The following is a 69,999-nucleotide window of genomic DNA, read 5'->3' as shown; positions in this document are numbered from 1 at the left end:
TCACAGAACCACGACAGCCACGCTTTCCCCAGAACCGTGGCGTAACACGCAAGATCCCGCGTTTGCCCATAACGCAGCAGTCAGAGTCCCATACCGTCTCGAAAAAAGCGAAAGACTGGGATTCAGGGGAAGCCTATAAAAAGGTAGCCAACGAAGGTAAAAGGGTTAGCATTTTTGAGATTAAAAAAGAAATTCAAAAGAAGAGAAAACCACGAAAAAGCCATAAGATCTGTGGCGAGCGTTTCCCAAACCTTCATATCTGACTTGAGCGTCGGAGGGTTTGCGCCGGGAAAACAACCGGCGTACTCTAACTTGTCTGTGTGTGCAGGAACCTCTGGAGAAGAAGCCTCACGAGAAGACCTTCTGGTCGTGAAGAAGTTGATCGGGCAAAAATCCTGGTCGTAGAACGAGGAGAACCGGAATCCCGCATCAACATTTTGGCGCCGTCTGTGGGGACCAGAGCAAAAAGCTTCTGTTGATAGCAAGGAGAGGGGTGAAGCAAGTGAAAAGCGATGGAGACAGGAGGAAGTAGTGCACAAGGGGGTGATAGGAGGCTTAACGATTCCGTGACGCTGAGGGAGATAGTCAGTGAGGCACGGGAAAAAGTCATGTTCGACCGGATGGAACGGATGGAAAAGCAGATGGAAACCTTGACAACCATCCTGCATGAGCTGCGGAGCGAGCGAGGGGTAACCCAAGAGGGAAGGGTGAGAGGCGGTGGAGTGGCACTAGGTCCCGATAGTGCGGGGAGAAGTCAAACCACCGGGAGATTTGGTGGTGAGAGAGGTAACGTACCTCTGCGGGGAGAATTTCATAGAGAACGAGAGCAGTCCCCGGCAAGACAGACTGGTGACGAGGACGACGGGGTGGTGAATGCAGAGGAAACAGAGTTGAGGCAACACGTGCATGATGTAGAGCAAGAGCGGGATCAAGTTGCAGCACGTGACCCTGGTCGTGCAGTGCAGCTGGAGGAGGAAGTGCGCAGACTAGTGCAGATAATTGACGACATGCAAGGAAGGAACAGAGCCCCTGGTTGGAGGATAATGCTGGACGGAGAATCACCGCTCGCAGCAGAGATCATGAGGGCAGTTATTCCGAGAGATTTCCACCTCCCAGACCTCAGATACTCGGGAAGAACTGATCCGCTGGTGCACATAGAGCGCTTCAACGACATAACCGGGGTACAAGGATTATCTCAATCCCAAAGGTGCAGGGTGTTCCCACTCTCCCTTGAGGGACGTGCACGAGAATGGTACAAGAAACTTCCTCGGGGCAGCATTAAAACCTTCGAGCAGATGTGCCAGGAATTCGCGGAGCAGTTTAGTGGGGCAATGACACCGGAAGATGACATGATGGAGCTGAAAAGCATGAAACAGGGGGAGCAAGAAACCCTTCGGGAATTCATCAAGAGGTTTCATCGGGCTGTCCTCGACTTGGGGGCCTTCAACCACCCTCAGGCGTTAAGGGGATTGAAGGAAGGGGTGAAGATAGGAAGGCTGTGGTACAATTTGAGAAGCCCAGCGATTCAAACGTATGCAGCCGCATACGAACAGGCTAAGAGAGACATCGAGATTAAAGAGGAGAAGGCTGCACGGATTAAGACAGACCAGTTAGAAGGGTTGGGGAGGAAAGAGAAGAAAACATTACCGGGGAATGGGCCGATCAGGAGGAGGGACCACCAGGCCTCCGGTGGTGGAGCAGGAGGTCGGGTAACTGCTTACCAGCCTCATCAGAGGCCACCACAGTATCAGCGCAGCAGGGCGCAACCTCCTCGTTCCCCAGCTAGGGAGCCTTGGAGAAGGCATGAGTCGGCATCTGGTGGTCTTCCCCACGATAGCAGAGCGAGTAGACCAGAAGTACTTCCACCGCCCCCAACTCAGAGCGGGGCAAACAAAGAAAGAGCAGTGCACCTGATCGACCAGAACCCGGACTATGGGCGGTACACTTCCTTGAAGATGTCCCTGGATGAGGTGTACGAGGCCATAAAGGATCGAGGGCTGCTGCACCTCCCTACACCAATAACAAAGCTACCCAACAGGAGGGATGGAGGACGTTATTGTAAGTTCCATGGCACTCATGGCCATACCACAGCAGAGTGTAGAGATCTCAAGACCCAGGTCGAAGATTTGGTGAGAAATCGGTACCTGGACGAGTTTATAGATGGGACCTTCCCGATGGTGGCCACAACAGGTGAAGGGGAGCAGAGTGGTAGAAACTTGAGGCGCGAGCAGCCCGCAGTAAGAATGATAGCTGGGGGCCCAACATTGGCCGGAGATTCCAACAGATCGAGAAAAAATTATGCTAGGTACGCCATGACCAGTAAAGAGGTACTCTTCAGCACCCCAGCAGCCAAACGAGCAAGTGTCAGGCAAGTGCCGATCATGTGGACGGATGAGGATGAGGAAGAGATTCTATACCCCCACGAGGATGCTTTAGTCATCAAGGCTACTGTCGCTAGCAAGAAGTTTGATCGGATACTGATTGATACGGGGAGTTCAGTTGATGTGTTATTTAAGTCAACCTTGGAAGAGATGGGAATAGCCGACCGGAAGTTGGAATACACCAATACCTCCTTGAAGGGGTTCGGAGGAGGGAAGCTGGTCCCTCTGGGCGTGGTCGAGCTGCCTATCACAATTGGGAGCTCCCCGACAGAAAGAACAATGATACTGGACTTTGTCGTAGTGGATGAAGAAAGTCCTTACCAGATGATCCTAGTTCGGCCATTTTTAAGGATGAGCAAAGCGGTGTTGTCCAACCATTATCTGGCTCTGAAGTACCGGGTGAATGGGCTAGTAGGAGTGGTACGAGGAGATCAGAGGATCGCAAGAAGCTGCTACTCCTCGGCAGCAAGGGAAGCACTGCAGATAACATCCCTCGATACCCGAGTGGAAAACAAGAAGGGCAGACAAGAACCTGTAGAGGATCTGGAAACAGTAAGCCTGGGACTAGAGAACTCGGGAAAGACGATCAGAATCGGGTCGAGACTTAAGGGAGAGCAAAAGCAGGAGTTGGTGAAATGCTTACAGGCTCATGCTGATGTATTTGCTTGGACACATGAAGACATGCCAGGGATTGACCCTGAGGTAGCATGTCATAAGCTGGCAATAAAGAAAGGTGCCCAGGCAGTAAGGCAGAAGAGGAGGTGCTTGAACCAGAAGAGGTATGAGGCTATAAATGGCGAGGTGGAGAAGCTCTTGAGAGCAGGGTTCATTCGGGAAGTCAGTTACCCTGAGTGGATATCGAATGTGGTGTTGGTAAAGAAGGCAAACGGCAAGTGGAGGATGTGTGTGGATTTCACAGACCTCAATAAGGCGTGCCCAAAAGACAGCTTCCCTTTACCAAAGATCGATCAGCTAGTAGATTCAACGGCTAGACATGGTCTGCTTAGCTTCATGGACGCGTTCTCGGGATACAACCAGATCCCCATGTACGAGCAGGATGAGGAGAGCATGGCTTTCATCACTAACCAAGGTTTGTTCTGTTACAGGGTAATGCCGTTCGGTCTCAAAAATGCTGGGGCCACCTATCAAAGGCTGGTGAACAAAGTCTTTAACCCGTTGATTGGGAAAACCATGGAGGTGTACGTGGATGACATGATCACCAAATCCAAAATCCCGAAGGAACATGTCAGACACCTCGAGGAGACATTCGAGCTTTTGAGGAAGTATAAGATGAAGCTCAACCCGGAGAAGTGTGCTTTTGGGGTCGAGTCAGGGAAATTCCTTGGATTCATGGTGAGCCATAGGGGGATTGAAGCAAATCCCGAGAAAATCCAGGCGATTGTGCAAATGACGTCTCCTCGTAACCTGAAGGAGATACAGAGCCTCACGGGGAGGTTGGCGGCGTTGAGCAGATTCATATCCAAGGATACAGATAAGTGTCAGCCATTCTTTCAAGTGATAAGGAGGGGAAAGAAAACAGAATGGACCCCAGAATGCGAGGAAGCCTTCCGGAACTTGAAGCAATACTTGCAGCAAGCTCCGCTGCTGTCCACACCAAGGGATGGGGACAAGTTATATCTGTATTTGGCGATATCGGATCGGGCCGCCAGTTCTGTTCTGGTGAGAGAGGAAGAAGGAGTTCAGTATCCGATATACTACACCAGCAAGGCCCTGCTCGACGCTGAGACCAGATACCCGCCGTTGGAGAAATGGGCACTTGCCCTTGTGGTTGCTGCTCGGAAGTTGAGGCCATATTTTCAAGCATTCCCGGTCTCGGTAATAACAAACCAGCCATTACGTCAGACTCTGCACAAGCCAGATGCCTCTGGTCGGCTCGTCAAGTGGGCTGTAGAGCTGAGCGAGTTCGACATAGACTATAAACCCCGCGCAGCGATAAAAGCCCAGGCAATGGCCGATTTCATAGCTGAATTCACAGAGCCCGAAGTATGCTTAGATCAACAAGATGCGGTTATAGGCAATGACGAAACTCAAGTATGGCAGGTGTCTGTGGATGGGTCATCAGGGGAGCGGGGTTCAGGAGCAGGGATTGTCTTGGAAGGCCCAGAGGGGGAGGAGATCTCTTATGCTGTAAAGTTGGAATTTGCAGCCACGAATAACCAGGCAGAGTATGAAGCCTTGATAGCAGGTCTGGAATTGGCTAAGGCCGTGAAAGCAGACAGAGTTAAGATCAGAACTGATTCCCAGCTGGTTGCGAATCATGTCAGTGAAAGATTCCAACCAAGAGAGGAGAAGATGGAGCAGTACCTGAAGATAGTCAGGCAGATGATGGGGAAGTTCGAAACAGTAGAGGTGATACAAATCCCCAGGGAGTAGAATAGTCGAGCAGACATTTTGGCTAGGATGGCAGCAGTAGCCGACCCAAAAATGCCAAAGTCGGTCCCTCTGGAGGTGAAGTCCAGCCCAAGTATCAATCAGAATTTGGGGGTGTTGCGGATAGAACAAAAACGCTCGTGGAGGGACCCGATAGTTTCATACCTTAGAGACGGGGTATTACCACCAGATAAGCTGCAAGCTCGCAAGATTAGAGCCCAGGCCTCGAGATACACGATGATTGATGGGGTACTGTATCGGCGAGGATATACACTACCGTTCCTTCGGTGTCTGGATGAGGACGACGCGGATTACGTACTGAGAGAAGTACATGAAGGAATTTGCGGAAATCATTCTGGCGGGAGATCCCTGGCCCACAAGGTTCTAAGGCAGGGATATTTCTGGCCGACAATGCACTAGGATGCGCAAGAGAAGACCAGGAGTTGTGTAAGCTGCCAGAGTTTTGCAAATTTCTCTAACCAACCACCAGAGAAGCTCACCTCCATGACCTCCCCCTGGCCATTTGCTCAATGGGGAATTGATCTGATCGGCCCATTGTCAAAGGCACGAGGAGCAGCAACACATGCAATAGTTGCTATAGATTACTTCACGAAGTGGATAGAGGTAGAAGCCCTTAGCAGGATCACAGAGAAGAAAACAACAGACTTCGTGTGGAGAAACCTGGTCGGTCGATACGGGATCCCTTATACCTTGGTAATGGATAATGGCAGGCAGTTTGATAATCACAGCTTCAAGGAGTTCTGCCAGAACCTCGGGATAGAGCTGAAGTATTGCTCGCCTGCTCACCCTCAATCGAATGGACAAGTAGAAGCAGCCAACAAGACCATCAAGAGGCTTTTGAAAACCAGGCTTGGAGCAAAAAAGGGTGCGTGGGTTGACGAGCTGTCAGGTGTGCCATGGGCATACAGAACAACCCACAAAACCACAACTGGGGAGACACCGTTCGCTTTGGCTTTCGGACATGAAGCGGTCATGCCGGCTGAGATAGGGACGCCCACACACCGGACAGGTCATTTCAATGAGCAGGAGAACGACGAGTAGATATGTTTGAATCTTGATCTGCTAACGGAAAGGAGGGAGCAAGCGGCCGAGCGATCAGTCATTTACCAACAGAGGGTTGCTCGGTATTATAACCAGAAGGTGAACATACGGCAATTCAAGGTCGGAGACTGGGTACTGAGAAGAGTGAATCAGAGCACCAAAGATTCGACTCAAGGAGTGCTGGGACCGAATTGGGAAGGGCCATATAGAGTCAAGCAGATAGCGGGACCCGGAGCTTACAAGCTGGTTCGCACGGACGGCCACGAGGTGAAACGCCCATGGAACGCAGCACACCTCCGAAAATACTTCCAGTGAGACTTGTTGACATTTGAAAGCTATTTTTGCTCATGTTTATTATCGTTTATCTTTCACGCTTTATGTCCAAACAATTTCATGTAAGCCGAATCCTGCCATTAATAGAACGTCGAGGAATTTCTTTCGCTTGAAACCGAGGAAATTATCCAAGGCATGCAAAGGCTCACCAAGTCTCAAAGCTTGTCTTATGGCGAGACAGAAGCCAAGTATGCCAGGATCTGCTCGGCCACGAGAAGGCTAGCAGAATCCCAAGCTTTGAAGAAATTATCCAAGGCATGCAAAGGCTCATCAAGTCTCAAAGCCTGTCTTATGGCGAGACAGAAGCCAAGCATGCCAGGATCTGCTCGGCCACGAGAAGGCTAGCAGAATCCCAAACTTTGAAGAAATTATCCAAGGCATGCAAAGGCTCACCAAGTCTCAAAGCCTGTCTTATGGCGAGACAGAAGCCAAGCATGCCAGGATCTGCTCGGCCACGAGAAGGCTAGCAGAATCCCAAGCTTTGAAGAAATTATCCAAGGCATGCAAAGGCTCACCAAGTCTCAAAGCCTGTCTTATGGCGAGACAGAAGCCAAGCATGCCAGGATCTGCTCGTCCATGAGAAGGCTAGCAGAATCCCAAGCTTTGAAGAAATTATCCAAGGCATGCAAAGGCTCATCAAGTCTCAAAGCCTGTCTTATGGCGAGACAGAAGCCAAGCATGCCAGGATCTGCTCGGCCACGAGAAAGCTAGCAGAATCCCAAACTTTGAAGAAATTATCCAAGGCATGCAAAGACTCACCAAGTCTCAAAGCCTGCCTTATGGCGAGACAGAAGCCAAGCATGCCAGGATGTGCTCGGCCACGAGAAGGCGAGCAGAATCCCAATCCTCGAAGAATCCAAGGCATGCAAAGGCTCGACAAAGTCTCAAAGCCTGTTTTAGGGCGAGGCAGAAGTCAAGCGTGCCAGGATCTGCTCGACCGCGCGAAGGCGAGCCGAATCCCAAGCATTGAAGAATCCCCAAAGGCATGTGGCAAAACCATGAGCCAAGCCAGAACCTGCTCGTCCAGACAAAGACAAGCAGATTCTCAACCGAAAATTAATTCACACTTACAACAAAAGAAAGTAATCAAAAACCATTTTTATTAATTTGTTAATAACTAACAGAGGGGATAATCTTCATGAACATTGTTCATTACAATACAAGAGATATATCAAGAAGATGGTGGATCAGTAAGCCCGGCAGCATCGGTTGGCTGGACCTCCACAGGTGCAGGAGGGGTATCACCAGTTGCGTCCGGGGGGGTGCTCGCCTCGCCAACATCAGCAGGGACTGCACGAGGAGGAAAGTCTTCCTCCTCGACCACGATCGGCTCTACCCCATCGGCATCTTCCTTGGCCGCCTCCTCGTCCATATGTTGAGCAACACCAGCTGCAAGGTCGTCCATCTTCAGATCAGGGTGTTGCTTCCCAAGGACGGCCATGATGCAACGATAGGAATGCCGAAGTCCCTGGTCGTACTGGTGGTCAGCCTCCCTCTCCAAGTTCTCGACCTGAGCTCGGTGGGAGTCGCGGAGAGATTTGAGCTGAGCCTCATACATAGCCTTTTGCCTTTGCAGATCCTCCTTGACCTTGGTAAGCTCCTCCTCGAGGGAAATGGCTTTTGCTTGAGCAAGTGATTCTTGCTCTATCAGCTTCAGATTCTCGAGATTCAGCTCCCCTGCTTTCTTCTTGGCAACGTCAGCTCTGGTCGTCGCCGATTGAATATCCTCCTTCATCTTCCGGTCGTAGCGGCCAACCTTAGCCTTGTAATAGGTGGTCATGCAGCTGAGGTGGAAAGCGCTATGCTGCATGGCCCCCACCAGCTCACCCAAGGTGCGGCCATCAAAGTCCTCTAGGTCCTTCTTGCTCACGAGTTTAGTTAACTCATTGAGGTAAGGGACCAGGTGTTTTGCTCGGCTGTCAGGTAAGCGAGATCGAGGCCCGACAGGAGGAGAAAAGGAAGCAGGATCTGTGGCTGCTCCACTAGCTTCCCCGACTTTTACAGGAGCAGGAGGTAAAATCTTCAAGGGTGGGACCTGCTGCACGATGTTGGCCCGCTTTGCAGTAGGGGCATCCTTACTCTGGTCCCTCTTCGTGGTTGGAGGTCGGGAACGTTTTCGGGTCAGAGCCCCGATCACAGCGTCCTCCATCCTATGGCCAGGAAGTATCAAGCGAGACTCGAGCAAGTTGTATGTAGTTAACAGTTCTCGGCTCGAGCAGGAATTGGCTAGTACAGCCTCGACCCGTTTGAGCTGGTCAGGTTCAAGCGGGAAGTGGACACCCCAAGAAACTACAACACAAACAAACACTTGGTTAGAGACAGGCCAAAAAAGCAAGAACAATTATGGATGCAAGACATCTAGAGCGAGCAGGCAACCTGGGACCGTGAAACGGGGTGGGACGCGACAATCCTTCCCGTCTATTTGTGCAACTTGACCCCAAGGACCCCCAGCAAAAAAGAATTTCCTCTTCCAAGTCCCACCACCACCGGTCGGAAGATCGGTTATGGGTTTCCGGCTCTTGGTGCTAGATTGGAAGTAGTACCAGCCGGCATCTTTGGGGCTGCTCTTTAGCTGGTACAGGTGCTTCACCTCATCAACCGTGGGCTCGCTTTGGCAACATCTGTCCCACAAGATGAACAGACCAGAGAGCACTCTCCACCCATTGGGATTCAGCTGACCAGGAGCTAGATTTAGCCCGTTAAGTATCCGGGCAAAGTAGGGTTGCAAGGGACACCTCAGCCCGTACTTAAAGCTCTCTAGAAACAGGGTAACGTATCCCCTGGGAGGCCGGCTGGGAGCATCCTTCTTTCCTGGGACCTTGAGAGGTATCTCACCAGGAATGCTATACCTAAGCCGGAGGTCATTGAGCTCATCAAACAAGGTCGTGCACGTCATGTAATCAATGGCATAATCGCGCGACAAGGCTCTGCCTCATACTGTACCCCGTTCTTCTGGTCGTGATGTTCCAGATGGAGACACCTCACCAGAGTCACCTTCCCCATTCTCACTTAAGGCGTCCTCAGAGCCAGAAGGTCCCTCCTCGCCATTGCTTCCGCTCGTGGAGGTTGTTTGGGGGGACATCCTCCTAGCACTAGTCCCGACACTAAACCTGATGGGTTCTAAGGGGATCCCGGGGTCAAAAGCAGGATCAGTGAGCGGACCGGGCAGGAAACTTAGTTCGTCGTCATCAATCTCAACGACTTTCTCCTTACCCTTCGACATTCCCTAAGCTCTAACCACAACACCACCAACTACTACCCAAACAGAAGAGAAGAGAAATTATCTACAACTATCCGAGACCAAGGAGATAGAAGAAATACCTGAAGTAATGGTTCAGTCGGTGAAAGTCAGAGATGAAGGCCTTTTATGCCAGAACTTCTTTGCCGGAGAGACAGAGACGGAGACGGAGACGGAGTGAATGATGAATATGCCGTTCGAGAGGATTTGGTTTTCCTAATGAGGACAGACTCTTGGGTTGCCAGCATTTAACGGCGCCGAATCCCGAGGGTCTCATAACCGTCGGTTTGAAATTCAAATGGAGGGGGGGATTTCTGCCACGTCACCTCGTCCGCAATTAAATGCGACATGACTCTTGGTAGCCTTTTCCAATCCCACGCGAGCGAGTACTAACGAGTTTCTACTGCTGGTCCACTACATTACCCAACACCAGAAACTGGGGGACCGGTGTTTGGGAGAAATACGTCGACGAGACCAGGCATGGTGAGCAGATATCTGATGGCAGAGTTCTGCGAACCGGTATGTCCCGTAAAAGCCTGGTGCGCGGGGGAACAGGAGCAGAAATATCCTGCTCATCCACGAGCACGTCATCCGCGAGGCCAATTTCCTGTAAGAGGCATAAGGCCATTCCGGCTAGAGGTCGAGAGGCGAGGAGACCCGGTCGACGGCAGTTGGCAAGACAGGCTCCCCAGCCCGAGAATCTAGGCACGACAGCCACGCTTTCCCCAGAACCGTGGCGTAACACGCAAGATCTCACAGAACCACGACAGCCACGCTTTCCCCAGAACCGTGGCGTAACACGCAAGATCCCGCGTTTGCCCATAACGCAGCAGTCAGAGTCCCATACCGTCTCGAAAAAAGCAGAAGATTGGGATTCAGGGGAAGCCTATAAAAAGGTAGCCAACGAAGGTAAAAAGGTTAGCATTTTTGAGATTAAAAAAGAAATTCAAAAGAAGAGAAAACCACGAAAAAGCCATAAGATCTGTGGCGAGCGTTCCCCGAACCTTCATATCTGACTTGAGCGTCGGAGGGTTTGCGCCGGGAAAACAACCGGCGTACTCTGACTTGTCTGTGTGCGCAGGAACCTCTGGAGAAGAAGCCTCACGAGAAGACCTTCTGGTCGTGAAGAAGTTGATCGGGCAGAAATCCTGGTCGTAGAACGAGGAGAACCGGAATCCCGCATCAACACGAAGCATACTTGAAAAGTTTATTAACAACCAAACAATTAAATTTTTTTTATAAAAGTTTTATTTAAATAAATTTTACTTAAAAATTTGTACCAAACGGAGCCTTAGTACAAACTTATTATAAGTTGTAAAAACTAAAGACAAAGCTAACCAATACCTTTTCATATTAAAAAACATTGAGTTGTTGGTCAAAATAAATAAATAAAGATTGAGTTGTGTGTAACATGCATGGGATTGGAGCGCTGGGCTGCAGATTGCGCACGTAATGAATTAATAGTCTAAGTAGAAAAATTAATTAGTTGATATGCCTAGTAAATTAAAATATTAAAAAAATGATAAAAATATTTTATTCCTTTATTAGAAAAATATATCACCAGAAGTCTAGTACTGACACCCAGATTTTGTGGGGATTCAAATGCCTACATTAACAATTAATTAAATAAATTATTATTTTCAAATTTTTTTCCTACAAATTGATCTTGGACAAGTGTGGTTGGCGGGCAGTAGGGATGGCCAATAGGCCAGACGGCATGAGGCACAGCATGACACGAGCACGTTTTGATAGGGCACGAGGCACGGCATGGCATGGCACGCACATGGGTCGTGTCGGGAATAGAATTTTGGGCACACAGGTCTTAAAAACACGGTACGATTAAAGATAGGGTAAAACACGGCACGCGAAAAGGCATGTAATAAACATGTTTCATTGGTGGGCTAAACACACAGCCTGTGGGCCACCAATAACACGTGGGCCAAAGTATATCAAAATTAATTTTTTTAATAAAAAATAAATATAAAATATCACGATTTTATAAATATCTTGAAATTAAAATTTTTAATATATTTTTTTAGCATAGGCTTTTTAAAATTAATTTAAGTCCTAGTTTCAATAAGTATTCGAATTTTTTTATGTTTATAATTTATTAAATAGATAAATAAATATCATGATTTTATAAATGATAAATAAAAAATTTTACGACATTAATATTTCATTTATGAAATCATAACTTAGTTAATAGTTAATGGAGATATGTTTCATTTGTGAATGAAATATTTTTCATATTTATGCACACAAATATAATTATGAACAAAATATTTTGATGACAAATTAAAAATTACATTTTCATTCAATGGAGTTTATGTGCAACTATAATATTAGTAGTTCAAATAAAATTAGATGTAATTATTATTCTAGAATTGTAATTTTATTTTTCATTAATTATTTCTATGAAATTATTATTATTGTTGTTGTTGTTACTATTAGGCTGGTAGGCATAAAAATACATGTCAGACACGTGAGCCTTTTTAGGCATGCTGAACATGTGGACAAAAAAAAAAGGTTGGTGGGCTTTTTTTGGGCATGGACTTGTGCCGTGGATCGTGCCGAACCCTTACAAAAAAAGTTGGCATGGCCCACCAGCCCGCGTGGGCCAACGTTTGGTGGGTCGTGCCGTACTGGCCATCATTAGCGAGCAGGTTGAAATTTCGGAGACATTCGTTAAATATGCACATTTATTTAATAAAATTGTATTAAATAAATATATTCAGTATAAAATTATAGCTAAATTAACACAATATTATATCTTATTCAATAACAATATAAAATAAGAAATAATTAAATAAGCAAATATACTTTCCTAAACATTAAAAATTCTAAAGCAAAACAAAAACCCTAAGCCAAACAAAATATTTTGACATATAACACCAAATCTCTATCCCACCACAGGCACAAGCCAATCATTATTTCACTTCACCACTTGAGGTAATTAAACTTAATTTCTTACTTTCTTTTCAAGCTCTTCAAGTTTCTTAATTTCTTTTTGTTACATCCAAGCTTTCAAGTCTCAACATTTAAATTCATAATTTTAGTTAATTTTCATGTATTGATCTAAACAAATGATTTTTTTTTTCGGTGTGTTATTTTTTAAAATCTTAATTGTATTATTCTAAATTTATTTAAATCTTGTTCAATTTTGAATTTAATTGGTAGTAAAATTATTTTTACATTAATTTTTTATTTAATAAATTATTTATATATTAGATTTTTTTAATTTAATTACTTTTTAGATTGGACAAAATTAAAAACTTTTAATTTGCAAATCAATCTGTCAAATGGTGGATTGAATATACATTAGGTTAAATCCGTAGCCAATTTGCATATATAGATTGAATTTGTATTGAGTTTCACTAATTCATAAATTGAATTAAATAAAAAATTTATAATCTATAAAATTATAAATCAAATATAAATTGATGTTCAATCCACAAAATCTGATCCGCGGACACCGTCGACGAGCTTCTATTCTCTTATTTTTGGTACGAACTTGGAATTCTTCATAATTTATTAGTTTTAGAAGCATCTCGCCACGCATGCATGACGCATGTGCCACAGTAGCAAGGCCAAACTAGGAAATTTCACGCGCTTCTAAGCAACGCTGGATGGAAATTTGCCATAAGGGACTTACATTTCATAGAAATAAAAAAAAAAACCAAATATATAGAAGTTTCATTTTGTCAACATTTATAACGACTGTTGCAAAAGCATTAGAGGTGATAATTTGCGGCACGCTGATCAACCCTATAGAAGATCAATGGTTGAAGTTAACTTAAGATGGTATATATTATTGACCAAGTTAAATTCGTATCACCCATTTACTAATCGTTTTAAGTGTGAAAATGAGTTTTTTTTTAACATGAGTTTATTCACAAATCAATTGGAGTATTGACTCTTTTTATCTAAATGTTCTAGAAAATGTATTAAAAATATATGAAAAAAACCTAAAAGTTCGAGATATATTAACGAGTACTGAATAATGCTCTAATGAGTAGTGGCGGACTTGCTAATGCCCCCTTAAGTTTTACAATTTTTCATCTAATAATAATGTTTTTATTTTATTTTTAAGTATGTTAGCAATTCAACTCTTTTTTCTTTTCTAAATTAGAGTTATGATAAAATCATAACTTTTTTTTTATAATAAGTTAAAACAGTGCTAACATTACACCTCCCTAATGGTCCTAGTTTATTCAATAAATATATAATTTATTAAAATTAATGTGCTTTTTAATTTATATCAAAAAAGTTTTAAATGAGGTCGAGTTTACACAATTTAAGGGGTGACGATATCACCACCCATCAATATACAGTATATACTATAACATTGTAGTTATTATTAGGACGTTACATAATGATATAGTAATAATTAATAACATTCCACAATTCAATGGTTTATTTCTTCTACAGTCATATTTGTTCCTTTTCTTTTCATTAAATCAAATTATTCAAATATTTTACATTCTCTATCACTAAAATAAAAAAAAAGAATTTCATACATAAATTTTTAATATACAATTTTAATAATTTATACTATAAGCTTATTTATTGCATTGTTGTCATTCTTTCATTAGTATGTATTTTACTAAGAGTTTTGATATCTTATTGCTTGATATATGCGTTGTTTTTACTTCTTTACATGGACCAACATTCACACAAATATTTACCATAAGTTTATAGATTATTGTTAGTTATATTGTAAAAATAATCAGCTGTAAAAATAATTAATTAAACATTTATTAAATTCTATTTTAAAAGTGTTGTAAGTTTGAAGAACAGTTATATGTATTTGGTAAATCTCTTTTCTTTTCTTTTTTTTAAATGTTATAAGAATGCAAATGATTCAAATAGACATAAATCTATAAAATTTTATTTACACATGCATTTATAAATATGTGTGTATGATAATTGATAACTCAAAAAAATATTTTTATTTTATTAATTTTTTATCTTAATATAATTAGTAATAATATTAATCTATTTAAATATAATGGTTTTATTTCCTAACTAAATAAAGATAATTTTGAATTTTTATAATATATATATATATATAAATAATAAATAATATATAATATATGTATGGGATTGTATTAAGGGGCAGTTTGGTAATGATGTAGGTTTTAACATAATTAGGGCTTGTTTGGTATGTCAGATTGGATTAGACTGGATCGGATCGGATTGGATAACATTGGATTATATATAATACTCTATTATGTTTGGTGCAATGTTGGATTGGACTATAAATAATCACATCTCATGTTTGGTATGCCATGAAATTGGTTAGTAACTAATAATATATCTTATATATTAATTTATCAAAATTATCTTAGATTTATTGTAAAATGACATGAAATATAATCTAACTTAAATAAATAATTATTGGTAAATTTATTAAAAGATACAAAATCATAACTTTTTTTTATAATAAGTTAAAACAGTGCTAACATTACAGCTCCCTAACGGTTCTAGTTTATTCAATAAATATATAATTTATTAAAACTAATGTACTTTTTAATTTATATAAAAAAATTTAAATGAGGTTGACTTTACACAATTTAAGGGGTGACAATATCACCACCGATCAATATACTATAACACTGTACTTATTATCAGGACGTTACATAATGAAATAGCAATAATTAATAACATTCCACAGTTCAATGGTTTATTTCCTCCACAACCATATTTGTTATTTTTCTTTTCATTAAATCAAATTATTCAAATATATCACATTCTCTATCACTAAAATAAAAAGAATTTCATACATAAATTTTTAATATACAATTTAATAATTTATATTATAAGGTTATTTATTGCATTGTTGTCATTCTTTCATTAGTATATGTATTTTACTAAGAGTTTTGATATCTTATCGCTTGATATATGCGTTGTTTTTACTTCTTTACATGGACCAACATTCACACAAATATTTACCATAAGTTTATAGATTACTGTTAGTTATAACATAAAAATAATCAGCTGTGAAAAAATTAATTAAACATTTATTAAATTCTATTTTAAAAGTGTTGTAAGTTTGAAGAACAATTACATGTATTTGGTAAATCACTTTTCTTTTCTTTTTTTAAAATGTTATAAGAATGCAAATGATTTAAATAGACATAAATCTATAAAATTTTATTTACGCATGCATTTATAAATATGTGTGTATAATAATTGATAACTCAAAAAAATTATTTTATTAATTTTTTTATTTGAATATAATTAGTAATAATATTAATCTATTTAAATATAATGGTTTTATTTCCTAACTAAATAAAGATAATTTTGAATTTTTATAATATATATATGAGTGTGTGTGTGTGTGGGTTAGTTTGGTAATGATGTAGTTTTTAACATAATTAGGGCTTGTTTGGTATGTCAGATTGGATTAGACTGGATCAGATCGGATTGGATAAGATATGATTGGATTGGATAACATTGGATTATATATAATACTCTATTACGTTTGGTACAATGTTGAATTAGACTATAAATAATCATGTCTCATGTTTGGTATGCCATGAAATTGGTTAGTGACTAATAATATGTCTTATTTATTAATTTATCAAAATTATCTTAGATTTATTTTAAAATGACATAGAATATAATCTAACTTAAATCAATAATTATTGGTAAATTTGTTAAAAAATACAAAATCTTCCCTTAAATTTTTTCTTCTATTTAACATGTTATAGTTTTTAAACTTATAAATTACTAAATAATATCATTATAAACATAACAAGAATATCATCAACAAATATAATAAGAATATCAATCTATAAATGAAAAGAAATTACATAACAATGTCACTAGCTGTATATAAGAAAATATTACATATCATTAACATCAAAAGAGTGTTCTGGCATATATACTATCATTGGATGATGACATACTCAAAAAAAAATAAAAAATCACTGTATTAGATAAAATTTTGGGCTTTTTTTTTGTTATTCTACGGTTAAGTTTTAGCTTATCCCACACCCCCCCCCCCCCTCGTGATAAAATTTTGACATTGTGTTGGATTAAATGGTGGGATCCATTATTTTTATCCCACAATTATTTTTGGTACCAAACATTGCATTAGGATTAATTTATCTTAAAATTGTCCAATCCCATCATTTTATACTTGAACCAAACACACCTTACTGTTAGTTGTACAGTAAAAATAAGGAATCAATTAAACTTTTGATACTTTTGTTTTAAAAAGTACTGTAAATTTTAAAAATAATCATATATATATTTAATAAATCTCACTTTTAAAATGTGATAAGAATGCAAATGGTCTATATAAACATAAATCTACAAATTTAATTTACACATACATTTATAAATATGTTTATATAATTAGATTTTATGTATATATATAATAATTGATAACTAAAATAAATATTTTTATTTTATTAATTGTATTTTTTGTTATCTCAATATAATTGATAATGATAATCTCTTTAAAAGTAAGATTTTACTTCTTAATTGATTGAATAAGGACAATTTTAGATTTTTATAATACATGTTAGGATATATGGTATTGTATTAAATATGAATCCGAATTTTAAAAAACTACTCTTTCCATACTTTTCAAAATCTAAAGGAGAGAGTGATTTTGCTAAAAGAATTTTTAAAGGAATTTACCAAGTTTTGAACTTAATTTTTATTTTTTCAAATCTAACAAAAGCAATATCGGTCCCATTCTAGCCCGTTTGGGAGTGTGGTGAGGTAGATGGGCTGCCAAAGCCCAGTTACTAAGGTGTTTTGTAACATTTGTAGCTAGGCTTTGGCAGCTTAACAAATTTTTTTACTCAACTTCTATTCTATAGTTATAGCTTTTACGCCACAGCAGCTGCAACTAAAAAGGAATAGCACCTCACTCCCAAATAGGGGTGTCAAAAAAATCCACCCGGACCCGACCATTCAGACCTGGGCAAAACCCGAACCCCATATACTGAAAAAGCATATCCAGGTTTTAGAATTTAAAACCCGGACATTTTCGGGCACGGTTCCGTGTTTAGCACCAAAAACCAGGACCCGGACCCGATTTTTTAATAAACTTTAAAAATATCTAAAACCAAAAGATTAAAACTAGTTACCCAAATCGCAAAACACAAATGCCCAAATCCAAAAATCCTTAATTCCCCAGTTACCGAAACCCAAAGGCATAAGCAGCAACGCTGCAACCGGCTACCCAACGTCATCGTCGGCCAGCACCCATCGTCAGTCTGTCACTGTCGCCCCTCGGCATTATCTCTTCTCGTTTGGCATTTGTTGACTCGGTTTTGCTCGGTTGCGGCTGTGACGTAAGTCGTTCGTTCAGTGCAGTGCAGCCCCTCTGGCACCGTCAGCGTCAGCGCCACCATCTCAAACTCTCCATTGCCACTTTCTCATACACCATTACCAGCCCCAGGTATTGACTTTTTTCCTTCAAAATTTTGCCTTCCCAGTTGTATTTTGCCGATTCATAATCTTTACACAATTACAGTTTACATCATTTTACTTCTGTGTTGCTATTCGTGTTTATCTTCGACCAATTTTGTGCATGGTTGCTGTGAACCTGTGATTACCGTTGCTCTTTTTTTTCCAGCTAAATCCTTTTGCCTTTTTTAATTTTATGTTGCAATGTTAGTTATGTAATGATAAATTTCAGAGTCCGTTGAATGACTTTTATAAAGAAGCTAATTAATGAAACTGGAAAATGAGAGAATAGAGGAGATTAACATTTACAAGATGCGATTAAACAATTGAAAAGCTAAAATACGGCTTATGGTGACATTTACACTCTCTTTTATGTTCATTTTTCTGTTTCCACACTAAAATCTAAAATTTAGTATATCTTTGCTATTATAACAGCAGAGCAGTGGAATGTTGGACAACGTGGAAATCAATTCTTCTAGTGCTCCAGATTTATCTCGTAATGTCGAAGATAAAACTGATAATAAGGTTGAGGAAATTTCAGTGTCAACCGTGAATGATAAGAAGAGTAAGGAAGAAACTGGAAAAAAGAAGAAAGTCTCCGAAGCTTGGGAGCACTTTACAAAAATAATGGTAAATAGAGAACAAAAGGCAAAGTGCATGCATTGTAGTGCAATTTTAAAATCAAAATACCAATCTGGGACTTCAACTTTGAATAGACACGTGGCATTTTGTTTTAAGAAGAATTAACCGAAAATAGAAAAAGCACTTCAGGGAAGCCTTAAAGTGATTAAAAGAGAGGATGAAACTTGGCATTAGTTATGGCAGTTTTGATCAAAATGTTTTACGGGGTTTGATAGCAACAATGGTTATAATGCATGAGCTTCCACTTAGATTTGTGGAATATATAGGCTTTCGAGAAATGATGGCACATGTTAACCCTGTGGTTAAGCCAATGAGCAAAAACACTTTGAAGAGCGAAATCTTGAAGTTATATCAAATCGAGAAGGTTAAGACTTTGCATTTATTAGGGAAAATCATGGTAGAGTGCCCATTACTATGGATTTATAGACAACTAGTAATCAGAAAAAGGGATATATGGTCGTGACGACCCAGTTCATTGACAATTCCTGGAAATTGCATAGTCGAATCTTAAGGTAATTTGTCTATAATTTTTTATTTGCTTAATTTTTCTTTTAAGTTTTTTATTACTTATATTAGATTTTTTTCAAGTTTAAATTGTAATATATTTTAAGTTTGTGTATTTAATACCGACTTTTGAATATTTGATAGGTTCATCTATGTTCCAAGCCCCCATACTGCTGATGCCCTTTGTAATGAGTTAATACAATGCCTATTGGATTGGAACGTGGATCGAAAGTTATCCTCCGTGACATTGGATAATTGTACCACTAATGATGCAATGGTGGAGAAATTGTTGTTAAGGTTTGATACCGATACCTTAATTTCTAGTGATAAATTTTTTCATATGAGATGTACTACTCATATATTGAACTTGGTTGTGCGGGATGGGTTGAAAGTTATAGAAAGTGGGGTTGGAAAGATTAGAGAGAGTGTGAGTTATTGGACAAAAACACCAAAAAGATATGAAACTTTTGAGTTAGCTGCTAGACAATTAAAAAGTAATTGTAAAAAAAAATTGAACTTGGATTGTCCTACTCGTTAGAACTCTACTTATGCCATGCTTGAAGTAGCATTGATGTATATAAATGTTTTTTCTGGGTTGCAACAACGTGAGCCTCGGTATAAGAGCTTGCCAAGTGATGAGGAGTGGGATTTGGCAGTCATAATGGTGGAGCATTTGAAATCATTTTACATGTTAACAGAGATGTTTTCGGGTACAAAATATCCAACTGCTAATTTATTTTTTCCGTTGATATGTAAAATGAAATTGTCAATTAATAGGTGCACACTGCTGATAACCTTGCTATTAGGATTATGGCTGATAAATTTGACAAATATTGAAATGAAATTCATTCGATGTTAGTTGTGGTTGTTGTGCTTGACCCAAGATATAAGATGATGTTAATTCATTTTTATTTCCCAAAGATATATGGTGATACAGCAGATGAGCATATTGAGTGTGCATATAAGCTTTGTTATGATTTAGTGAAATAATATGAATCGAAGGCAGCGCATGTGAGTGGTGGGCAGAATGTTGGATTGGAAATTTCTCGTTCTGAATCTTGTTCGAATTCTAATAAGTATTAGGATGTAGATGAGTTTGAAACATTTCGAAGCCAAAATAAACGTGCTAAGGTAACTAAGTCGGAGTTGGATAGGTATTTAGATGGGGAATTGTTGGATTCTATTTCGGACTTTGATATTTTAGCTTTTTGGAAGATGCACACAAGCCAATATCATATTTTGGCTGAGTTAGTTAAGGATATCTTAGTCATTCCTGTATCCACCGTTGCCTTTGAGTCAGCTTTTAGTGCCGGGGGCAGATTTTTGAGTCCGCATCGTAGTAAACTTCTTCCTGACACTTTGGAAGCCTTAATGTGTGCTCAAAATTGAATTTGGGCTTCTACTTCTCGAGATATAAAGTCATTTGAATTATATTTTAGTAGTATTTATTTACTTAAAATGCTTTGAATTTTAATATGTTATTTTTGTTGTAAGGTGGAGTTCCGAAGGATGAGATTTTTACTAGGGAGGAGGTAATTTCGGATGATGATGATGGGCCACAAGCATTGACGAGTAGCATGACATGAACTTTTATTTATTTATTTGGAATTAGACATGAACTTGTTATTTATTTATTTTACATGGGAGTGTTTTGACTCTTTTATGAACTATTTTTTGAGTTGTTGAACATTTTAGGATTTTCATGTGTTGTATTGATAATTGGTGTCATACTTATGAACTTATGATATGTTGGATGTTATTTAGATTTATTGTGCTATTGAATTTAATTTTTTTTATACATAGATTGAATGAGTTTATGTTAGAAATTAGATGAATTTTTATTTATTATTTGTGCAAAATTTGTATTGTTAGTATGTTATAAGTTTGTATTTAACTATTTCTCTAATTTCTCTTTGACTTAAGCTTGAGATTTATCTTGTATTATGATGCACAAGAAATGTGCATGCATGTTGTATTGTTGTTTCACTTGTTTGGTGATATTTAGGTGTCATTACCATCTCTTTGATCAAAAAGTGTCATGTTCCTTTAGAATTTAAACCAGCAAAACCGAATCAGTGTCCTTGAAGTGACGTAATGGCCGTAATTCTTTAAATGAATTGGCTATGGAGTCATTGTCCAAGATTCTTTTACGCCATGTTCTTTCATAAACCAAAATTCATTTTTGGAATACCCCTCTCGTCCGAACATACAAAGGCATAAAAATGAAAGAATTTTTTTTTTGAAATAAGTGTTTGCGGGCTTAGAAGCCCGGAAGAAAAAACCCGAACCCGGGACACGCTGGGCCCAAGCCCAAACCGGACATGCAAAAGCTGGGTTTTGTCCGGGTCCGGGCATCAATTTTTGGCATCCAGTCCAGTCCCGAGTTGTACCAAATCCGGACCAAACCTGGGATTTTGCCAAGCCTACTCCCAAACACACCCTTCATCTACTAACTTTGACGTCTACTTCACCCGAACTTCTTCACTAGAAAGGGATTGATGCAAATTAATATGGAGCATTGGCCACCCTTCCCGCTACTTTCTAACTATTGCAACCTCAATTAATATGGCCTTCCATTAGTTAGATGATAGAGTGAAATATTAATTAGTTTTGCAAGTAATAGAATTGGTCGTTCCATCGTAAGTGCTTTATCAACACAGTATTAAAAAAAAGAAAAAAGAAAACACAGTATAAATTTATTAATATGTTGAACACGTCACGGTTTTACGGTTTTTAGGCATTTTTCATGTGCCTTGTGCTGTCTTTGTTTGAGTGTTACGTCCAGAGGTTATGTGGACCATTCACGAGCCTACCCCAAGAGTTAAAATGAAAAACAGAGACGAAAAATAGAGACTTTTATTAGCCACCGAATTACTCTATACTCACCAAGATACTTTTCGTTATTATTTTATTAATGAAATTATTTGTTTGGAGGTCATATAATGAACAAAGAATATCTGTTGGTTTTGAAATTAAAAAGAAAATGTTGGAACATTTATCCGTTAAGTTTGGTAATATCTGTTGGTTTTAAATAAAATTATAAAATTAATATTTTTTTAAAGAGTGTGAGAGTTTATCTATTTGTTATTTTCTGATATTTATTCACCTTAATCTGATTTTTTTTTCAATTAATACCCTAAAGTTAAATAGTTTATTTTGTGTGAATTTTTGAGTTGGGCTTTTTATGCACTTATGTGCAACGTAGTTTTATTGATAAAAGTAAGAAAAATAACAATAACAATATTGACACGGGGCTAGTTTGAAAATGTTATAGTTTTTAAAATAATTGCTGTTAATTGTGTTGTACAAATAATCAGTTATAAGAGAATCAATTAAAGGTTTAGTAAAATTTATTTTTAAAAATAATATGAGTTTTAAAAATAATCGTATGTGTTTGGTAAATTTTATTGTTAACTTGTTGCAAGAATGTAAATGATTAATTAGATATAATATTGAATAAAAATTATTTATACATTTATAAATATGTATATAAAATATTTTTTATTGTGTATATATAATAGTTGATAACTGAAATAAATATTTATAATATTAATTTAATTTTTTATTTTATTATGTTAGTATAATTGGTAATAATAATAATTTCTTAAAAGTTAATGATTTTATTTCCTAATTAATAATAATGATTTCAAATTTTTATAATATATATATGCGGATATCTATAAAATTATATAAAAAAATAGTTTTGATTATTAAAATTAGATTTTAAAAAATTACTGTATTACTATTTTTTAAAATTTATTGGAGGATAAAATGATTTTATCAAAAATAATTTTTAAAAATTTATTCAATATTAAAATTAACATTTAACCTTTAAAAATTATTTTTAAACTTTTTAAAAATAATCTCAATCGGCCATTATTGAAATTTATAAACGCAACATCACGCACATTTTATTGGTCAAGATTTGCCACCTCGGCGGTTTTCATTTCCAAGAAGTTTTGAGGATATACATAAGCATCTCCCCGAATACAATCAAAATCATGATAAACCCACTTGCTGGCAAGCCATCGCCGTCGTCCATACGTTTCATCAAAATCAAAGTAATCAGACGATCAAACAAACTCCTCGCCCCACCTTTACCTACCCCGCCCAACAAACCCGATGCGTAGGTGGCGGTCACTTTGACACTCATGAAATGATATTTTCGTAATCTGGAGTGTATTTATTTATTTATTTTCTTTGAAAAATGGAGTTTATTAATTATAAGAAAAATTACAATAACTCCAATTATAATGCAACAACGTGGGCCCACCACCATTCGCCCCAGATCAACTTCGGCCACCAACTTTCTTCATTGTTTCTTCAAAATGTAACAACTCAAGATAATTATACACCTCATAAATTTTTCCTTTTTTATACATTTTGGATTAAAATCGTGTGCTAAGTCCAAGCGTTTCTTAAGGCGCGTGACCGCGGTAGGCTGCTTATTAGGAATATTCTTTTTTTTTTTTGACTTTTGGTCTTAGGCAGCCCAAATCTAATTTCTACCGACTTAATTAGAAATTGAATGACTTGGTTAAATACTTAAATAAAACTGCATGATTGAAATACTTATAAAATTTTTTTTTTTGTGGTGTCTGCTTATTATAAATTTTCATTCATAGTAATTTTTAAGTTGTGTTGACCTCAAATGCAAAATTACATCCCATAATTACATTGTAAGTTTTGATATCAAGATTTTCTCCATAACTTTTAGGATGAAAAGTATATTTGAAATGCATGATAAATTTTTTACTTATGTTTAATATGGATGGATGTGTTTAATGGTTTTGATGAAATATTATTATATTTATCATTAATCGATGATAATGTTGTTAGTGGTTGAAACTTGAAACTTAAAAAATTTAATAATAAACCACAGTTTAAACATCGATATTAATTGGTTTCCAAAAGACGTGGTTGAGTGATTTTTAAGCAATCTTATTTAATTAGTTAGTTAAATTCGAATCTTTAGGGAGTAAGGGGTTAGATTGAGTATTGTCTAATTTGAGTATTGTCTAATCCCTTACCTTAAAAAAAATGATAACAATTGTAGTAGCAATTAGATTGTCCATTAAATATTCTAATCTTATTTATGATCTACCGACTATTAAATTAAATAAATATTTAATGGTGATTACGGTTGGAGAGTAATGATTAACAATTAATCCTTTTAACAATCAATTAAAAAGCTATAAAATAACATAAATAATATAATCCATTCTTTTTTGGAATTTATTTTATGTTATTGTCATTGCTACCAGGTAAATGTATATGAAAATAATGATTTATAAAATTTTTAAATATTCGACATCTTATATAAATTATTATATACGTACATACCTATCATAATTGTGACGAATTATAATGTAATCTAATCATAACAACTCCACAATTAACGCAATTCATAACAACTCTGCATTTAAAGCAATAAAAAAAAAATACTCAAGAAATATTTGGTGGTGTAATTGCTAATTGTGGCACTGTTGAAATTATGATAACTTCTCTCATTTTTCCTCCAGTCCTCACCGCGCCGTGGGGCCCACAAAGACCTACCGTATTTCCAATTCACGCGCCACATTAGAAAAGCGCGCGTCAGCTCTATATTTTATCAACTGCACTGAAAATCATAATAAATAAATAAATAAGAGAAAGAAATTAAGATGATAAATCTCAGATCTACAGGTTGGCACGCCAAAGGCAGTGACCAGTAACCACCAAACCAGATTGATTTTTGGTTATAAATAACGGAGAGGGCACTCCTCCAAACTCGCCGCTCTCTTCTCTCTTTCTCCTCTCGACTCTCAATTTCTCTGCTCTTCTTTCTCTGTTTGGTACGGTTCCCATTTTCGTTATGTCTTCTCTGCAGTAGCGTTTTTACGCCGTTAATCATGAATAAGCATTGAACATGGTTTTGATTTCCGAGCTTTTGGATCTAAAAAACAAAAAAAAAAAATTATTTTGTAAAAAACTCACTAATACTGAACTAAAATCTGGTCATTTTCTAAAAAATAATTAACTTTAAAAGAATTTTGAACTTGATTTCATTTTCTAATGGACTGGTGAGTGACTGTTAGTGTTAGATCTAGTGTTTGGCTGCCGTGATTTTGCTAGATCTGAACGTGAATCAATCAGATCTGTTATTAATCTTTTCCGAAAAACAATTTGAACTCTAATTGTTACTGTTTTGGAATCTATTTTTAGATTCTTCTTTTTCAGAATCTATTTCTAAAAGTTTTTGTTTTAATCCTTCAAAAATGACTGAAAGTAAATATTTGTTCATGTGATTACAGAAAGAAAAAAAATCATCTCAAACTCTTGGATTATTATCAGCTTGTTTCAACTGGTATTTTTATTTTTTATTTATAAAAAAATAATAATTTAAGATTTTATGCTCTGATAAGTGTACTTGATTTCATTTGATTTGAGCGGTAATAGCAATGACCCATCCATTTGAATGAATATTTTCTTGATTTAATGAAAGTGACTGATTTTCGATTCATTGATGACGTGATTATGACAGTAAAATGGCATCTCACATCGTTGGATACCCACGCATGGGCCCCAAGAGGGAGCTCAAGTTCGCGTTGGAATCCTTCTGGGATGGCAAGAGCAGCGCCGAGGATTTGCAAAAGGTGTCCGCTGATCTCAGATCCTCCATCTGGAAACAGATGTCCGAGGCCGGGATCAAATACATTCCCAGCAACACTTTCTCCTACTACGACCAAGTGCTCGACACCACCGCAATGCTCGGTGCCGTGCCACCTAGGTATAACTGGAACGGCGGCGAGATTGGATTCGATGTTTACTTCTCCATGGCCAGAGGAAACGCCTCTGTTCCCGCTATGGAAATGACCAAGTGGTTCGACACCAACTAGTAAGTATTCACTACTTGGAAGAGCGGCATTTCAAGTTATTTATGGTGTAATGGTTTTGTACTGAATGCTGACGTGTGTCTGGCTTCGTGTTGATGCAGTCATTTCATTGTTCCTGAATTGGGACCCGATGTTAAGTTCTCCTACGCTTCCCACAAGGCCGTGACTGAGTACAAGGAGGCTAAGGGGGTGAGTGTTTATTCTCAGTTCTATCTATATTTACAAATTTTATTTCGTTTGATATCTGAATCTACAATATATTGAAATTGGGTTACGTTCACCTTGAAAGTTCACCTTGAAATTCTTATATGATATGCTCATCTTTAGCTTAGGATGCGATAGGATTTACCATACATTCACTGACATTTATTTATAGAGCTTTGAACTTAGACTTGGCTCAGTAAATGTATTCATATGTTTGATTTATTTGATCTGTATGGAAAGCAATACTGTTTGCAAAATAGTCTTAAGATAAATTACTTGAAAGGGGTATTTTCAACACATTGTGGACTCTGAAGATTTTTCATAGAGATTTCATCAAAGGAATTCTGAACTTGCTTGTAACTTTCTATCAATCAGATCAAGTTTGTGAGATGCTAATATTGATCACTTGTCTAATGCTGCAGCTTGGAGTTGAAACTGTCCCAGTGCTTATTGGCCCTGTGTCATACTTGTTGCTGTCTAAGCCTGCCAAGGGTGTTGCGAAGACCTTTTCTCTTCTTTCTCTTCTTCCCAAAATCCTTCCAATCTACAAGTAAGAAATTATCACCTATTTCTGATTTATAAATGTGTATGTGCTAAATAACTGTGTGTGTGTGTATATCGAGTGACATCATTAATCTGTGTTGTACCAATTAACACTTCTGCAGGGAAGTTATTTCTGAGCTTAAGGCTGCTGGTGCTTCCTGGATTCAGTTTGATGAGCCATTGCTTGTTATGGATCTTGACTCACACAAATTGCAAGCATTCAGTGAGGCTTATGCCGAGCTAGAGTCAACTCTGTCTGGCTTGAATGTTCTTGTTGAGACCTACTTTGCTGATGTTCCAGCTGAGGCATTCCAGACCCTCACTTCTTTGAAGGGTGTCACCGCTTATGGATTTGATTTGGTTCGTGGAACCAAGACCCTTGAATTGATCAAGAGTGGATTCCCTGCTGGCAAGTACCTCTTTGCTGGAGTGGTTGATGGAAGGAACATTTGGGCCAATGATCTTGCTGCTTCTCTTAGTGTTCTCCGGGGGCTTGAGGGTGTTGTTGGCAAAGGTATACATCATTTTTCTTTGTAATAAATATTTCTTATTCTATTATGGGATTTGTTGTATAGTTAATTATTTTTCTTTGCAGACAAGCTTGTGGTCTCCACCTCCTGCTCACTTCTTCACACTGCTGTTGATCTTGTTAATGAGAACAAACTCGACGACGAAATCAAGTCATGGCTGGCATTTGCTGCCCAGAAAGTTGTTGAAGTGAATGCATTGGCCAAGGCTTTGGCTGGCCAAAAGGATGAGGTATACTTTTAGTCTAAAATGTTAGCTACAGATGAATTGAAAGAATCTTAGGCTTTGACTAGTCACAAGAGTCAGAAAATCTTAGCCTTTCAAGGACCTAGTTTTATGGTAAAATATAATTATGGGAGCAGAAAATCTTGGCCTGAAGTTGAGCTTGGCTTGTAATATATGTTGTTGAAAATGAAAATTTAGAAGGGGAAATTATTTATTTGAATGTTTCTAAATATATTTTTCCGAATTAAACATCATTTGGCAACTTGGGCATTTGGTGTTTGGTTAAAGTTTTGGGGACTTTTTCTCTCACAATCAGCCCACTAATTGCATATGTATCTTCATTTTTAAATGATATGAATGAGACTAACTTTGTTTCTCCTTTTCATTTGTTTCCAGGGATTCTTCTCTGCCAATGCTGCAGCTCAGGCTTCAAGAAAGTCCTCCCCGAGAGTGACCAATGAGAGAGTTCAAAAGGCTGTAAGTGGCATGATTGATTTGTTTTCCATTTTTATGATGTGGCTGCCCCTTAGAATTTCCTTTTTTTGCTAACGGTGATTCCTTCCTCTTGGTAAATTAGGCTGCTGCTTTGAAAGGATCAGACCACAGACGTGCTACAAATGTTAGTGCTAGATTAGATGCTCAACAGAAGAAGCTCAATCTTCCAATCCTCCCAACCACCACAATTGGATCCTTCCCACAAACCATTGAACTTAGGAGAGTCCGCCGTGAATACAAGGCTAAGAAGTGAGTCAATCTGAGGTTTTTCTTCACTCAATGCCATGTGTGAAATTACTGCGACTGCTGTATTAACTGTGCCGTGACTATTTGTCCTTTTTAGGATTTCTGAGGAAGAATATGTTGCTTCCATCAAGGAGGAAATCAACAAGGTTGTCAAACTCCAAGAAGAGCTTGATATTGATGTCCTTGTCCATGGAGAGCCTGAGGTGAGTTTCACAATGCCCAATGGAAGCAAACCAATGTCTCCTGGTTTTGAATTACATAAAATTTTTTACATTTTTGTTTCTTCATTTCTAATTGCATACAAAGTATGCTGTATCTCATATTGAATTCGGACATTTGTTTTTGTAGAGGAACGACATGGTTGAGTACTTTGGAGAGCAATTATCAGGTTTCGCCTTCACTGCCAATGGTTGGGTGCAATCCTATGGATCTCGCTGTGTGAAGCCACCCATCATCTATGGTGACGTGAGCCGTCCCAAGGCTATGACCGTCTTCTGGTCCTCCTTGGCTCAGAGCATGACTGCTCGCCCAATGAAGGGAATGCTTACTGGCCCTGTCACCATTCTCAACTGGTCCTTTGTCAGAAATGACCAGCCCAGGTATATAAATGAGAACTGGTTCACTATTGGTTAACCTTTTGAAATGGAAACATTGTTTAATATAAATTGCTGCCAATTTTGCAGACATGAAACCTGCTACCAGATTGCTTTGGCCATCAAGGACGAAGTCGAGGATCTTGAGAAGGCAGGCATTAACGTTATTCAAATTGATGAGGCTGCCTTGAGGGAAGGATTGCCTCTTAGGAAATCTGAGCATGCTTTCTACTTGGACTGGGCAGTCCACTCCTTCAGAATCACCAACTGTGGTGTCCAGGACACTACCCAGGTCAGTTGCCCTTTCAATCTCCAATCTCATCTCTCTAATTTAGCTGTTATGTTGTATCTCATCTTATTGTTTATTGATTGACAGATCCACACCCACATGTGCTACTCCAACTTCAACGACATTATCCACTCAATTATCGACATGGATGCTGATGTGATCACCATTGAGAACTCTCGTTCTGATGAGAAGCTCCTGTCTGTCTTCCGTGAGGGAGTCAAGTATGGTGCTGGAATTGGCCCTGGTGTCTATGACATCCACTCTCCAAGAATACCATCAACTGAAGAAATTGCTGACAGAATCAACAAGATGCTTGCTGTGCTAGAAACCAACATTTTGTGGGTTAACCCTGACTGTGGTCTTAAGACTCGCAAGTACACTGAGGTGAAGCCAGCCCTCTCAAACATGGTTGCTGCTGCCAAGCTACTCCGCACCCAGCTTGCCAGTGCCAAGTGAGTGGTTCCAGAGATTGGAGGGATACTTCCTGAGCCATTGATTTTTTTTTCACTTTAAACAAAGAAAGAAAATTCCTGTCTTATTACCTACCTATTCGAATAACTGTGGGTCGTGATGTGATGAAAATTTTCCGTAGGCATATTATGCACTTTTGAGCAATCGGCTTCTATTTTTCTTTGCTTGTATTTTCTGTTTTTAAAGGCCCTGGCTTGCTATCAGTGGCCGTAAATCGATGGAATACCTTTACTGGTTTGTGCATTAATGTTGTTGCCTTTGCCTCTATTTCTTTCTTCTTTTTTGCCCCCATTTATTCTTTTTCTTAGCAGAGCTATGAGCTTGCAATGAAATAAATGCCATAATAAATAAGAAGAAATTAGGAAATGAAATTGTCCGGGTTACTTCAAGCGGGACAATGTTGATTTTGCAGCATCTAAAATTTCAAAGGAAACACTCCGAAAGCTCATTCACATCATTTGCGACGCAGAAACACAAGCCTATTTTGCCAGCCGGAAAGCTCTTTTTGGGTATTGCTTCATGGGAAACAACCTTAGCCTAGACTTTGAAAGCTCCTCTAATGTTTGTTTTAATAGAAAGTGAACTTCGTCCCTCCAACCAAAATATATAAAAGTATCTGAAAAATTCAATAATCATAATAATTGATTAAATATTATGGTGCATTTACTTTCCGGATTGGAGAATCAAAATTATTAACGGTGTTTACTTTGTAAAAATGGAGCAAGAATCGGAATCGAAATCATGGGATCCACCACTATTTAGGAATGAGGAATGAGAGATTGATTTTCATGGATGTGAATCAATCTCAATCTCCCGTTCCCTAGAGTTCTCATTTTGCCCCTATTGACATTCAAATTTTTCTAAAATGCCCCTCCTTTAAATAACAAATATAAATATAAAAAATAAAAACGTCAAATATATAATTAATTAATATATTGTTATAATTAATTAATTAGTATATTGATACATTATTAACAAGAATTATTAATAATTGTAATTTTTGAATAAATAATCACAATAATTAATATATTATTATTATAATTAATTAATAAATATACTATTATAATAATCATTAATATAATTATTATAATTCATTCGTATATTATTATTATTTATTAATTAATATACGGTTATAATAATTATTACTATTAATTAATATATTAAGACATTATTAACAACACTATATTAATAATTATAGTTTTTGAATAAATAATCACAATAATCAATATATTATTCTAATTAAATAAGTAATATTAATATTATTAATTAATAAAATTATTAATATATCAATATATCAATGACAATAATTAATAATAATAATAATTTTTGAATAAACAATCACTATGATTAAAATATAAATAATAATTATGGCAATAATTCATTAAGTACATTTTAATAATTTGTTACAATTTAATTCATTTCGATTTCGATTTCAAGATAAAGTAAACACATTTATGGCAATCTAATTCATTCCAATTTCAATTCTTATAATTCAAGTAAACAATTTATTATGATTTCTATTTCCTATTCCAATTTCTACTCATACTGATTTTAGCTCATTCTGATTTTAGTTTAGTAAACACAACATTAATATCAATTTATTTATGCACACGTAGATTTAGAACTTGTTGGACGAACACATGAATACTGTCACATGCTTGTCTTACCTAAAACTCCCTACTCCTTGTTAATACATATACATAAATGGACTCTTGTTTGATGAACATATGAATGACGTTTTATGCCCGTCTTATCAATAATTCTCAATTTCTTGTTAACACATTTACATTGTTTAAATTGAATTCTTATTTGATAACACAAAACTATTAACTTCTTGTTACCGCATTCATATTTTATATTGATTGAAATGGACTTAGCTTCGGTATAATTATGACATTGTGACAGCGTTACCACCTTTCATAGGAAGTCCATGTCCACGAGCCAACAATAAAGATTTTTTATTCCCCCCTTCGATTACCCTCTCCGTCAACTTTCACGTCATGTCTCCTTATAGAACAAGATCTCTTGGAGAAGAAAGTTTTTAGCCACCTTCCTTGAGAAGAAGATAAAGGAAGGGTATTATTTATTTGGTTTTTAGAATATCGATAATTTTTTATTAGTTTATTTTAAAATTTAATACAGTAAATTATTTAAGTTTTCTTTTTATAAATGGTAGAAAGAATTTTTTTTTTTTATTCTTTCAAAAGATTATTTTAAAACATCTCTGCGATAGGGAATTTCAAGGTAAAAAAAAAAAAACTTATTTTTAAAACATCGTGGCGTCGTTTTACTATTATTTGTTTATAAAAAGGCCTTATTCCATTTCAGCATTTCAGCATTCCCAAGCGTCATCCCGCTTCCTTTATTCTGAACCTGTTCGTGGAACTGAAGCGTACTCTCTTGGCGTAATATTTGATAATTAAACTTCAAATTTTGCAACTAAATTCCATTTCTCTCTTCTCTTGAGTTTCCCATTCCCAAAAAAAAAATTAAAATTAAAACTAAAATCAGTGAAAATATTGTAAGCAAAAAAGATGTACAAAACGAAGCTGCAGGAGCTATGCCACCAGAGAGTATGGAACTTGCCAGTATACACAACAGCCAAACAAGGCCTTGACCACAACCCTCGCTTTCAAGCAACCGTTACCGTTAACGACCAATCTTTCACCACCCCGGATCTTTACAAGTCGTCCAAAGAGGCCCAAAACGACGCCGCTAGAATCGCTTTCCAACATTTCTCGTCTCCTCCTCCACCATCCTCTACTCCTGCCGCTTCCTCTTCTAACGGTAATTTTAATATTGCCAATTCAGATTATTATTATTATTATTTTCTGTTAGGTGCGTTCTTAATTTGCATTTATTTTGCATGCTTTTAGTTTAAGAATTGCAATTTGCAAGTGTTGGTTAAAATAAAAGAAGAACTGTTTGCCTTAAATAACATTCCTCCGATTTTAATTTCATTCTGATAACCATGTGGGATTATGGTGGATTATCAAATAATCACTCTTTTGAGAATCTACTCCAAAACTTTTTTGATTTGCCATTTTTTTTTTCAAATCAAACATTAGTTGATTGAGTTGTTCTTTTAAGACTCAATAAACCAGCGATCATCACATAAGGGCTTATCAAACATATTCTCGTAGTATATTCTCAATTTGGAATCAACTGCAATCCCAGACATGCAAATAAATGAAATCATGGCTGCTTCATTGCATTTTTTAAACAGGGGTTTGTTTTGTACTTTTATTCTATGACTGCTATTGAATGGAATTGCTACCCGCCAAGTATCAGTCAGTGGATGGGCTTTTATCAAACAACAGTTTAGGCTTTAGCTTCCGCGCTTTCAAAATTAACTTGAAAGTACAACAGTTGGAAACATACCTATGTTGGTTTCGTTAACTGTGTGGTGTTCTTGAATGAAATGGTAAATGGTAGGTATTATCTAATTTTATATTTATACTTGACTGGATTTTCTCTGCTTTTATGTTCTGGATAAATTACTTCTAGTTTTTGCAAGCACTAGTCTTAAATGAGGGTGGGGGACGTATGATAGGTTTGAAACGGGTTTTGAAGTTACCATGTTCCTACAGAAAACTTTACTTTACCATGTTCGTGCGGAAAACTTTACTTCTTCTTTACACTGGGTTATAAATAATTTTTGTAGGTTCTTTGAGTGAAAGTGCAGTGCAAGTAAATGCTCGAGAAACAGATCGAACTACTCAGGTCAATGCAACGATCTCAACTGTCAATGATGTTCACAAATCAAGAGGTCAGATAATTATTTTAGTAATAATTTCTTTTCCTTTCTGTAATTTCTTGATTTAGATAGTTTGGTTTATTGGTTTTATTGATTGATCATGCATATATTGTTGAATTTTGTATACTTACTTTTCTGCTATGGTGATGTCAAAAGATTGAGGATTAAAGAGGCTATTAAAGACAAAGCCTATAGTCATGATTTCTTGAATGTAGCTCTATTTCAATTTACCGCATCAGAGAACTTCTAAGTGATTTATGTTATTATTATATTTTATAATTATGGTTCATGTTTCTCATACTTCTGTTGGCCTTTGTGAAGTTCTAATTAACAACTTCAATTGAAGTTGGATTGTCACATATTTTCATTTGTATTCTTTTCTTCCATACTAAATTTGATGATCTTGATTGTTGTTCTTGTCCACATATCTGTATTTTTATGTACAAAATCATTTTCAATTAGAAAATTGCTGGACATACGTAAATTTGGATATGCTGTGATGTGCCTAAAATTTATTAATGCTAGGTACGGTAATGTTGAAAGGGAATATTGGATAATATATGGACGGATATTTAAATAAAACATTTGAGTGGACCATTACATGTCATTTTTGAGATGCACTAATAACATATAATGAAATAGATCTCTAAGTTAACTCTGAATTTGATATCAAGTGAGAGAACTCAATCTTTCAATCCAATTTCTTCTATTTGAAGATCTTACATTGAGCCTCAGGTATTCCGTCTATTTGACAATCTTACATTGAGCCTCAGGTGAGTGAAAAGAAGTAAAAGAGTGAAATCAAAAAGTATATATAAGGAAACTTGAAATTTCAGTGTTCGCACTGCTTCATATTCAGTGCCCGTACAAGGAAACACCTAGCCAATTGGGTCAAGCAATGTGTCAATCAAATAACTAATAGGGTGCAGTTGGGGTATAGATACAACTTCTTTCTTTTCAGCCCTTTTCCAGGTATTTTTTCTCGTATAAATACCTTAGTATATGTTTATATTATTTCCTTTCCCAAGGTTAGGGTTTTGTTCCCATTTGGTTTCCTCTCTGCTGCCTCCTTCTCTAAGCAGCTAATCTTATCTTTCTCCTTTCTCTCTCTCACTTTTCGAGTCTTCATCTTTTTCATCTTCATCATTGTGTATGCCCCAGAGAGGACCTAATATTTTTTAAACTCTACCAATTAAGCTGATTGTGCTCTCATCTCCTGTAACCTTGATTTATTTCAGGTAAGAGGTATCTGACTTGAAGGTATGAATTTAGCTTAATTGGAACTTATTTTGTACGTTCAATTTCTTAGATTTGATTGCTTTAGTACATTGCTTGGGCATTTAGCTTGATGATCGCATTGATGGTTTCTTGTTTGAAAGTATGAATTTAGCTTAGATGGTACTTATTTTATCCATTCAATTACATTGATGCTTTTTGGCGTTCTGCTGCTACTTAGTTAAAATATTGTACTGGCGGGACACAGATCATGGGTGTGCGTTCCAGTCCTACTGTGGTAAGATCTATTAAAGATGGCAGTCCTGATGTGAGAGTGGGGTATGGATGAAGGGTACTCTTTTAAGGAGCGGGGGAGGGTAAGGTCGGGGTATTTCTATCCTCAAGGCGATTCAGCCACACTGCTATGTTTACTGATGTTTCATTGAATTGACATCCTATTTCCTTGCATTCTGAACATGTGACTACTGGTTTTTATCTAGGCAATAAATAAGGAAATGAAAGAATTTCTATTGTTTATGATGAGAAGTCATGCGACTCATAATTTCTTTCTGAATTATAGATATGCAACACCTATACAAAAACCAGCTGCAGAGCTATACTCAAAAGAAAAATCTCCCTCTTCCTATGTATTCATGTGAGAGGGAAGGTCCTCCTCATGCTAGTCGTTTCAAGTGTAAGGTCACAATTGATGGACAAACTTATGAGAGTCATCAGTTTTTTCCTACTTTAAAAGAAGCCGAGCATGAAGCGGCGAAAGTTGCATTAATGTCATTGTCACTTGATAAATTTCAACAGGCCAGTCTTCTAATTAACTGTTAATGAATAACTTATGAATTTCTTATTAGTAGTGATCTATCTTCTTTCATATTCGCATATTTTGTTAATAAACATATTTTTCCAGGATGATTCTGTTCTTTACAAGAACGTTTTGCAAGAATTGGCTCAGAAAGAAGCGTATGCTTTGCCAGTTTATAACACTAAGCAATCTGGTGAATCTCATGCACCAACTTTTGTGTCAACTGTTGAGGTAGGAGGAGAAGTTTTTTCTGGACAAGGAGCAAAGTCCAAGAAGCAAGCAGAGATGAGTGCAGCAAAAGTTGCTTACATGAGGCTAAAAGAACGTATGTGCTATATATGATTCCTTTTTCATCTTTCCCTCAATTAAATCTAAAGTGCTTTATCTCAACTCTAGAAATTATTCTTTTCTAATTTATCCTTCTATTTGAAGTATGTACATGCATTATAAATTAACCTTCATGGAAGACAAAGAAATATGCCACCTGCATAAAATCATTCACGTATGCTTCACTCCTTGAGTAAAAGAAAGTAGTGTCCTATTATCACCATATTCACTCTTTGATGAATTTTGTTTTTCGCTCTACATTGACCCCATACTGAGCTACCTTACTTTTGACTTAGTAGGTTTTAGCTGCTGCACATTTTTTAAGTATAGTAATTATTGCAGGAATAATTTGGATTTTCAATGTATTTTTGATAAATAGTTACTTTACAGAGAGCACATAGGATTACGTTCCCTGATGGTCAATTGTTAAAGTCATCAATTCTCATATTTGTGAGTGATTATGGACCCAATTTTTAAATGTGCACAATTGAACTAGTAATGGTATATTTTCTGAAATAACATCTGGCTTATTTATTTATGATAATTATGTAATAGTAAGCCTTTCAATTTCAATGAATTTATTTAGGACTTACGGTTTCTACGTGCTTTAGACTTAAAAAACCTACTCACATAGGTACAGCATATATATATATATTTTTGGCTTCTCATTTTTGTACTCGTGTTGAAGTTCCCTAAACTTTTCATGATGAATGTTTTTTGCTACAATTTGTTTTCAGTAATTTTAATGCAGTCACGTACCTTTTCCTGAGTATGTGAAGAAATTAGTCTTATAAAGGCAAAATATTGAAGCATCGTATTTTAATTTGTTTCTTCATGTAATTCTAGGAGCACAGCTTGTTTCGTCATATAATTGAAGAAGCACATCTTAACTGAATATGAATCTAGCTTGGAGCTCATTACAAAGTGGCCTGTATATTGTAAGTTAAAGTTGCTAAGGGCTGTTGGCTGGTCAATGTATATTATGTCTACTAAGTGAGGAAAAATCTTGTACTTTAAACAGAATTTTCATGATTTATGTGAGGAAAAAGATGACTACTTTAATTAAGGTTAATGAAGAATTAATTTTTTAAATAGAGAACGACAGTCCAAAGTACTGAAGCATCTGATGTACCATTTGAATATTTGGTTTAATCGGAGCCCATATCCTAAATCCTGGATGAAGTACTTTCCATCTACTGTTTGAGTGCAAATATTCTAGGTCTTCCTTACAGAACAGTTTATAAGCGATGCTTTAGTTATTAACAAATTCCAAGAACGGAAAAGAGAAGTTTGAACTTTAGAAATCATGAAAATATGTATGTATATATGTGTATTATTATTTTTAATTAATTAATTAATTTTTTTTTTTTTGAGTTCAGCCAATCCAAGTCAGGGTCCCGCATTGGTTTCTCCTGACATCCAAGCACAAGCTGACTACTCATCATCCAGCTTGCAATCAAATGTCACTGCAGATCTGCACCACAATATCCAAACTGCAGGCCGCTTGGTTTTCAATCCCAATTCAATGCCCAAGGTGCAAGCTGAAGAAATCAGAGGTGAACTTTTCTTTAATCTCTAAAGTATACTAATTGTGATAGATGAGCTGAACAAAGGATCATTTCGGTCAAATTTTAGGTCTTAACTAGTATAATTAAAGTTACAATGTGTGTATAAAACACTTGATCATTAATTATTTTTATTCATATATAGTTCAAATACAAATAACATTTGAAAGCTGATAACCTTCTCTCTAGTTGCTTCCCTTTAATCTTCTCAAGTATGTCGTGTCATCAGTGAAAATGAATCTACATTTTCAATCGCAATTTGATATTGGAAATAATTTATGTTCATTTGTAAAACAAGCTCCTATTTTATCCATAGTCTACAGGGTGCATCGATGTAGTGTAATATGGTACTAGTATTATCTATAATAACTTTGGCTCAATTTACATGTGATGAACTCTTTTTTTTGTATGGAGTGAGATATTGCATAATTTACATGGCATGTGTTTACAATATCTTCATATTTCATTGTCAGTTACACAACAGAATGAGGTAAATATGTTTTAACAAATTAGAATGAGGCTGAATTTTGTAGTATTATTCAAGCGTCATGATTTTCGCTTGAGAACTGTCTGCTGTAGTTCTAGACAAATGATATATCATCATATGATTTGTGGTCTCTTTTCCTTGGTAGACATATTGTTTTTTACTTACAACAATATCCTTTTCTTTCAGAATTGACTACAGTGAATACTGAAGTTGCTGGCTATGATCTCTCTCAATTTCCACAACCAGAGTTTTCATCCTCATCTGACCTCTCTGCCTCCTCTGGGGTTGAAAATGGCATGCCTTCATCTTCTTTGCCTTTGGAATGCTCTGTTAACCCCCTTGTGGATCCTATTGCTCAGTCAGTTAGAGCAGATGGGCGCACCTGCAAGATAATTAGAGTTCGCCCTAATAGGCCAAACATGAAATTTCCTGAAGGAAGCTCAGTGCTGCATAGGGACAATCAATGGGTTGCATGGACGGATGGATCTCAATCAAACTAGTGATATGATTCTCATACTGTTAGCTTTCTGATTTCATTGCTGTGGTATTCTTGAAGAGCTCATTACCGAACCTCAGTGTGACATTTGTGAATACATTTCTGCAAAATTGCTTAACATTAATAAGTTATGGATTTAATTTCTTGATCTTTGAAACTAGCTTAGGTTGTTTGAGAGTTGAATGGCTGATTTCATAGAGGCTGAGACAAACAGGTTACAGGTTTGAGGTACAGTCATATACGTAAGCTGATGTTTAACATCACAACATGTTATGGATTTCTTGAATACGAAACTTTTTGAAGGGACAGAATTCGTGAAAATTAAACAGAAAGACAAAACTAGTACAAGTCTCAAACTCAAAAGATATAGTTGTACTCGAGTAATATTTTAATTAATAAAAGAAGGCAACAAATTAATTAATCAATTTATTTATTTAATTTTTTAAAGATCTTCATAGCCTAGCTGTAGTTCGATACCAGATAATTAGACGACTAATCGTCCACTTCAACATTTTAAAATGATAACAAACGACAAGTCGTTTATAGTTGCACCCCTTAGACGATTGTCGTAGAACTTTAACAAAACTGGATGACAATTGTATTAAAACTTGTCGCACCTTATGCACAGTTCGACGCCGCCATAACAAGTTACATTGAGGGGGAAGGCCCAAACTGAAACCGTGAAGCGGCCAAACCCGATCCCAATTGGCAATTTCGCAAAACCACAAAACAAATTAAGCAAACCCTAATAGCCAGCACAGCCTCACGAGTCCACGACAGCACAGCCTCATCTCTCCTCTCAAATCAGCAACGACAGTCGCCGACAGCCTCAGCCGACCACAGCAGCCCACGACAGCAGCGCACGCCTCACGATAGCCTTAGCCTCAGCGAATCAGCCTCAGCCAGCACAACAGCAGCCTCGCAATCGCAGCTCCCATCGGCCACCGTAACGCCTCCCGGTTGTTGCAGCTCGCTGTCAGCTCTTCACGGTATGATATTTAGGCCTTTTGTTTGTCAAGTCAATGTATTGAAATTTTATTTGAATTATGAACTTGTAATGTAGTCTCTTGCGATTGTTTGACATGAAAGTTACTTAAAAAAAAAAATGATTGGCAGTTTATCAGTTGATGGCAGAGCAAAGTATGGGGCGCCGAGATAAGAGAAAAGAAGCACGATTAGCAAAGAATCAAAGAAAACATCAAGCTTGGATTGAGCACAAGGTAGAAGAAATTGTTGTTGTCTCTTCAATATTATCTTTTATGTCGTTTGTTAAATGTAGTTGACGTTTCGAAATATATAATTTAATCTAATTTCACAGAAATCCCAGAAATTGAAGAAAACCTTTGGGGATGTTAAGTCAAAACGTGCGAATAAATTAAAAGGTTCATCTCCTCAAATGGATTCGGGGTTGAATCAAAGCTCAGAGGAATTAATTTTATCGGAGAAAGATGAAGTGAAGTTGAATTCTTTTGAAAAAGATGAGCTTACTTCTTATAAGGCAGTCCAAAGAAGGAAGGCTAAGAGAGCTCAAAAAACAAAGTTTGAAGAATTTCTTGAAATTGATAGGCCAAATGCCATCATAAGTGCAGAGGAAGATTTGGAATTGGAGAGAAAACTTGCAAAGAAACTCAAAGTGAAAAAGGGTAAATTAAGGAGAGAGGATGATGGTCTCGATTTGTTGATTAATGGGATTCCATCTGTTCTTGATTCATTAGAGGAAGAAGAAGAAGTACCCGATGCTAAAGAACTTTGTCTAAAGAAAAAACGCAAGAAGCAAAAGGTATTGGATCAAGATCTTGAAGGTGATTTAGAAGTTGGAGGGTCTGAGTCAGAGGAAACCAATGGTTTAGATGTTGCTATGGAAGAAACTCCCACCGAGGCCCCTTCTCGTAAGAAGTGGAGAAAGAGAAAATCAGTAGAGCATGGACGAGAAGAGAATGTCGTTGAGGAGATAGGTCCTGGGGTAGCCAATCCAGAGGAAACCCATGATGTTGTGGTGCCATTGGAAACTCCTGCCAGAGCACCTGGTTCAGGAAGCAGTGTAAAGTATGTTGCTCCTCACTTGAGACCTTGTGCAACAAAGGAATCAGAAGAGCATACTCAAATCCGTAGAAGGATTCGAGGTATGGAAATTGAGTTTCTATGTGGAAATTAGGAATCTTGTTTCTACATATTTAAACTTGACATTCTCTGTGTGGTTGGAATGTTCCAGGTCTTTTGAATCGGCTGTCTGAATCTAATGTAGAATCAATTACCGGAGAAGTCTCCTCAATTTATCTTGTATGTCAGTATTCTATTATTCATTTTTTATTCTGTAAATTTTTCTTTTGATGTCGTCTTGAAATCTTGACAGGAGGATTGTTTTACCATTCTTGTGTCATACTTACTTTGTCCATGCCATTACTGCTTAAAAGAATTTAAGTTTTTTAAATTGTTATAATTATCTCCTCCAACTTTGACCTTTTAGAATTCTTATCAGAAAAAGGTAAAAAGAAAAAGCTTTTGACCTTTTAGAACTGTGTAGAACATGATTATTTGATGGCCGGTTATGGTTGAACTGGAGTAAAATAATTCATTTGTTGTATTATGGGTACATCAAGACTGTAGATTAAATGTTGTTTGTTCTTGTCATCATGCTTTGACTGAGCAATTGGTATGCTATTGTTGATCTAGAATTATTACTTAACTCTTAAATCTTAAATATTGCAGTCTGTTGGCCGTAGTGTCAGTTGTCAGATAATCAGTGAGGAGGTGTTGGCTTCTTGTTCAAGTGGCCCTCGTGGCAATGAACAGTTAAGAGTTTGTTTATTTATTATTACTATTTTATATCTCCTCTCCCTTGCTTTTATTTAATGTCTCACTTCTGTCTAATTGGAAGCTATAAATGGTGGATTCAAATGCAAATTTTCTACCTGCAGACTATTTTCCATTTTGTTTTAGTTTTCTCTTATTGCTGTTTTCTTAAACTGAAGACGTTCATCAGATGAATTTCATCCTCTAGGTTTTTATTTGTGCTGCTAATAATTTCCAAAGAGCAGGATTATAATAAATAGGATTATGTTTGGCAAAGGAACAAATCTGCAGAATCAACTCTAGTTATTTTGACTATCAATACGAAACTCTTTCTATTGGTGCTACTCGCACTAAACAGTAGGGTAATCTGTTTTATTTTATTCCATGAGCCAGTGCTGTATCAAATTACGCACATTTGGGTTGTTCGTTTGTTTTGATGCATTGCTGGATGTAAATCTAGGCAGTTGTATATATAATGACATTCTCCATGTTTCTGTAGGTATGCCGCTGTTTTTGCTGCTTTTGTTGCAGGCATGGCTTGTATGGTTGGGATTGACTTCAGTGCAAAGCTTATGGCTTCGCTTGCTAAATCTTTTGAGGTTGCCTTGCAAATTAGAAAAGAATTTTTTTATAACCATTGAAAATGTTTTCTTCTGATTTGTATTGCTTGTCAAGATAAAATAACCAATTTGGTGCCTAATGCAGTTGTCTGCTTTTCGGGAATCTCAGTGGTTTTGTTAGCTTGTAGAGCAAAAATTTTAAAAGTAACTGAATTCAGTTTTTTCACTTTGTTCCAGAATGAGTATTCCAAACGAGACAATCTTTCCTTGCGAAATCTTACTCTCTTGCTATCCTATTTATGCATATTCGGAGTTTGCTCAAGGTGAGTACTTTCTACCAAAGAAGACATTTGATAGTGCTTGGCTATGTATAAACTTTACCTTAAACTGGTCTACCTTCAAAACTGGATATTCTTTTGGAGATTCCTGAATTGATGCAGCTCTGTAATCTTAGGTCTCGCAACTTCCTGGCAGTTTTAGATGCTGAACATGTAACTTGAACTCCACACCCCACGACTAGGTCCAAACTGAAACCCTTTCCTTTTCCTTCAAAGAAACCCTGAATTAAAGCTTAATGTGATTGGGAACTTCTCTCTTTCTGCAATAACTTTTCTGTTTATGTTATAACTTTTCTAAGTACCTAGATTGAGCTTTCTTTGAAAAAGTTTCTACGTTACACTGGACATGTATAGGTTTTTGCTTCAGAATTTTGATTGAAATCTCTTCACTTGGCATGTCCCTTAATATGGCCCTCAAGTTTTGGGCACTCATATTCTAACAGCAATGTTTGTGGTTATATTTTTCAGTGAGTTGATATATGACTTCCTTGTCACACTGAGCAAGCGCTTAAAGGAAATTGACGTTTCTACGATCTTGACAATTCTGCAATGTAAGCTTTGTTTTGAGAGTTGATAGTTTTTTCTGTTATATACGCAGTTTTCGGTTCTGTTAATTCTTTTATGTATCATATTTAACTTTTACCTCAAAATCCAGAGAGATTCACTATTTTATTGAGGATTGGATTGAAGTTTTTGAACTTCCACAGACTACATATTTTCAAATGTGTTACATTTTCCTGATGTGGTTACTGCTATGTTTTTATTCTGCATGATATAGCTTTTGCTTTCTGTTAGTTATAGAGCATATGTCATTGCATTGGCTTGTGCGCGTACAAATTTATCACAATCAGTGAATAAAAAATATCATGTTTAATATGAACTGCCATTGATTGAAAAGGCTGTGGGATGAAAATAAGGGCCGATGATCCTGCTGCCATGAAAGATTTTATTCTTGGCGTTCAGAATAGGGTGAACGAGTTGAAGGCTTCTTCTGGAGATAGCCAGGAGAGCATAAATGGCAAAAGGGTGAGATATTTACAAAGTTTATATCGTAAAACTTTTGTTTACTACTTTTTGCTTGTGATTTGTATCTTGCAAGGCAATTTTTGCAGATGGAGTTCATGCTTGAAACCATATTGGACATAAAAAATAACAAGAAAAGGCCAAAAGAGGACACCGTACAACACGTGCGGATAAAGAAATGGCTACAAAAGGTATTTGCTATTTAGGAATTCTTTTTCCCTTTCCACTGTTCTTTTGTTTAGTATTAAATCTCCCCTCCCCCGCCTTGGGGAGGAGAAGGGGGCCTTGCATTGAACCTCTTACTTTTGCCTTGGGATGAAGAAGCAGCTATGGCTAGGTGACCACCTTAGTGGGGATTGAACATCTCATTAGTTTTTATCCCAGTGCATGTGCTGTGGGGTTTCTATCATCAGTGAGAGAGAAAATTGTGTCAAAAATATTAAATGTTCGTTGAACTTCTCTGGATGAGGTTGTCTGTTTTCTATAATTCTGTATTCTATTGTCTGGATATTTACAGTTACGAGTTGGAGACATTTTAATAAGAGGACTTAAGTGGGATAAGCTTCTTGACCCTAACAAGAAGGGTCAGTGGTGGCTGTCTGGTGACATGGCTGTCAAAACAGAAAATGTGGAATTGGTTGCTAGCACAATTGATAGAGAGGTTCTTGAAGCACAGAAAATGCTGCAGCTTGCTGCTGCACAAAGAATGAATACTGATGCTAGAAGAGCAATATTTTGTATAATTGTAAGTGGAGACGACTACATTGATGCTTTTGAGAAGCTTCTAAGGCTGGATTTGCCTGCAAAACAGGTAGGCAAATCTTATATTTATTTATTTTTTATTTTTCCTCTTCATTCTTATCAACTCATTTACTTAACCCATAATGTTTATATCTCCTGTTTCTACAGGACCGAGAGATTATAAGGGTCCTTGTGGAGTGTTGTTTACAAGAGAGAGTGTTTAACAAATATTACACTATACTAGCTTCCAAGTTGTGTGAGCATGACAAGAACCATAAGTTTACTTTACAGGTAAAACTCTCTCAAATGACTTCAAGTTACTGCATCACTATCTTTGGATATTTTTCTTATCTTTTGTTTGGTGTGTTTCCAGTTTTGCCTCTGGGACCACTTTAAGGAGCTCGAGACTATGCAGCTTATAAGATCAATGCACCTAGCAAAATTTGTGGCTGAGATGGTGACCACGTTTACTCTCTCCCTTGCAGTCTTGAAAACTATAGACTTCAGCGACCCCAATCTGCTCACTCCTAAGAGGATTATGCATTTCAGGATGCTATTTGAGGCCGTCTTTGAGTATCCTGACAATGTCATATGGAATATGTTCACACGTATAGCTGTCTCCCCTGAGCTCGAAACACTTGTAAGTGGCATCGAGTTTTTCTTAAAGCAGTATGTTGTGAAAACCAACAAAAAGATTGCTAATAAATTCAAGATTGCAAAGAAAGCCCTCAGTAACACTGAAGGAGTTCTTATGTGAGTACCAAGTATTCATTGCATTGAGTTGCTTGCTATTTAATGCCCCCCAAGGCAAAGTTTTGTGGTTTAAGTTTGTCCTTCTGCTAGTCTCAGCAGTATTGTCCTCGACATACCATCAGATCAGAAAGAGCTTGTGAAAATGTTCGAGTTGATTGATTGATTACGGAAACTTAAATCTCTTACTGCAATTTAATGAAAGAACCAATCCAAATTGTAAATTTTACAGACTTTGGTTAGAAATGAATTCAAAAAGTCCTGCACTTCATTTCATGTGACTTCCGCATCATTTTCAGCTAACAGCGCAGAACGCGGCGGAACGCGGCTGCCTGTATGGATGGTAATATTAGAGGGGTTGATTTAAAGTTTTAAACAATAACTTTTAATAGAATTATTTAATCTTTGAAAGGGCAAAGGGCAAAGCTCATTACACTAGAGTCATGGAAAAGAAGCTTGGTTGGATCCATGTTAATTAATGAATTGATTTTTAAAAAAAAAAATTAACAGAAATATAATATTTGATTCCCATTTACCATTTGTCTTTAACGACCTCCGTCCTTAATTCTTACTCTAAATATTTAATAAATACTTATAGGTAACAGTAATCCAAAAACATTTTTAACCCATTTGTTGTAAGCTAGTTCGATCCCCGCACTCACAATCCAAACCTCTATAAATTTCCTACAAGTTAAGGTTCCCCGTATTTCCTAAGTAAGGTACTAAAAATAAAAGAAAATATGTGATTGATGCTTAATGTAAACTATATATATCTCCAATCTTTGTTGACCAGGTTCTATATCTGTATCAATGTAAATTTAAAATCATTTCCACTTGGTGTGATTCTCCTCTTTATTCGGCTATGCCGTTAAGTCTCATAGCCAGCATTAAAACTTGATCAAGTTAATTACATATGTATTGACAATATCTAATGGCTCTACATCGCTTTTTTTTTTTTATTAATAAAGGGTTCTAAAAAGAGCTAAGGCAACACTAAACGGGAGTGTGCAACTTCAGAAATATCATTGTTAAATATGCTAAGCATATTTAAAGGAAGAGACTGAAAACAATGTAAACCTAAAGGAAAAGATAAGCTATAAGTAGCAAGAAAATCTGCTGCTGCATTTGCTTCCCGATAAATATGGTTCATTTGAATCAACCAATCACGTCGGATAAACTCTTGGATGGCTCTACATCGCTCTTTCATAATCCTTGCATTCATTTCTACCATCCATCATTCCTGCGATGACACTGGCAAAAGAGTCCATAGTTGGGGATCAGCAAATTTGACTCCGAAATTTGTACTCAATACCCACTTATAAGATTAATAAATTACAAGGGATCAGCAAATTTGACAAGGCACGCAGTGGGCCAACGAGTCCTCGGTTCAAATCAGTGATTGCCTATATCATACATGTACCAAACATTCGTTACGTCAAACCATGATAATCAACGTCAGTTTTGTTGGTTTGTCAAGTTTAGATTTCTATTATTCATTTTATAATCAATTAATTTGTTAATTTACATTTACTTATGAAATGACATTAGTTATTTGTTGTTTTTATATTTATATTTTTTGTTTTTATTTTTTGAATGCCTATAAAGGTCGAGATTAATAACATAGCCAATTAGTGAATTACAACCAAAGAAGCAAATAAGTACTCGGACATGGACTGGGACCTCTCCTATAAATGGTGAGGATCATGGTTCTCTCGCCATCTAATTTTAAACTGAGCAAATACTCAAGTGATGATTGGTGTGGTTAACAAATAAAAAGAAAAGTAAAAAAATTAAATCCTACTCATACACTATTACTAAAAGACATAAGTGACATGACATCAAAAATTTATATTTACCATTAAAATATTAAATATGTGTGTTCATCAAACATGACAGAACATTCATGTTGACATTAAAATAAATATTTAAGAACAATATTACCATTAAATTAAATAGGTGATCACAGTTAACTGTTAATATTTATACCAATTCATGATTTAATCAACTATATTTAGTTAACCAACGAATTTTGAGCCGATAGTTTCTGTTACTTCACACTGTCCATGATTTAATCAACTGCATTTTCATGACCTAACCAACAACCTAGCTAACTTTGTAAATTCAATTCTCGTGCCCTTTGGTGGGTACAGAAAATTTCACCTATAAATCAAGGTAGTGAATGTACATGATTTCTCCATTCAGCTTCTTACTCATTCCCTTAAAAAATGGCTTCAAATTTTTCCTCTTCCTAATATCAACCTTCCTCATTTGAGTAATGTACTACTGGTTTTCTTCATATATAGGGGCCCCGATCCGGCCCCCCGTCTAGTTTATGCATCTTTTGATTACATGGGCGACGAGCTATATATTTTGGCAGCAAAATTTGCCTTGTAAACCAATGCCATATGCAATTTATCTATCTGATATCTACACACATTCTTAACCCTTCAGAGTCAAGGAGCTACAAGAAGTTGTTGTGCCAGCATTCGCTTGCATGCAACGGTCTACGAAAAAGTGACGGCGGTGATAGGAGTCTCTACAAATTTCCCGGCGAGATCAGAATTTTCTTCTGATCTGATTATGTTCTAAACAAATAGTTTAAGTGCTAATTGATATTTAATAAGAAAAATAAAGAAGTTAAATCTTACTCTTACACTACCACTAAAAGATACATAGTAAAATATTTTAAAAAACTTAGTAGAGTTCAGATGAGGAGAAAACCGTATTCCGTCCTAACGAACCATGCATTTATCAAGAAGCATGTGGGACACTTGCATCGGATAAATTTAGCCTGAAAGACACCAATGGATCGTACTAGCTTCCAATGCAATAGGAGAACGAAGAGTTCAGGCTTCCAATGCAATAGGAGAACGAGGAGTTCAGTTGTGACACCAGATAAGATACTCTACATGAAGCTGAACTAATCGGAGACAAAAAATCCCAGAAAACACATATGAAAACGGCATCTTCAACACGAATTGTGCCTTCATCTGATGTTTGGAAGGTCAGTTGTTCTGTGGAGAGGATTCCAGATAATGTGTCGAGAAAGTAATTTTGTGTGTATAACACATCGGTTTTTATAGTCACTGCACCCTGGGGAGCAGCTAGCGGAATTAGTACCGCCAATGTTCAGAGTAATCGTAAGAAGAGGAATTAATTAACTCGAGGGATTAAAAGTTGGGCCTAATTGTGGGGAAAAATCATGTTTCATCCTATGATTTTGTATTTAAACTTTATATTTGGATCGTCTTTCATTTTATGATTTTGAATTAAAAAAAAAAATTGTTGGAAAAGCATGAGTTTACTGTTACATGTAACATCGAAATTATTAGATAATTAAGACCCTATTCTTTGAATGCTGTCGGCCATCAGAAGCCAACATCAATGTGTATATGAAAAAGATTTTATTTAACTCCAGAGTCGAGACCCATTCAACCATCGCACATATTATATTTATACGTATACATCAGTCGATTATTTCATTTACTAATTACATATTCTAGTTAACTATAAATTATGTCAGAAATTAAAGGGCATGCCTCAAAAACACCAAAGTTTGATTTTGTAATCATCTCCGAGCATTCAATAAAATTGTTATCTAGCAAAATTATTTCATCTGCATGCATGTGTTACTACTTGTTAGTCCTTTATATTCTCGTGGAACGGCCGTGCCGTCCTCGGCCGGCGGCGACTCGTTCTCAAGAATTAAACAAACATATTGTGCCAGTGCCACCCTAGACATTATAAATAACACACTTTGGTAGCCATGAATATTCATCAAGCCCTGCAAATTACAAAATCACAGAGCTATAATAATTCGTTAGATTAAGTTATGGCTTTCGGTCGCGTATTTGTTTTGCTTTTGGCCATTGCCGTATTTGCTTCAACGGTCACTTCTGCTACTAAGTTCATTGTTGGTGATGACTCGGGATGGACAGTAGGGTTTGATTACCAAGCTTGGGCTAAGGGCAAGGTCTTTCACGTTGGAGACAAACTCGGTAAACAACTAATTAAATTAGTTTATTAATTCACATTTTATGAATTTTCTACATGACTCTTTACATTTTAAATTTCTCTACGTTACATCTTACATTAATTTCTAAACACCTCAGTTTTATTCAAGTGCAACACATTAGTTTGCTGGAGTATTATATATAAAATAGTTGTTTCAAGTGTTATGAAATACGAATTTTGAGCAATACACCATTGGATATGCTTTCATATGAAAGTTTTAAGGCGCTCAAGTCCGCACATTTTGAAAATGCCCATATGAGCGAGAACGGAGATATGTATATGGCTAGTTATTGTGGTCTAAAATAGGACTCCACAAGCATTTATATATTTCCAAAGCATACAATGACTGTTAATATGCAGTCTGATTAATATGAATTTGTATGTGTATAATGCATGCAGTTTTCCAGTATCCCGTGGGAGCCCACAATGTGTTCAAAGTGAACGGAACCGCCTTCCAAAACTGCCAAAAGCCACCATTAAGCGAGGCGTTAACCACCGGAAACGATGTGATTGTTTTGGCAACACCAGGAAGAAAATGGTACATTTGCGGTGTTCGCAACCACTGCAATTACGGCCAAAAGCTTGCCATTACTGTGCTGCCTCAGGCTGTAGAAGCTCCAGCCCCTTCTCCACTCTATGCCATGACTTATTCAACAAAGAAAGCAAAGAGACCATTTTTCAGCACTAACTGACCGTGATGATTAATTAATGATCAGATTGCTTTATGGAGTTGCATGTACTAGCTTAGTTGCTTAATTTGAAACAGCATTTTGTTTGGATTAGGAGTCATTTCCACTCAAATAATAAGTTGGTTTTAGCCTTTTTACGGTTTGATTAACTTGTCGGTCTGTCTAGGAAGTGTCGTGTGGTTGAAGCATATGTTTGTAATGTAGTAAAATGAAATAGTGAAATAAAAAATACATCTCGGTAAGAAAATTGGCCAGAGATGTATTGTTTTTAAGATTTATGTTAATTTATTATAATCAAATCCCTTATCTCAAAGATAAAAAGTTCAAAGCGGGGAGAATCTTATTCTCTAACTTCAAACATGCGGATGCCAACACGAAGCAACAAACTCAGTGAATTACTAACAAATTTCCCTACTAATTTAAGATGTAGAAGCTAGAAGGCTGAGTCTCCGAATTTGCTCAATTGAGGAATTTGTCCAACTCTTCCCAAGTTATAAAGCCAAACTCATAACATGCATTTCAAACTTCCTTCGTAAATTATACCAAATAAAACCTACCATTCAAATTTGTAGAGTTCGCAAGTATGGCAAGCCATCTGCCAGTCAAAACTTACCTTTCCTACCAATCCTGTTTTCCTAATAAGATTCATTCTGCTTTCTCCTTCCTTTTAACAACACTAAAACAATAGCTATTGAAATATTTATCCAGCTTTCGAAACTGGAGAGCATACACACTGACACAAAACCGATCACGAAATTTCATCAAATAATTTTCTGCTCGAGCCGTGCTCTCGCATCACAACTCATACTTAAAAAGAGAATCACAGGTAGTTTTCTGTAAATGATAAACATGAAATCCTTCTTCAAATTTGTTTTTCATGTCGCGAGTTCATTGCTTATTGCCCTTATTGGTTTTATTCATAGACAGCATGTGGCGCTATTGAACGAGGAACAAAGAAATAGGATTCAAGAAGATTTTTCAGCCTCCGTGTAAAACTACCGACCAAGGGCTTGCAATTCTTGCAACAGGTGTGTTTTCTCAGGTTTTGAATATATAAACTCAAAACCTCTATCTGTGAATTTGTTTGACGGCAAGGATCTACTACAATCTCAAAAAACATTTTTCTCTGCAAATCGAACAATAAAACCTATTGAAACGAGAGCAGAAAAGAAAAACAATGGGACACGTAAAAGACAGTATTAACCCTTTCTCTTAAGAAAGCATCGACTTCAGTTGCAAGAAATACAATGACAAAATCACAAACAAAACATTTCACAATCCTTACAACATCATTTTCGTTTCCACAGACAAGCGAGCTCCCTTGATTTGTGAATCTGTGAACTCTAAACACAATAGGCATCTTTTTTGACTCCCCTCTTGTATCTTATCTTCTGTGAGTTAAAGAACATTTGCTCTTTTTCTCTAGATATGCCTTTGTCTGTGTCTATCAAGTATCTCCAGACCCGTCACCGTATAGGATGATATTGAGTGATACCACGTTTGGGAGGTAACTTCCTCAAAATGAAAAGGACCAACGTAGAAGGTAGTATCTCCACCAACTGCAAAGAGAGGAAGTGTTGGTGACATGGTATGAACATTAAGAATGAAAACACTTGCATGCAAAATATTTAAGCAGAAAATGCATCTACACAAGTAAACAAAAATTTCAATACATAGTAGCATTATAAATCAGCATGTCAGATCATAAGCAACATCACCTTCATTAACACAAAAGACAAATATTTCTCATCACAAAGCAAAAACAGAGCATTGTACAAACGGAATACATCCTTTGAAGAGAGAGAAGGGGAAACAAAAAAATAAACTAAGCAACCCCCGCAGACTAAATATTTAATACGTAAAACATGCCCAAAAAATGTCACGTGATACCTGACCATGCAATTACACTGCATACAGAAGCCAAAACATACCAGGTAATATATGAAGTTCAGAACTGGATGATCCAAAACATCAAGGTCTGCAGCTTTGTCAAACGCATTGAAGCACATCTACAACAAACGAAACAAGAAAAAGAGCTAAACGTAAGATGAACCCGGAAACAGATATCAAAAAGCAATACCTGTGCCAATGTTTCCATATGAATCGACAACTAGGGATGGTTTTACTTGTTAATGATCCTAACTATCCATCATTGTTATGTTGTTCAAAGACATGAAGCTCCCAAGTTAAGCATAATAGTATAATGAGAGATGAAATACAGAACTCACCATAATACATCTGACAAGAAAGCATGTGAAACATATGGTGGTCACATAACCAACCTGCCAAACCATGAACAGAAGTAAAACTTTGTAAAAAACTTGTGAAATAAAATGATGGACGTTTATCAATAAGATTAAATACCAAAAGAAATGATTACCTCTTGCAACTTCTTACGCCGACCTTTGGATTCTACAGGGAAACGCTGCAACATTAAGAACAGCCTGCATGAAGACAGCGCAAGTACAAAACATGAGGTGATTGCTCATCCCTTCACCAAAAGAAAGGAAAAAGAATGAATAGGCCAGAGCTATACTGTATGCCACATTCATTAAACAGAACATCATCTCATCACCACCACCAAATAACAATACCGTAGTATAGAGTTGAGATTAAAAGAACTACACAATAATGAACGATAAACAAAATAATACTACTGCCAATTTTTTTATTTTTTGTTAGGAAGCACCATTGATTCATTAAACACAAAAGTTCATTAGCCAGGAATAAAAAACTTTAGGAGCTCAACTCTAGATAAGGAACCCTATGATTTATGAACCACATTGCAGATTGCTAAAAATTCAACTTGTTGTCTGGATTCTAAGGGCTGCATTTGTCCAGCAAGTAAAGCAAACAAGAAGGTTAAGTAGTGACATATGTCAGAAACAAAGTAGTGTCCAGGGGACGATGAAGCATGACATAGAGTAAATTAATCCCATTCAAAGTTGGGATTCATCATTGCTTCAATAGGATCATTCTCTACAATGTAGGATTGAAGATTAATAATGGACCCAATAAAGATATTTTAGTAGAAATTTCATTAAAACACAATGCTAGATATTTCATCAACACTAAAATTTCTTCTGTGCATCACATATGGATCAGAATATCTGACTAGAAGGGTTGAGTTGTTGACTATAATATAGATACTTAGTAAGATATTAATTTGACAAAGCTCCATAATCAATTACACAGAAACTCAACGAAGCCAATATTATTCTTCCCTTCTTGGTCTATAGTTCTGTAATTTATGTAATAATAAATTAATTTATAAAATAGTTCATGAATTGCTTAAAATGTGTTACTCACGGATTAATATTCAATAACCATTTCATTTTTTTTTTTAAACATTTTTGGGAACACAAAGAAGATCATTTTACTCTTATGTGATTGCTACATGCAATCTGTTCTTATTGTCTTGGACAAATAAAGTCGTACAATTTATGACTTATTACCTATATTAATCAAATTAGGATCACATGTGCGCCATCAATGAAATAATATAAACACATATGTGCATGTGTTACTCTGTACGTGCGTGCGTGCGCGTGTGTTTGAGAGAGAGAGTAATTGACATGACTTTATGGACAAGAAACTAGAATATACTGTTGGTATTTCTGCAGAAAAAGTAATTGTGTCAATGTAATTAACTGAGTGAAGTCCTGAAAATATGGAATAAGATTAAGGGCATTTGATACTTTATAAAAATTGTTCACAACATTATGATAATTATAATATGCTAATACCTATATAGATGCCACAACCATATTGTCACTCATGTCATTCAACCATTTAAACAAACGTAGCTAACACCAAAATTAAACATAATTACCTTCCACCATAAAGTAGAAACCCAAGGGCAGCAAACAAAGATACAGCTGCAGGCATATATACATTGAGAGGAAGTTTATCAATGCAACAATCAAATAATACACAATATCTACAGTTTAGTAAATGTAGGGCGATGAAATTACCTGCAAAGAACATTTTAGATAGGATTATAATAACTGGGATAGGCTTCCAGCATAAGACCAACCACAGAGCAATCTGAAACCAATTGAGTGAAAGAAAGAAGGATATTAAACAAAAAATCAAAACAATCATACTAAGAAAAAATTTAGTTCAAAAACAGCATAAACAAACCTATTAACATCATAGAAAATGATCTAGGGAACCTAAATTTTAGAAACATTCTTAAACCTCAAATCTATCTCTTCATAAACATTATGTTAATAGACCTTAGTCATCATATCCTATAGCCTAGCAGGATGTATGACCCATCTGTCAATTTTTCTACCATCAACCCGAAGGAAAACCCAAACTCTGCGTCATGTAAACCCAGTTGGAGTAGGATTAACCGCTAGGTTTACAATCATATTAATGTCATGTACGGTGTTCCCAGCAAAGAAAGTTGTAACATAAAATTTTACAAACTTGTTATCTACTATTCTTAAAAAAGAAAAATACCATCTATCATATTCTACAATTTTTGCATGATGCCCTTAAAATAAATAGGTAAATAAGAGAAAAGTGAGAGTTGAAAAAGACAATAGGATCCCGTAGATAGCATGCACAGAGCATGTCATCACATAGATGTTCGTTCCTTTTAAATTATCTCCAAGTTGCCAACTTCTTCATATGTAACAGCTGACCTGCCCAAAATAGGTCCTATCTTCATTTTGTAGGTACTTCCAGTCAATTCAATGATTTAAAACCCTATGTCATCTACAACTTTAGCACTTGAATCAAAATATTTAACTAAAAATCCTAAATTTGATATCTACTTGTCACTGAAAATTCCTAATTCTTCAACCGATGGTATGACAATTGATAAGCTGTATTTCTATAAAAAGAACAGAAAGAAATAAATCACACGCTCAAGATTTATAAATAAGCTTAATACAAAAGATTCACCAAAAGTGTATTATTACACTGTTTACAAATTCACTAAATGACAATTTTAAAATTATTTCTCTTTCGAGGATAGTAATTCATTCGTCAAAACTTCCAATCCACTATTCTATAACGCATCCTCAATGATTTGGCAATTATCAAATTAGAGAAACAGGAAAGAAAAGCCTTTTTTTTTTCATAAAACAGGACTAGCAGCCATGTAGAAGGAATGAATCCAACTAATGTCTTTCCATTTTTTTCTTGGACTTGGACTGAGACAAAGAACGAGAAATTTCACCTGAACAATATAAACCACTGCATTAACAGTAAAGAAACTCGGCCTCAGCCCATCAGTAGATACTGCTCGAGCCTGTTTAAAAAACATATCAAAATTAAAATAAAGCAACTGATTCAGAGTGCAGCAAAATATCTATAAAAAAGCCCCATAAAAAAAAAAAAAGAATCTGAACCTGATAGTAAATTTCAGCCCAGAACAAAACGAGAAGAGCATACGTCGTGAAGAAGGCAAGACTTGGCATATCAAGCACTATATGTCGGACAATCTAAAACAGCAGGTAATCAATCAACAGAACAAGAGTTAGAGACTAATAAGGTAAAATAAAGTAACGATACACATTAACTAAAAACACAAACATACATCTGGTTGTAACTTCTGCACATCCCGCCGAAACACAAAAACTACACATCGAACTGCCAATAAAACAAAAATTAAAAAAAAATCATAACGAATTAAATTTAAAAAAAAAAAAGAAAGTGAATAAATAAAATACGAACCAGCATTGACGATGAAATTAAGAAAATGGAAGACTTTCTGCGTGGTCCAGCCGTACTCTGGAACTCTTAATTGTATTCGAATCAATTGAACCTAATTAAAAGGTAACCCTAAGTTAATAATTAATAAAAGTTTCAGCTAATTTTGAATCTTAAAAAAACCTAATAATTATATAAAACGCCGGGGGTTGGATAAGTACCAGAGCAACGGCAGCGACGAGGCCGTAGAGGGCGGCGAGTACGTGAAAGATGCGATCCTGCCAGAGCGGTGATTCGTTAACGTCGTGCCACCAATTGGAAGCAACCACGGGCGTTGCCACGTCCATCAATCAAACACACTTTTGTCTCTCTTTTTTTTTTTTCCTTTTTTTTTAAATCTATGAAATTTATTAATTTCGCGAATTTTAGGTTTTAATTGGAAGATTTATGAAGAATTAAAATTATTTTATTTAACAGCCAGCCAAGGAACAGATATAGAACATGGAAGCGTTCAAGCGGTTCTGTTCTTTATGTAATTTTTGATTTTTTATGGACATATGCATAAGGTGCGAGAGGAGGCGCACGCCACCTCATGATCACGCGTGTTTAACGTTCCCGACACCGCACGTGTCCTAAAGCTAAAATAGATTAGCCACTCGCAGAGGGATTTAAGGTTATGTATTTTTTAATAATTACGTTGTTAAAAATTCAATTCAGCTGTCTTTTTTTTTTAATATTGATTAAATATTATATTATTGTATTATATAAATATTTAGAATTGCTATTAAGAACATATATTACATTAATATTTATAAGTGCTATTAGAGCAGACATTACATTGAATATTTACAATTATTATTAAAGCAAACATTACATTGATATTTACAATCAAATATATAGTTGGGACTTACATTATTACATTAATTTTATAAAGTACATATGCAAACATATGATCTTCACAGACGAGAGATGTCTCAACTCCACTTAAATTTCGTAAGGGAAAAAAATTTATAAATTAACTCTACATAATTTTTTATTTAATTGAGAGAGGTTGATCTTATGCAGACTCAAACCACTACTCACATAATAATTTTTAACTTTGAGAGCAATGATTCAGTATTAGGATAAAGCCTGAGTGACAATTCTGGTTAGTCTTGAGTGCATGTTTTGGGGTTGTGGAGATTCTTGGTTATTAAGGAAATAAAGAGGGGAAATGATTCTTTTTCCTTTGTTTAGTTTCTTCTATGGAAATAAATGAATCAAGTCAATCAACAATATATTTTTTAAATAAAATTTTCAATTTTTTATTAATATTATTTTCAAATGTACTTCAATTCAGAGTTAAGAAAGTATACTTGCATTCAATTTTTTTCATAAATATTAGTATATTACATAGTACGTTACAAACTTGTGGATAGATACGAAAGAGGAAACTTAAAAATCTACTCTGATGTTCGTGGAAATGTATATTGATGCAGTACAATCGAAATTCTACTCTTTTATAGAATAAAAAAAAAGTTACTCTCATGAATCACACAGGAAGCTGAACCCTCCTCAAGCTTAGTAATGAAATAAGAATGGATCATTATTAACGCAAAAGGTTGGAAGTTGTAAGTTGAAGATTTTACAATTCAATCCAATCCAATTAACAAATGGATACTGTTAAATGTGAACCTGAATCAGAACCTTCAGAAGGAGACGACTTTGTCATTTCAGTAATTGGATAGGAAACGACAAAGCAAACACACAGATAACGCTACTGAACGACAACCAGCACCCATCATACAAGAGACTCAAGTTACGCACGTGACTTGCATGATCAAACTTAAGTTAAACGGTAGTTGCCGATGCCGTTTCAATTTGAAGAGTTGTTATTGACAGTTGGGGTTGGCGGGAGTTTGCTGGGTTTGTTGGAACAAACCCAGAACAAGAGCTGGTGAACAGCTCACGTATCTGGATTCCTACCGAGGTGTATATAAAGCTCTTAAGGGCTATACTTAGCGTGTATCGTTCCTTGTAGCATTAACTCTAAGACTTGTAATCTGTTTAAGCATAAAGAAAAGCTATGGCTTCTGTTTCTCAAGAGGATGTAGGCTATCAAGCCGAACCTCTATAATCCCTTCTTGCATTTCGTATTGCTTTATTCTTTCTTAATTCCTGTCTCAGTTAAATACCCTTGTTTCTTAATCTAATTTCCCAATTGATACTTCATTCTTGCCTTATCAAGATCAGTGTGTGGTGATTTCTTGGGTATAATAATTAAGGTTCTTCACCCTTAATTGCAACAAATTGGTATCAGAGCTCACATCTCTGAATCTTGTGAGCAAGAATGGCAACACAGAGGCTTGACGTGGAGAAGTTCACGGGAGAAAATGACTTCCATCTTTAGAGGCTGAAGATGAGAGCATTGCTGGTTCACTAGGGAATCGAAGAAGTGCTGGAGGATTCAAGAACCTCGAAAAAGATCAGCAAAATCAAAGATGAAGACATGCAAGAAGCCATGGACAAAGCTCACAGCACTATAATCCTAAGTCTAGGAGATGGGGTACTTAAAGAAGTGGGAGACCAAACAACAGCTGCAGGCCTTTAGAAGAAGCTAGAGGATTTGTACACAAAGAAATCTTTGACAAAAAGATTGAGTACAAAGAAAAGGCTCTACACACTTCAGATGGAAGAAGGCAGCTCTTTGACTACTCACATTGATGCCTTCAATAGGATCATTTTAGATCTAGAAGACATTAATGTGAAGATTGAAGATGAGGATAAAGCCATTATTCTGTTATCTTCATTACCATCCTCTTATGAACATTTTGTTGACACTCTCTTGTATGGTAGACAATCTCTGGCTATGCAGGATGTTAAGGAAGCTTTGAGTTCCAAAGAAAGCTCTAAGAAATCAGAAACAAAAGATGGTGAAGGGTTGACAGTAAGAGGGAGATCAGAGAAGAGAGATAACTGGAAAGGCAAAAAGAAAGGAAGATCAAAATCTAAGAACAGGACCTTGAAGTGCTTCCACTGCCACAAGGAAGGTCACTTCAAAAAGGACTGCCCTGAGAGAAAGATTAAGCCTAAGGATGCTAACAACAGAAATGGAAATGCTGCTGTTGCTTCTGAAGATTCAGATGAGGGATATGACTCTGCTGGTGTTCTGGTAGCCTCAAACATGGAAACTGAAGGTAAATGGGTTCTTAACTCTGGCTGCACCTATCACATGTGTCCCCATAAACACCTATTCAGTAGCTATCAACCCTTTGAAGGAGGTAAAGTCTTTATGGGTAACAATGCTGCCTGTAAAGTCATTGGTATAGGCTCTGTTAAATTGAAAATGTCTGATGGTATAATTAGAGAACTTGATAATGTAAGGCATATTCCAGAGCTTAAAAGAAACCTAACTTCTCTAAGCATGTTAGATAAGGTAGGGTGTTGTATCAGACTTGAATCAAGCTCCTTAAAGGTTATTAAAGGGTCTCTGATACTGATGAAAGGTGTAATGCAGCATGGTTTATACATACTGCAAGGAACAACAATAACTGGGGATGCTGTGGTAGTGATAAAACAAGATCAAGACAAAACATTACTGTGGCATTTCAGGTTGGGTCATGTAAGTGAAAGTGGGCTGAAAGAACTAGAAAAACAGGGAGCTCTATGGAGTGATAAAATAAGTACTGTTGGTTTCTGTGAGGAGTGTGTCTTAGGAAAGTCCTCAAGAACCAGGTTTAAAACTGCAGTGCATAATACTAAGGGTACTTTGGATTATATTCACTCGGATCTGTGGGGACCAGCATAGATTGAATCTCTAGGTGGAGCTTGTTATTTTTTATCTATGATAGATGACTTCTCTAGGATGGTATAGGTGTATCCAATAAGGAGCAAAGATCAGGCTTTTGAAAGATTCAAAGCCTGGAAAACCTTGATTGAAACTCAGACTAATAGGAAAGTCAGAAGGGTTAGAACTGATAAGGGACTTGAGTTTTGCAATAAACAGTTTGATGATTTGTGTGAAAAGGGTGGAATCCAGAGACACAAAACTGTTAGGCACACACTACAACAAAATGGTTTGGCAGAAAGAATGAATAGAACACTAATGGAAAAAGTTAGATGCATGTTATTTCATTCAAAGCTGCCAAAGACATTATGGGCTGAAGCTTTGTGTACAGCTTGTTACCTGATAAATAGATGCCCCTCAACTGCAATAGAACTTAAAACACCTTATGAAGTTTGGTCAGGGAAGTTAGCTGACTACACCCAGTTGAGAATTTTTGGTTGCACTGCTTATGCACATATCAAGCAGGGCAAGCTTGAACCAAGGGCTTTGAAATGTGCCTTCCTAGGGTATCCTAGTGGAACTAAGGGTTACAAGCTGTGGTGTGTAGACTTTAAACCACCTAAGTGCATAATAAGCAGGGATGTAATTTTTAATGAGTCTGAGATGTTGAAAAATCAAACTTCTGCTCAAAGCACAATCCAGAAAATCCCAGGTGCAGAGACACCTCACTTTGAGGTGGAGCTATCAAAAACTGAGGATGGTAAGAACACAAGTCACACTGGAGAAACTCAAGGCTCAGATGAGACTAGTGCTCAATCTCAAGAGCACATCCCAATACAAGATTATCAGCTCACCAGAGACAGACAGAAGAGACAAGTTAGAGCACCAGAGAGATTGGGATATGCTGACTTAATAGCACATGCCTTGACAGCAGCACAGGAGGTTGATCAAGAGGAGCCAAAAACTTATGAAGAAGTTGTGGCATGTAAAGAATCAGCTCAATGGATCAAGGCCATTGAAGATGAGATAGACTCTCTATATAAAAATGGCACCTGGAAACTGATTCAAAAACCAGAAGGAAGGAAAGTTGTGGGCTGTAAATGGGTCTACAAAGTAAAAGATGGAATCCCTGATGTTGAACCCAAGAGATTCAAAGCAAGGTTGGTGGCAAAGGGCTTTACCCAAAGGGAAGGGGTTGATTACACTGAAGTCTTCTCACCTGTAGTCAGACACACATCAATAAGGATTATCCTGTCACTAGTAGCTGTTTATGATATGCATCTTGAACAACTAGATGTTAAAACAACCTTCCTACATGGTGATCTACAAGAGGAGATTGTAATGTCACAACCTGAGGGCTTTGTGAATGCTCAACACCCTGATTGGGTGTGCTTACTTCAAAAATCTCTTTATGGGCTCAAGCAGTCCCCCAGACAGTGGTATTTGAAATTTGACAGCTACATGCAAGAACTGAACTTTCAGAAATTCAATTATGACTGCTGTGTATATCTCAGAAAGACCTATGGGGAGGAAGTGATCTATCTTGTCCTGTATGTTGATGACATGCTCTTGGCCAGTAAAAGCATGAAGTTGATTGATCTGCTGAAGCAACAACTCAGAGATAAGTTTGACATGAAAGATCTTGGCCCAGTAAAAAAGATCTTAGGTGTTGAAATGATAAGGAACAGAACAGCCAGGACATTGTTTATATCACAAGAAAAATATGTCAACAAAGTTTTGGAGAAGTTTGGGATGCTGAACTGTAAACCAGTATCCACTCCAATGGCAGCTCATTTCAGGTTATCAAGTCAGCAGTGTCCAAGTACTGAATCAGAACAAACTGAAATGTTGAAAACACCATATGCTAACTCAGTAGGCTGCCTAATGTATGCAATGGTCTTAACAAGACCTGATTTGTCATATGCAGTAAGCCTGGTCAGCAGGTTTATGTCAAATCCAGGGAAGGAACACTGGAGGGCTGTGAAATGGATACTGAGGTATCTAAGAGGGACTACAAGCTATGGTCTGCTGTATGGAGGGGAGAGGGCCAACTACAATCTGGTTGAGGGGTCTGTTGACTCTGACTATGCAGGGGATCTAGATAACAGAGGATCTTCTTTTCACACTTAATAACTGCACAATCAGTTGGAAAGCATCACTTCAAAGTGTAGTGGCCCTATCTACAATAGAGGCAGAGTACACAGCTGCTGCAGAGGCCTTCAAAAAAGCAATATTGTTAAGGGGCATGATAAATGAATTGGGATATAAGAAATCATCCATAGCAATTCTATGTGACAGTCAAAGTGCTATCAGTTTGAGCAAAAACCAAGTCCATCATGAAAAGACCAAGCACATCGACATCAAGCTCTATTTCATAAGGCTGGAAGTCTCTAAAGGCACTGTGAAGCTTGTGAAGGTTCATACCAGTAACAATGTTGCTGATATGTTGACAAAGCCAGTTCCAATGGCTAAGTTTGAGCACTGCTTAAACTTAGCTGGCATCTGTAGAATATGAAGATACAGAAACTAGAGAAGAAGAAGCCATAGGAGTGCTGTGATTCAGATTCAAGGTGGAGATTGTTAAATGTAAACCTGATCAGAACCTTCAGAAGGAGACGGCTTTGTCATTTCAGTAATTGGATAGGAAACGACAAAGCAAACACACAGATAACACTACTGAACGACAACCAGCACCCATCATACAAGAGACTCAAGTTACGCACGTGACTTGCACTATCAAACTTAAGTTAAACGGTAGTTGCCGATGCCGTTTTAATTTGAAGAGCTGTTATTGACAGTTGGGGTTGGCGGGAGTTTGCTGGGTTTGTTTGAACAAACCCAGAACAAGAGCTGGTGAACAGCTCACGTATCTGGATTCCTACCGAGGTGTATATAAAGCCCTTAAGGGCTATACTTAGCGTGTATCGTTCCTTGTAGCATTAACTCTAAGACTTGTAATCTGTTTAAACATAAAGAAAAGCTATGGCTTCTGTTTCTCAAGAGGATGTAGGCTATCAAGCCGAACCTCTATAATCCCTTCTTGCATTTCGTATTGCTTTATTCTTTCTTAATTCTTGTCTCAGTTAAATACCCTTGTTTCTTAATCTGATTTCCCAGTTGATACTTCATTCTTGCCTTATCAAGATCAGTGTGTGGTGATTTCTTGGGTATAATAATTAAGGTTCTTCACCCTTAATTGCAACAGATACAATCCAAATTAATTAATTTTTTTAACAAAGTTATGTGTCACTTTTATATTTAACTTATTAAAAAATATATTTTGTTTGACTATAAATATACAATAATAATACAGGGAACAAACTGCAAGATGCAACGAGTGTTTGATTTTAATATTCAAATTTCAATTGTTCTTTTTTTTCAACTACATGATAGTAAAAAGCGTGAATGATAAAATATTAAAGGAATTGATATGTGTGTGTGTGTGTGTGTGTGTGTGATAAAATATTAAAGGAATTGGTGTGTGTGTGTGTTAGTAATTAGAACTCTAGATAGCAATTGACGATTTTTATTTGTAGATTTTTATTATGACTGGTTTGATTGAATTTGATTTTTTATTAGTTTGGATTATATTGGATTTCAATTAGTCATTGGATCAGATTGGATCTAAAATACAAAATTAAATATATGATGGAGTTTAATTAGGGGATATTATGATTATTCCAATATATTTGTAAGTGTAGTGCAACTATTGACAAACAAACATTCCATTTAACAGTTGCATGATAAAAAATAAACAAGATAATAAATTCTGGCTTTATAAATATATCATTGTACTATAATATTGTAGACTTGAAATTCACAAACTTCATTTTTTCATATTTGTTGTATACAAAATTCTTCAAGAATACTCTAGATTTAAGAGAAAACTAAGTCTTGTGACATATTCTTTCTGAAAATTACTATTAAAAAATATGCTAATCAATTAATCGGGGATAGTTATAGGCGTGAAATGACAAAAAAAAAGTACAAAATCCTTTTCAGGCCAAATATTATAAAAAGAAAAAAAATATATGATTAAGCATAGGGGTTGGGCATAATCAAACCTGTTTAAAAAAAACTAGTTTAATTCGATTTTCAGGTTCTGATTCGATTTTTTTTTAATCGAAACCGAATAAAAAAACATTAATATTTTTTATTTAAAATAGTGCCAAAAGCAAGATTTAAAAGGATAAAAATGAAAATAAAAATATAAAAAGTTAAAATTTGTAAGAAATTAAAAAATATTATAATATTTGAAGGATTTGATCAAATTTTTTTTGTTCTGGTTTAATTCTTTTTCATGTTTTATTCCTATCAGTTCTTTAGAATTCAATATCGAATCGACTCAACTCGTTAACCGCCCCTAATTAGCATTTAGTAGTCAATGTTATTTTGAAAAAAATAGTCATTGTAAAATTTTACTTCGGAGACAATAAGTCATCTATTTTTCAGTAATATAACTTCTAATACTTTAATAGTATGTTTATTAATTGGTAATAGGAATGGATTGGAATTAAAATTAAAATAACATATTTACTTTAGTTGCACGAATCAAGATTGGAATAGATTATATTCCTATTGATGTGTTTACTTTGTCTAAAAATCAAAATGAATTGTTACAAGTTGTCAAAATTTCCTTAGTTAATTAATGTCCTTAATATTATTATTGTTATCTATGTTAATGGTGGTTGTGGTGGCAGTGATAGCAAAAGCAGCATCAACAGTATTAGTAATAATAATAATATTTTAATCGGCACAAAGGTTATAGGTGACCCGTCATTTATTGTTATGTAATAAAACAACATATCGTTTTATAGAAAAACGACGACATGTTGGCCTTGTCATTAATATAACCGACATGCCAAAAATGTAAGTGTCCGCGCATCGTTTATATGACTCGTCATTTAGTTTTGTAAACCATAAACGACATGTCAAAGTCTTCATTAATACAAATACGACGTGACATCTTACTGTTTCTTAGCAAACAACGCATCATCTGTTTAGATGAATTCCAAATTATTTTAATTATATCCGTAGATTGTTGCTTTTTAATAGTTATATGGAATAATAATCATTACAATTATAATTGTAAAAAGATAAAATCACAAAAATATGAATAATCATAATATTTGAGTTCTAATTACCGTAAGTCATTCATTTATTAGATGATAAATTTTGTAATTTACAAAATCACTTATTTACCATCTTTGATGGTACTTATAATAATGATTTCAATTACAACTACAACTGTTAATTACATTTGAAGCTATAATTTTGATTATAGTAAAATAACTAGATGATAAACTTCTGCATATAAATATACCATTCTATCATCATGATATTGTAAACTTAAAATCCACAAACTTCACTTGTTTTTCTTTTTTAATATCTGTTGTAGATAAAATTCTTCAAGAATGCTCTAGATTTAAAAGAAAATTATGTCTGTGACTTTTTTTTAAATATTATTAAAAAATATGCTAATCAATTAACTGAGGATAATTTTAGGTGCGAAATTAAAAAAAAAAAGAGCATGAAACCATTTTGAGTATCAAATATCACGAAAAAAAAAAATGATATGATTGGCATTTTGGTTGGATAGAACTGAATCCATTCTGAAAAAAATCGATTTAGTTCGATTTTTAGATTTCAATTTAGTTTTTTTTTTCCTTAATTAATTAGTAGCACCAGCAGCAATAATAACAACAACAATAATAAATGAAAAATATCTTTTCACCACACATGATATAGATGACCCATCATTTATCGTATTGTTTCCAAACGACATATCGGCTTTGTCATTAATATAACCAACATGAGTAAAGTGCATGCGCGGGCGAACCCTCTGAATGACTCGCATTATTTCAATGTTATAATCAATCGTGGGAGGACTTTAATTGATAACTAAAGTTGTGCGTGCACGCAAAAGTTCAAATGAACCTTGCACCGAATCTGCTCTGCCGGCCCAATAACCCTTATCTTTCCCGTAAAGTCCTGCAAAAAATAAAGCAATATTGATAACAGAAACGTAAGTTCTAGCAGTTCTATCTGCTAATAATAATTACGAGAGAAAAAATGCTCAAAAAGACATCATGTCCTCTTCAGGGTAGCATAAGCCGAACATGAGTTTCCAAACATTTGATCCACAAAATATTGATTACAGAGGGGAAAAGGAAAGGCCACTGTTAGCTAATATGTATAGCTCCCTCGTATCTCACTTGTGCTTTCCGAAAACACTCAAACCAGTGAATGTGCACAAAACCACATCTGGCTTATTATGGTTGATGCTACCATATTATGTTATTAATTGGATTTGGAAACATCATTAACATATTTCAGTACATCAATCAATACTCAATTTTTTTCCTTAATCGAGTAATGTCAGGAATCTCAATAGTCCAATCTCAATTAATATGACTTTATCTATTGGATAGTAAAATATTAATTTGATCAATGATAAGAGATTTGGGACTCGACTATTTAGATCTCATTCATTATTCATAATAAAATAGGGGTTGTATCTTTTTTTATAAATTTAAACTCCTAGTGACTCTCAATTATAGTATTAATAGAGTACTTTCTGGTTCTTTCTCATTAAATGTACATGTGTACATTTATGTACTACATAAAACATGCATGGCACATTGGTACTTTCCCAGAGCCCCCTACGTATATTATTAATTTGCCAATTTCTTAACTCAGAAGCATTCTCTCGTAATTGATCTCAATTTCATTTTTTTTTTCGCTGGAGGGAACAAATTTGTGATGGTGATGCAAATGGAGTCCTGTTACGGGTACTTTTAGTTTTCCAATTTTATACCTAAAATTTTGTAACTTAATTTGTTGCCTTAAAAACTTTATCAACTTAATCTAGCTCCTTGGGGCTTGGGTGAATATATATCAGATTAAAATGAACTGAATTGAGGATTTAACAGATTAATCAATATAGATTACATTGAATCGAGACATCGAAAACGCACATCCTTGTGACAACTTGTAATAATAAATTATTGGTTGAATTCACTTTTCAGTAAGTGTGTTTTGGCTAATTATCACTTCACTTTACTCTTGTATTTTTAAAATTTTAACCCTCTACTTCTTCTAAGATTTAAATAGGATGATTAGTCAAATAAAATTTCTTCAAAATGACTTAATTAAACTTTTAGAAGCCAACATCATTACTTCTATGGCTATTAAATCTAATTTTTCACTGATAAAATAATACTTTTATTATTTAACTTAAAATTCAAGAAAAATTATAGATAATGAGTGAATAAACATATTTTGTTATAATCTCCGATTGTGATTTTGTAAAACATTTTTTGGGAAAAATTATCTATGAAGATCAGATCATGTGCTTAACTTGAAATTAAAAAGAAAAAAAAAAACAAACTGGCAAAGGATTAGTGATGATGATGAAGATGAAGAAGAAGAAGATTGATGACGATAATGATAATGATACTATTTATAATGGCTTTGAGGGAAAAGTGTGCAGTGATTGATTGAGGTTGAGCGTCGGCTATATAACTTGATAGAAGAAATATTTGTGGGAATGGCTTTTTCGCTATTTTTATTTTTTCCTTCGTTAATTCTTAAGTAGGCCTGATAGTTATGCCCCTAAACACACCCCCGTTTAATGCTAAACTTCACTACAATCTCCTTAAAATATATGTGTATATATATAGTTTGCAAATAGCAAACTGAATCAATTAGATCCACCTTATTTTAATTTTCTCAATTATCCTTCGCCGTCTTTAACTATTAAGGTTGATTCACATAATATTAGTGACTAGTTTATCGTTGTAATGTAAAAGGATAAAATTATCGACAAAAGCATGATTTATGGTACTATAATATTTTGGACAAAGATTCAATGCTGAATTGCTAAATAAGAAAGATAAAAAATAATAATAATAAATGTTACCATTAATTAGTTTCTCATAAAAAAAACTAAGTTTAGTATTGAATCTTAATCCTAATATTTTAGTTTACCTTTATAATATATAAATTGAAATAATTTGACTTATAATTTGGTCTTTATACATTATAAGGGTAAAATTATTAAATTAGTTCTATAATAAAGTAGTCAAATAATTAGGCTATATGCAAAGAAATTTTTTATGTTAGGTTATATGCAAAGATTTTACACACTCAAGCATACCTGTGTGTATATACCAAAAACCGATCAATAGATTCAAAATAGCTGTATTTGGCCGGCGAATGGTAATGACTAGTGAATAAACCAAGAAAATGAGAGGGCTATTCTCACAAATATTCTTTCTCCCTTATTTAATTAACAACAATGATAAATGCACAAAAAGTAAAAAAAATAAAAAATAGCACATCATTATTAGAAGACAAAAAATTTTTTTACTAAAAGATAAGAATTTTTTTTTCTGTTTTTTGTACTAAATTTTGTGCTATTTACAGTAACTATATTATTATTGTTTAATTAAAGCCGGCGGTAAACTACCAACAAAGTGTTGGCTCCACTGGCAATGGAGTCCCCTTAAGTGGCTTGACTGGGTTTGCTCCCCAGTTCGAGTCGCAGGGAAGTCGCCTTTGTTGGGAGAACCTGTGCCTCCCGGTTCGAGCGGGGACTTCTAGTCTGGGTTGTGGTACGGGCTTAAAGGTGTCTCCCACAGTTGGGGCCCTCCCCAGGATACCTCGTGGATAAGACCAAAAAAAAAAAAAAAGCCGGCGGTAAACTTCTGTCTCGAATTAATCACTGCATTTCCCCTCAAACCAAAACAGCACTAAAACAACAATTATACGCACAACACCACCAATTTCCTTATCCTTATTCGCATGTCTTTACTCAAAACAAAAGACATCATTTTGACTTCCTCAGTTCTTTTGTATAACCCGAGGTTCCAATTCTCAAAGCAAACACATTGTGAAATGTAATAATATGCCACGATGCCAGCCAGCCCTTTGCCAGTTTGTTTCTTGTTTTCAAGTTAATTATTAAAGCAGATGATCTGATTTTCACTGACAATTATTCACTATAAATAGACCCCAAATAACCCATTACAAGATCACAATTGAAGCTTATAACAAAACCTTTTACTCATATTTCACTGGTTAATACTCTTTAATTTAAGCTTCAATATTATTCTAATGGCTTCTTATCGGTTTGTCACCCTTGCGATCGTCGCAATTGTTTTTCCGGCAGTTGCCATGGCAACGGAACACATCGTCGGTGATGAAACCGGGTGGACGACCGGCTTTGATTATGCAGCTTGGGCTAAGGACAAAGTTTTTCGTGTTGGTGACACATTAGGTACATAAAATATTAAATAATTAACTTCTTAGCGGGCAAGGTAATAATTGAAAAGCAATTATTTTGATAATACTAATTTTTTTTTTTTAATTTGGTTTATAATGTTTTTCAGTGTTCAGATACGCGCCTCCTAATCACAATGTGATTAAAGTGAACGCTAGCGAATTCAAGGACTGCGTTGCCTCAAAACTGAGCGAGCCACTCATCAGTGGAAACGACACGATCCCCCTCGCCACCCCGGGAAAGAAATGGTACATTTGCGGCAAAGTTGGCGCCAAGAGGCACTGTGCTGACCTTGGCCAGAAGCTGGCCATTAACGTCATTTCCGATGCTCCGGCACCATCTCCGAGTACTCCCGAAGATAACGCTGCTTCCGGGATCATCTCAACTGGCTTCCCAGTTATCGTCGCTGCACTCGTCTTTATGGCTATGATCATGGTGTGAGAGCAACATTTATATGTCGGCCAACAATAAATTCTTTGTGTGACATTAAGTTGGTGCAAAATTTCACAAGCAGCACATAGCCTATTAATAAGCTGCTTTTTTCTACTCTTCTTTATACATATACTTGTATGGATTAATTGAAAAAAGTAATAATAATTTTTTTGGATTTAAGAAAATGAAGCCGATCGTTTCATTTCAAGGCATTGTTTTTTTCTCATCAAGCAAAGGAATAATTTAAGAAAACAACATAAATACTGTTGGAGTCTGTAAATTAATTAGTCTTCAACATGAAAAGCTCGGCGATATTTGTAGGCAGCATATGCCCCAACAGCAGCCACCACCATGACAGCAGCCAAAGCCCCAAGTTTCAGAGCTGTTTTGCTGTCCATTTGTTGTAGCCTTGGAACAGAACATTTTAGCCCAGATATGCACTTTGTTGACGGCAGCTTGCTCATCATGCTCCACGTAGCGGCACGGCTTGTTCCAGCCGTGGTTGCGCTCGCGGCAGCAGGCTTATGATCAATATCATTTTGCTTTGCATTTCCATTATTATTATTACTCTTTTCTTGATTAACAATTTGTTCTCGAGCTTGCGCAGGAAGCGAAACAGGGATTCTTTTCGGCATCGTTATGTAAAGAATCCCTCCTGAAAGCTTTGCATGAATTTCCTCCTTTTTGCAGTCTTTTGAAACATTTATTTGTTTGCGAAAACGAACTCGTTTATTTTCTTGATCTAGAGGACGTTCTCCGCTAATAGTTAGCTCCCCAAGATTGTTGATTTGGACCTTCAGTTGTGATTTATGGAAACCTGCGACAATAACAACAATTTAATGAGATCACGGATCGATGATTTTATTAGCAAAATGCGTGTATTGTTAATGAATATGATATAGCACCACCTTGGAGATGGACTTCAAGAACATCTTGTTGTTCCTCTTTTTGCCATTTGCAGAAGGGTTCGATCTCATCAACTGAGAACTTGGTTTCCATCAATTATGTATATAAATCTGGCTATGCTTAATTTTTGTATGAGAGTTATAGAGTAATTTTCTAGTGAATGACGCTGATGCATCTCTATTTCCCTTGGTTGCTTTTTATATGATGGCTAGCTCTTGAGATTTCTTTGGACTTTGAAAGGGAATAAATTCCTTATTGAAAGCAAAGGATTTGATTTGAGTTGGTTTGTGCCTTTGGATAATCTCATTCTCTCGACAATCTATCTCCTTATGCATCAGTGAGAAAATATTCCTTCTTCCTCCTCCCTGGTAGCCATGTCATTAATTATACCTTTACCCAACTTATTAATTAATGCTCATATAATTTCTATTCTATTTGATGAACTACTTAAGTGAACGTAGATTTTAGTTCATGTGTATAATTCAACTTGTAAAGGTTCTATGAAGAATTAATTACTTTTAAAAAATTCACAGTTGTTTACTGTTAACATACATAATTTTATAATATTGATTTTAATAATAACAAACGGAATAAATAAGTTGGAGTCTTTAAATCTAATTATTTTTTAAGCCATATGAAGTTGTTTTAGACATAAATAAGATTTTGAAAATAAATTGATAACTGTTAATCCTAAGTCAGCAAACCGCTTTCTTAAGGAAATTTTATAGTTTTGATTTTGGAAGATAACGGTGAACTGTTTATTAAAAAACGGTTAACCGATAAATTCTAGAGAGTAAATTCTTTGAAACTGATAAACCGTTTATTGATAATGGCTAACCGATAAATTTCAAAGATGAATTAGTTTGCAACTGGTGAATCATTTAGAACAAACGGCTAGTCGATAAATATCTTGCAAGTCTTTGGAATAA

General features: G+C 36.1%; 8 protein-coding genes across 10 annotated transcripts; 5 read left to right on the top strand and 3 right to left on the bottom strand.

Annotated features, from left to right (window-relative positions):
• Nucleotides 1–7,338: 7,338 nt before the first annotated feature.
• Nucleotides 7,339–9,271, bottom strand: LOC127900832 (uncharacterized). The gene is made up of 3 exons (XM_052436085.1): nt 8,544–9,271; nt 7,678–8,456; nt 7,339–7,572 (listed from the first exon to the last, which is right to left on the bottom strand). Exons 1-3 carry the CDS (start codon nt 9,061–9,063, stop codon nt 7,339–7,341), a joined length of 1,533 nt encoding a protein of 510 aa, XP_052292045.1. The 5' UTR covers nt 9,064–9,271.
• A 15,372-nt stretch (nt 9,272–24,643) lies between these two features.
• Nucleotides 24,644–29,714, top strand: LOC102631249 (5-methyltetrahydropteroyltriglutamate--homocysteine methyltransferase 1). The gene is made up of 12 exons (XM_006479085.3): nt 24,644–24,812; nt 25,502–25,855; nt 25,955–26,042; nt 26,480–26,607; nt 26,723–27,114; nt 27,196–27,359; nt 27,750–27,830; nt 27,931–28,097; nt 28,192–28,297; nt 28,443–28,693; nt 28,778–28,979; nt 29,064–29,714. Exons 2-12 carry the CDS (start codon nt 25,506–25,508, stop codon nt 29,430–29,432), a joined length of 2,298 nt encoding a protein of 765 aa, XP_006479148.2. The 5' UTR covers nt 24,644–24,812; nt 25,502–25,505; the 3' UTR covers nt 29,433–29,714.
• A 2,059-nt stretch (nt 29,715–31,773) lies between these two features.
• LOC102630955 (double-stranded RNA-binding protein 4-like) lies at nt 31,774–38,268 on the top strand. Its single transcript, XM_052436724.1, has 6 exons — nt 31,774–32,234; nt 33,112–33,216; nt 35,000–35,235; nt 35,342–35,561; nt 36,943–37,119; nt 37,802–38,268. Exons 1-6 carry the CDS (start codon nt 31,982–31,984, stop codon nt 38,113–38,115), a joined length of 1,305 nt encoding a protein of 434 aa, XP_052292684.1. The 5' UTR covers nt 31,774–31,981; the 3' UTR covers nt 38,116–38,268.
• Nucleotides 38,269–38,728: 460 nt separating this feature from the next.
• On the top strand, nt 38,729–44,346 carry LOC102630248 (uncharacterized). 2 transcript variants are annotated; one of them, XM_025098631.2, is made up of 13 exons: nt 38,729–39,100; nt 39,236–39,331; nt 39,430–40,234; nt 40,324–40,391; nt 40,821–40,903; nt 41,404–41,503; nt 41,702–41,787; nt 42,271–42,353; nt 42,701–42,828; nt 42,915–43,016; nt 43,343–43,636; nt 43,735–43,857; nt 43,940–44,346. In XM_025098631.2, exons 2-13 carry the CDS (start codon nt 39,239–39,241, stop codon nt 44,321–44,323), a joined length of 2,349 nt encoding a protein of 782 aa, XP_024954399.2. In that variant the 5' UTR covers nt 38,729–39,100; nt 39,236–39,238; the 3' UTR covers nt 44,324–44,346. The 2 variants fall into 2 exon arrangements, with proteins under 2 accessions (XP_024954399.2, XP_006479144.2); XM_006479081.4 differs by having other exon boundaries at nt 39,228–39,331.
• Nucleotides 44,347–48,148: 3,802 nt separating this feature from the next.
• LOC102607949 (blue copper protein 1a-like) lies at nt 48,149–49,022 on the top strand. Its single transcript, XM_006479268.3, has 2 exons — nt 48,149–48,314; nt 48,730–49,022. Exons 1-2 carry the CDS (start codon nt 48,149–48,151, stop codon nt 49,020–49,022), a joined length of 459 nt encoding a protein of 152 aa, XP_006479331.2.
• Nucleotides 49,023–50,211: 1,189 nt separating this feature from the next.
• Nucleotides 50,212–55,198, bottom strand: LOC102629578 (tobamovirus multiplication protein 3). Of its 2 annotated transcripts, XM_006479079.4 has the most exons (11): nt 54,905–55,198; nt 54,708–54,798; nt 54,571–54,623; nt 54,383–54,475; nt 54,211–54,282; nt 52,994–53,066; nt 52,852–52,897; nt 51,400–51,463; nt 51,248–51,301; nt 50,951–51,028; nt 50,212–50,578 (listed from the first exon to the last, which is right to left on the bottom strand). In XM_006479079.4, the coding sequence occupies exons 1-11, from the start codon at nt 55,028–55,030 to the stop codon at nt 50,486–50,488; spliced, it is 843 nt and encodes a 280-aa protein (XP_006479142.2). In that variant the 5' UTR covers nt 55,031–55,198; the 3' UTR covers nt 50,212–50,485. The 2 variants fall into 2 exon arrangements, with proteins under 2 accessions (XP_006479142.2, XP_024954444.2); XM_025098676.2 differs by lacking the exon at nt 54,211–54,282 and having other exon boundaries at nt 54,905–55,185.
• A 12,272-nt stretch (nt 55,199–67,470) lies between these two features.
• Nucleotides 67,471–68,311, top strand: LOC107177188 (blue copper protein 1a-like). Its single transcript, XM_015530617.3, has 2 exons — nt 67,471–67,729; nt 67,842–68,311. Exons 1-2 carry the CDS (start codon nt 67,567–67,569, stop codon nt 68,171–68,173), a joined length of 495 nt encoding a protein of 164 aa, XP_015386103.2. The 5' UTR covers nt 67,471–67,566; the 3' UTR covers nt 68,174–68,311.
• Nucleotides 68,312–68,339: 28 nt separating this feature from the next.
• On the bottom strand, nt 68,340–69,235 carry LOC102629293 (uncharacterized). The gene is made up of 2 exons (XM_006479078.4): nt 69,073–69,235; nt 68,340–68,981 (listed from the first exon to the last, which is right to left on the bottom strand). Exons 1-2 carry the CDS (start codon nt 69,161–69,163, stop codon nt 68,449–68,451), a joined length of 624 nt encoding a protein of 207 aa, XP_006479141.2. The 5' UTR covers nt 69,164–69,235; the 3' UTR covers nt 68,340–68,448.
• Between the last annotated feature and the right edge of the window lie 764 nt (nt 69,236–69,999).

The sequence above is a fragment of the Citrus sinensis genome, chromosome 3, assembly GCF_022201045.2.
Source record: "Citrus sinensis cultivar Valencia sweet orange chromosome 3, DVS_A1.0, whole genome shotgun sequence".
Taxonomy (NCBI): domain Eukaryota; kingdom Viridiplantae; phylum Streptophyta; class Magnoliopsida; order Sapindales; family Rutaceae; genus Citrus; species Citrus sinensis.
This window is presented reverse-complemented; position numbering and strand designations above follow the sequence as displayed.

Excerpts from the sequence above, each read along its gene's own strand:
- LOC102629578 (XM_006479079.4), bottom strand. The coding sequence starts at position 55,030 with ATGGACGTGGCAACGCCCGTGGTTGCTTCCAATTGGTGGCACGACGTT. Across the intron at positions 54,476-54,570 it reads TGCAGAAGTTACAACCAGAT|ATTGTCCGACATATAGTGCT; the intron begins GTATGTTTGTGT and ends CTGCTGTTTTAG. Across the intron at positions 50,579-50,950 it reads TGAACTTCATATATTACCTG|TTGGTGGAGATACTACCTTC; the intron begins GTATGTTTTGGC and ends CTCTCTTTGCAG.
- LOC102629293 (XM_006479078.4), bottom strand. The coding sequence starts at position 69,163 with ATGGAAACCAAGTTCTCAGTTGATGAGATCGAACCCTTCTGCAAATGG. Across the intron at positions 68,982-69,072 it reads TCTTGAAGTCCATCTCCAAG|GTTTCCATAAATCACAACTG; the intron begins GTGGTGCTATAT and ends TTATTGTCGCAG.
- LOC127900832 (XM_052436085.1), bottom strand. The coding sequence starts at position 9,063 with ATGACGTGCACGACCTTGTTTGATGAGCTCAATGACCTCCGGCTTAGG. Across the intron at positions 8,457-8,543 it reads ACCCCGTTTCACGGTCCCAG|TTTCTTGGGGTGTCCACTTC; the intron begins GTTGCCTGCTCG and ends TTTGTGTTGTAG. Across the intron at positions 7,573-7,677 it reads GCGACTCCCACCGAGCTCAG|ATGGACGACCTTGCAGCTGG; the intron begins GTCGAGAACTTG and ends CCTGATCTGAAG.
- LOC102631249 (XM_006479085.3), top strand. The coding sequence starts at position 25,506 with ATGGCATCTCACATCGTTGGATACCCACGCATGGGCCCCAAGAGGGAG. Across the intron at positions 26,043-26,479 it reads AGTACAAGGAGGCTAAGGGG|CTTGGAGTTGAAACTGTCCC; the intron begins GTGAGTGTTTAT and ends CTAATGCTGCAG. Across the intron at positions 26,608-26,722 it reads AAAATCCTTCCAATCTACAA|GGAAGTTATTTCTGAGCTTA; the intron begins GTAAGAAATTAT and ends ACACTTCTGCAG.
- LOC102607949 (XM_006479268.3), top strand. The coding sequence starts at position 48,149 with ATGGCTTTCGGTCGCGTATTTGTTTTGCTTTTGGCCATTGCCGTATTT. Across the intron at positions 48,315-48,729 it reads TCACGTTGGAGACAAACTCG|TTTTCCAGTATCCCGTGGGA; the intron begins GTAAACAACTAA and ends TAATGCATGCAG.
- LOC107177188 (XM_015530617.3), top strand. The coding sequence starts at position 67,567 with ATGGCTTCTTATCGGTTTGTCACCCTTGCGATCGTCGCAATTGTTTTT. Across the intron at positions 67,730-67,841 it reads TCGTGTTGGTGACACATTAG|TGTTCAGATACGCGCCTCCT; the intron begins GTACATAAAATA and ends AATGTTTTTCAG.
- LOC102630955 (XM_052436724.1), top strand. The coding sequence starts at position 31,982 with ATGTACAAAACGAAGCTGCAGGAGCTATGCCACCAGAGAGTATGGAAC. Across the intron at positions 32,235-33,111 it reads TGCCGCTTCCTCTTCTAACG|GTTCTTTGAGTGAAAGTGCA; the intron begins GTAATTTTAATA and ends TAATTTTTGTAG. Across the intron at positions 37,120-37,801 it reads GCAAGCTGAAGAAATCAGAG|AATTGACTACAGTGAATACT; the intron begins GTGAACTTTTCT and ends CTTTTCTTTCAG.
- LOC102630248 (XM_025098631.2), top strand. The coding sequence starts at position 39,239 with ATGGCAGAGCAAAGTATGGGGCGCCGAGATAAGAGAAAAGAAGCACGA. Across the intron at positions 40,392-40,820 it reads AAGTCTCCTCAATTTATCTT|TCTGTTGGCCGTAGTGTCAG; the intron begins GTATGTCAGTAT and ends TAAATATTGCAG. Across the intron at positions 41,504-41,701 it reads CGCTTGCTAAATCTTTTGAG|AATGAGTATTCCAAACGAGA; the intron begins GTTGCCTTGCAA and ends ACTTTGTTCCAG.